The following is a 60,948-nucleotide window of genomic DNA, read 5'->3' on the forward strand; positions in this document are numbered from 1 at the left end:
GACAGGATAGCTCTTTTTTTTTACAGCCAAGGCTCTGGTCAACCCTGGTTTCAGGAATGTGAAGTGCTGATAAGGAAGAAAAGATAAAACCTTGCTACCTTCCAAGGGCCTGGAATTCCCCCATTCCTGAGCCCTGGCTTCCCTATCTTAGAGATTAGGTCACCTACCCTATACCCAATTTCCCCTTGCCAAAAAAAACAAAAACAAAAACAAAAAAGTGTGTCTTGCCAAAAGTACCTGATTTTTGTTTTTTGCGGGTAAGGAGAAGCAAATACATCCAGTTAAGAGAGTATTTCCCCACTCTCTTAAACCTAGGGACAGTCATGAGGTATAAATACAAGTTGCTGGAGGAGGCAGTGTTCTTAAGAGGTTTTTAAAGGAATCTGGTAATGTGCTCTCTACCCCTCCTCCACTAATGTAATTGCTGGAGCTCTTGCAACTATATCGGACCATGAAGCAACCTTGAAAAAGGAAGTCACCAACTAAACATTGACGCTCAACCTTTCATGTTGAGAAAACAAAAGCAGCTCTGATATCTGGGAACAGACTTGACACTTTTTAGTCTTCTTAGAAGTTGGCCTGAAAACAAACAACCTCACAGAACATCAGACAAGATCACGCTGCAATTGCGATAAAGTTAAGTCAAACTTTTATAACTTTGTCTAAGCACAGACAAAAAACCACATGACACTAACCATCCCCTCTCTGGCTAATATGAATGACTGCTGATTCCCTACCCATATAGCTTAGCCTCAGACTGGTTGCCCTTGACATAGAGGAGATTTGCTAAGATACCCCATCATACATTGTCCTATTTCCTGACAGCAACCAAACCAGAGCAAGACCTTGCTTCCTTGGACCCTCCCCAAATTGATCTAACCAAAGCCCAAACCCTATAAATTCCTCCAAACACCATTTTACTGAAATGGCTCATGGTTCCCCATACTCTGTGGTCTCCCTCACCTCAATGAGTAACATGGGCAACCTGTTCCACTACAAGTATGCAGATTTATGAAAATGCAGACCATGGTGGGGCCCATCAGTGCTTCTAACAAGCTCCCAGTGATGCCCATGCTGCTGGCCTCAGGCAGTAAAGGATGGTGGACTAGAATCCACAAGTGCCCAACTTTGACCATGGGGCTATCCTATGAACCTTGGGTGGTTTTCTAAGAAAATACACCTTTATTTCACTTAAACCACTGCTTTTCAGGTTCTCTATTCCTAGGAACCCAATACATTGTTCTTGACCTTTGGCCAGTACCTGGCTCCAGCTGCAGTAGCTATTGATAGGGCCCATGGCGGTCAGGTATTTATGTGCAGACCTAATCAGCCTTGGAGAAGTACCAACCAAAGGTGGTATGTTTGAGGTGAAGTCATGAGGAATCAGAGAAACATCATCCACTTGGGTTTTCCACTAATTAAAAATCCTCAAACAATCCTGTGCTGGCTCCATGCTGGACCAGAGAGCTGAGGCTCCAGACAGTGTTTGCAGCTAGGGCTGTCTGGGTCTCAGTGCCTTCCCCTCACCGCACTCCCAATGGCACCGGGGTGTTCTGAGGTGCCTTGGCCTTTGCTGATCGTTTTGCAGGGACATCTTCCCACCTTTCTTCACTACCTGCCCTCACTCAGCTCTGCTTTCATGGCATCTTAGGCTGGCTGAACACCTCTTCCCTGTGCTCCCCAGGTACACTGTGCCTCCCCTGTCCTAGCTCTTTCCCAGGCTATGGAGCATTTATTTATTTTGTGCTCAGCTGCCAGAGGACAGGAACCGTTTGTTTTACTCATCACATCCTCCAACTTTGTCCCGACACTTGAAATAAATAAGACACTGAACTGAAGGCTCCAAGTCCCCACAGCCCACCCTTCCCCTTCACCTCTAACCACTTAAAGGAAAGGTCTGCAAGGACCTGGAAGAAACTCTTCACTACCATTCAGGTGAGGTGTCCTGGGGTTCCCACGGGCTTAGGCCTGAAGCTATGGCTCATATCCCTTTAGGAAACTTGGCTCCCATGAAACCACAGGTGCATGGATTGGTGTTTTAGTAAGTGACCATGAAACAGAAGGTTTGGACCTCCCAACGTGGGCTTCTCGGGCTCGAATAGGCTTCCAATTCTCTGAGCAGTGAAAGCATTCCTTCACACTGGCTGGGCCAGATGGAGATGCCTGGGTGCTTCTCAGAAAGAGAAACTTTTTGGACTCTCTCCCCCCATCCTCTATTGAATGAGAATCTCTGGGTGGGACCCAGGCCTCAGTACACAAACTAAAGGCAACAAAAGCCAGGTTTCTTTCTGGAAACATCAGAATGGTTAATTGCAGTTAGAACTCCCACCAGGCAGGGTGTTTACATTATTTAAGGAGCTTTACTTAGCTTCTGTCTCACAATTCTATCCCAGATAAGGGAAGTCACTGAAAGTGGAGATTTTGCAAAACCAAAGAGAGAACTGCTAATGACAATCCCCATATGGTGGTGATGATGATGTTACAATAATAACAGCAATATGCATTTTGTGTGCATGGGGACTGTAACTGTACAAATGCTATGGGGAACACTTGTAGGGGAGTATGTTAAAGTGCTCTTAATAGCTGACTTATGAGTAATTCTCCCCTTTTCTCTAATCAAAAATCCATGTTTGTATGACTCATGTAACAGAAAAATACATGTATTCAATTTAAAGATTGGTTCTTATTTTACACTTCAGCGGAAAAAAGAGGCTGTGGGTTGAAATGGTTCAGTAGCATCATGGCCCCCAAAAATGAAAGCTGAAGCCTTTTTGAACAGTGTCAGAGAATAGGCAGGCAAGTGAGGTGACAAATTCAAACTGCTCTTGGCCACAATAAACAGAAAAGAGAGAAGGAGAAAGAAGAAGGAAGAAGGAAGGAAGAAAGGAAGGAAGGGGGAAAGGGAGGATGGGAGAGAGGGAGGGAGGGAGGAAAAGAGAGGAATAAAAGAGGGAGGGAGGAAGAAAGAGGAGAGAGAGAAGTGTCAAAAGACAAAATTACAACAAATTTGGTTAAATGCCTAATTGATGTTTATTTGCAATTTGAGAACTGGGGTAGCGTCTCCTCAGAAAATTTAGAAGATGTGGTCTGATGAACTGAACAGAGGATGTTAACTTTGTAGGCAGAGAGGGCTGAAGGAGCAGAAACAGGAAAGAAAGCAAATTGGTCAGCATCAAATCACTTCAAGTTACTTTCCTTATTAGGTTTAAGCAGAGGGGACTTCCTTATCCTGCCAGCTAAAACTGGCCAGTTTGAGGATTCGGTCATTATCTTATTTGACTGATTTCTCAGAAGGTTACATAAACAACTTAGTTTCAGTTTGGTGACATGGAATTTAGCATGAATGACTCCATTTTGGGTTGGTCTATTGGGGGGCTGGGGCAAGCCACTAAAATTAGTGGCTGCCTATAAATTGTATTTAACAGAAGAAAGTTAGTGAAGAAAGGAAGTGAGGGGAAGGAAAGGATGGAGGGAGAAGGAAAGAAAAAGAATTTGCTTGTAACTGAAAAAACCTGGACCGAGGAGCCCCAAGGTTGGTGTCAGGACTCTTCACTCTCCTTAGCATCAGCTCTGTGCTCAGAAGACTCTGCCCTACACCTCATCTCACTGGCTGCCAAAGGTGACTCTGGCTGACCTGGTCTAGTTATGGCACATCACTCTGGCCCTCTGGACTGATGTACTGCTGTGATGGGCCAGGTCTAGGCCATGTGTCCCTTAGCTATGGGAAGCCTACAAGCAAGGAGACAGAAAAGCTGCTTCCCCAAAGGAAAACTGAAATGCTGCTGTCAGAAGGGAACACTGGGCAGTGGGGGAGGGGGAGGGGGAAGAGATAATATTTGTGCAAACTGATCAAGTTATTGGTGCTTGGCAGAATCACTCCTAGGTCAGTTTTCAGATTTGGACCCAGAGTTAGGACAAGGCCTCGGGTCTTCATATTCCAAGATAAAAGCTGCTGCAGAAGGCATGTGGGGAGGGGATTTCTCAGTGAGGTTAACACTGTGTGCACTGTTCACAGGAAGTGGGAATTTCCACATGGTAAGTTCCTTTCCCCACACAATGATTTACTATCTCGATGAGAAACCCGTGGGCAGCCGGGTGAGAATCAAGAGGTCTTCTCTGAATGGGAAGGAATTTACCACCTTCCTTTCAGTGGTGACAGTTTTTCGGGTGTCCCTGTAAGGTGTGTATTAATTCACATACAAATATATACATTTGTGTAGACAGGTAGCTGGCTTTGACAAGACACATGCCTGGAGATCATTTCTGAGCCCTGGATATACCAGTTTGTCACAACCACTCTCTCCACCACATCCACATGCTGCAGAGGCCTGCTGGGAGATCCCCAGCTGGAGGCCAGATAAGAGGTGTCTGTGTGGTAGGAGTTGGGATGGGTGGATGGGAGTGGGGTGGAGACCAGTGGAGTGGCCAAAGTCCCATCTAATGTCTTTCCATCCCAGGTCTCTCTTCTGTTTCTTTGACCCCGCTGAGTTTCTAGTCTGGGCATCCAAGATCATGAATATCTCATCCCCTTGTCCTGGTGCTCAAACTTGCCACTCCGCTGAGCCCCAAGCCAGGGCATTGTCCTTACTGTTCTATCCTGCCATCAAAAGGACAGAAGAAACACAGGGCCTGCTGTTCTGGATTCTGAGTTGGAGCCAAGGAACTCCATCTGCTACTTCCTTCCCCTGAATTCTCCTTCAAGGACTCTCAGCCCCCGCAGTTCCCGCCAGAGGGCTTTAGCTGCCCAGCTCTCCAGGACCTAGAGGTCCTTTTCCACCCAGAGGAAAACATGGGCTCTTTCCCAGTCCTGCTATTCCCCATTCTACACTCAACTCCAGTGGCTGAGGGGCTGAGGAGGTTCAAAGGGAGAGAGGCACCCCCTGACACCAAGTACTAAGGGCTTCTGCTGGATGTCCACACCCGAGATCTGCTTCTGTGGGGCTCTGCTCTGACCCCAGCAGGTCCTCTGACCTCCCATGGGGCCTAATGAAACTGAGTTCGAGGGAAAATTTTAATTTTTCTAAAAGACATTAGAAAAGCCTGGTGGAAAACTTAATAATCAAAAAACCAAAACCAAAACAAAAATCCCTCCACACTTGCTAAAGAAACTGAAAAAAAACTCTCATGGTATTTTACTCTGTATTGGATCATTTCCATCAACATATAAACATTCTTGTGTTTACATATGTGAATAGCATACAAATCCATTATTACTGTTCCCTTCTTTAAAAGCCCTTCCATATAAATGATTTGGCAGATTAATAAAGGAGAAGAGGAACTCTCCCCTGTGGAATTCCAAGTGGCATATGTAGAAGTTCTGCCCTGCAGGCAGTAAAGTTTACATCCCCTTCTCTTAGAAGGAGACCTTGACTTCGTGACTCACTTCCAGACAGTAGAGTACAGAAAGGCAAAAATGGTAACTTTATAGGGAAGAAATCTGGTAGAAACCATGCCAACCCAGATGATGAAAGCTAATAATACAGGTGAGTAGTTGTGTCACTATTATGTGTCCCTAACAAGATGTGCATTTCCCTTCTGTGCTATTCTTCCCCCAAATCCATACCTGGGTTAAATCCTAAGAAAACATTAGATAAACCCAAACTGAGAGGCATTCTACAAAATACCCAACCAGTACTCTTTATTACTGTCAAGGTCATGAAAAACAGGGAAAGACTGAGAAAAGATCCATCTCTGAGAAGAAAGAGACAAGACGATGAAATGCAAGGTATGTCCTAGAACAGAAAAGGACATCAGTGAGAAAACTGGCAAAGTCCACTAGAGTTTACAGCTGGGCTATTAGTTCTATAACAATGTTAATTTCGTACTTTGGACAAATGTACCACGACCATGTAAAATGGTAACACTCAGGAAAACTGGAGAACTCTCGGTATTGTCTTTTCACCTCCTGTAAGTCTAAAGCTATTTTGAAATAGAGGTTTAGAAAAATAAACTTGTAAGTTTTCCCTAAAATTTCAGTATTGGTAATATCAGTATTGATCACTCTGGGGGACAACTGGAATTCCTCCATGGCTGGGAAGGATGTCGAATTATATAGTCGTTTTGGGGAACAATCTGATAGCTTCTTATAAAATTACATAATCACTTTACATACTTCTAGAAGCTGTATTAGTCAGGGTTCTTCAGAGGAATCTAACCAGTAGAACATAAATAATTATAAAATGGTATTTATTAACTTGGCTTACATGATTGGAGGCTAGGTAGTCCAATGGCAGTTGTCTGCAGGGTGGCAAGACAGATGTTCATTCCAAAAAGCTGGAAGCCTCAGAAAAAGGAGGACCAATGATGCAGCCCCAACCTGAGGCTGAAGGTCTGGAAGCTCCCTGGAGAGTTGCTGGTGTGATTCCATGTTTAAGGTTGAAGAAGTTAGTGTTTGAGGTCCAAGGGCGATGGTAGTAGCATTAGATACACTCACTCAGGAAGAATGGAGCTCACGTACACTGGTGGCTTTCTCTTTTCTACTTTTAGTTCATCTGAGACCGCAGCCTTCTGGATGGTGCTGCTCATATTCGAGGGCGGGTCTCCTTTCCTCAGTTGCTGGGCCACATGGCAGTCATCTTTGGAAGTACCCTCAAAGACACCCAGAAGTGTGCATTACTAATCCTCCAGATGTCTCTCAGTCCAGTCAAGTTGACAATCAAGATTAACCATCACAGTATCTACCCAATAGAAATGACATTTACGTCCACCCAAAGATTATCTACAGATGTTCATAGCATCTTTAATCACACCAACACAAAATGGGAAGCAACTCAAATATCCAGCAAGTAGTGAGCAATCAAACTGTGGTATGTCCATAAATGTAATACGACTCAATAGTATAAAGGAAGGAGCTACTGACACATCCAGCAGCATGGATCTACATCAAAAACATGCTGAGCAAAAGAAGCCAGACACAGGAGTCCTTTCACACGATTCAACGTTTATGACATGTGAAGCTCAGTGACAAAAAAGCAGATCTGTGGTTGCCTGGAGCTGGGGGTTGGGGTGGAGTGTGGAGGGAGGGATTGACATAAAGGGGCACAAGAGAATGTTTTGGGGTGATGCAAGTGATCTATACCTTGATTGTTGTAGTAGTTACATCCATAGCACACTTCAAATGCACTGTATGAAAATCATATGCTTAAATGATGTTAATTCTTTTTTTGGTTTATTTATTCATTTATTCATATGCACATACATTGTTTGGGCCATTTCTCCCCCTGCCCACCCCCCACCCCCACTCTCTCCCCTACCCACCTCGTTTCCAAGCAGAACCTGTTCTGCCCTTTTCTCCAATTTTGTTGAAGAGTAGACATAAGCAATAATAAGAAAGAGCCTGGCTAACCTCACTCAGAATGATGTTCTCCAGTTCCATCCATTTGCCAGCGAATGATAACATTTCATTCTTCTTCATGGCTGAGTAAAATTCCATTGTGTATAAATAGCACATTTTCTTAATCCATTCGTCAGTGGTGGGGCATCTTGGCTGTTTCCATAACTTGGCTATTGTGAATAGTGAGGCAATAAACATGGGTGTGCAGGTGCCTATGGAGTAACCTGAGTTGCATTCCTTTGGGTATGTCCCTAAGAGTGGGATTGCTAGATCATATGGCAGATCTATGTTTAGTTTTTTAATTCTTAAAAAAAACCCAAAAAACACCCTGTCTCTTGACTCTGCTTTCCCTGCCAGCTACTCTTTTGCAAGACTCCTGAAGGAATGGCCTAAACGCATTATCTCCAATTTTACTCCACATATTCTCTCTGAAGCCCATCCCAGCCAGGCTTTTGTTCTTATGCCATGGACACCACTCTCAAGGTAGCAATGACCTAGAGATTGTTAAACCCAATGGTCAGTTCTCATTTCTCAGTCACATTTTATTTAAGCTAACAGGAACATTCTCTCCAGTTCAGTCCTTCCTTGAAGCACTTCTTCCATCAGCTTTCAGAATGTAATATGCTCTTGATTTTTCTTATACTTGTGGTTACTCCACCTTAGCTTTCTTGGCTGGCTCTCCTTCCCCAACCTCTTGGTTCTAGAGTGCCCCTACTACCCTTTCCCCACTCCTCAGGTGATTTTACAAAGTCTCAGGGCTCTAAATTCCATCCATACCCACTCTATTCTTCTTCCCAGTAGAAGTCAATAGAAAATAGAATTTCTATCTGCAGCCCAGATCTCTCTCCCAAATTTTAGACTCAAAATTCAATTGTCTACTTGACATTTCCCTTTGGATGCTGAATAAACATCTCAAATTCAACACATCCAAAGACAAACTCCTGATCTCCCACATTTTAGTCAGCTTTCATCACTGTAATAAAATACCTGAGGTAATCAACTTAGGAGGAAAGATTTATTTGGCTCCTGGTTTCGGTCCACAGTCGCTTGACTCTGTTGCCTTAGGGCGCAAAACAAAGCAGAACATCATGGTGGAAGTTCATGGTGGCTGGGAAGCAAAGAGAGAGAGAATGAGGCTAGGGTTCCACGTATTTCCATAAAGAGCATGCCCCTAAGAACCTAACTTCCTCCTATGAGGCCCAGCCTCCTAAAGGTTCTACCATCTCCCAACAGCGCCACAAACTGACAACTGAGCCTCCAACACATGGTCTTTGGGGAACGTTAAAGATACAAACCAGAACATCCCAAGAACCTGTTCTACCTGCAACTTTTTCTGTCTGTATGGCTTATGTCTTATGATGGCTCAAATAAAAAACCTAGGAGTCATCTTTAAATGCTTTTCCTCACACACTGTTGGCTCTACCTTCCAAGCATATCTACAATCCATCTACTCTTAATCTTCTCTGCTGCTACCCTGGTGCAAGCACCATAACCTTTTACCTTCCCTGTTTCTTCTTGTACACACTCACACACTGTTCTCAATACAGCAAGCAGAGATTCTATTAAAATTTAAGTCAGATTGTGTCAGTCATAATTCTATAGAGTCTTCATTTCTGTCAGAATTAAAGCCACTGCCCTTGCAATGGCCTGCTGGACCCTAAATCATCTGCCCTCCTATCTCTGGGATTTCATCTTCTGGTACCCTCCCTCCAGACACACGTCTTTCTATTGTTTCTAGAATATGTTCAAGCACATTGCTGCCTATTAAGGGTCTTTGTTCCAGCTGTGTTCTCTGTCTGGAAGGTTTTTCTGGTCAACGTCCTTACCTCCTTCAACTCTTGCCTATAGACTTGTTCAAATCTCACCTCAATGAGGCCAGCTCTGACCTTGAAATTTGCTGAAACTCAATTTGCTGTAAACTGCTCCACTCTAGCATTTCTTATTGCCTTTCCTTGGCCTGGTTTTCCCGGGTTGCTATAGCCTATACCACTTTGTAGTACACTATCCAATCTGCTTGTCTATTTTGTTTACTTTTTATTGTCTGTTATTCAAGCAATCTGCTTTGTTCACTGCTGTATCCCAAGTCCTAAAACAGTCTAGCAGTCATCCAATTAACTATTTGTTGAATTAATTAATAAAGAGAGAACAAGCTTTCCGCCTCTGGCCTCTCAACCCAGGTCTGGCCTGATGGATCCAAGAGAAAATTGATAAAAGGCAGATATAGAGGGCTCCTCTGCCATCTCAAGACCAAGAAGATTGGGAGAGTATGGCTTTTGTTGTACCTTATGGTCTCAGATAGCTGGAGCCTCTGGTTTGCTAGGCTGTAGCTGCATTCTCAGAGCCACTGTTCATTTGACAGAGCCTTATGTCACAGCAGTTCCTGTGTATTCCAGTAACACTCACCTAGATGGCACTTTTCTACAGCTGCAGCATAGTTAGCAACTAGCCACAGTGCCTACTGAACACTTGCAATGTGGCCAGTACGAACTGAGATGTATGAAAAGGGGAAATTTCAAAGACTTAGCACAGAAAACAAAATATCTCATTAATAGTTTTTAATATTGGCTATATGTGAAAATGAGACTATTTTGGGTATCTTGGGTTAAATAAAATACACTAGTAAAATTAAGTTCACTTGATTCTTATTGCTGTTTTAATGTGACCTCTCAAAAATCAAGTGACATAAAGTATCTTGCTAATGCACACTCAATCTGGAAATCAAATCCAAGGCCTTGGAAATCCAAATTTCCTAAAAACAACTGATAGCTCCTTTATTTCAAGTAACACTGAGATGCAGTTGGATTCCATTAAGACAAAAGCCCTTCAGGATTTCACAAATTGGATTAATGGGTACTTTTAGTAAAGCTTTGGCTTTATTTTTATTCTTACATCATCTTGTGATGGCTTTGCCTGAGGGGCAGAAACTCTTACAGAAAACATGCACGGTCTCTGCCATTTGGTGTGCAGGCACCGATGGAACTCCAGCACGTACCAGGAACTGAGTTAGGAGGGGGATTCGGAGGTAAACGAGGCTGGCCCTGCTTCCCTTCCTCTTGCTCCCACCTAGCACTGGGCATGGAGAGTCACTTGCCAATGCTCAGCCATGGGACCAAGGGTGGGGAAGAGGAGCGAGTGGGCTCAGACCTGCAAGATGGCTTCTGGTGGCCTACTGGTGACTCCCAAAGGGAAGTCCTGCATGTGAAGGGTGCCAGCATGTGCCACAGTGCCATAAGGATTATTTCGGATTGACATTTGACAATCAACAACCGTAGGAAGACAGTTTTTTTTTTTTAATCTTTCCTTATCTTCCTAGAAGCAAAGCCTCCCCAAAGAATCCAGCTATCATAAATCCTTTCCCCTGGAGTTTCATAGCCAGAGAAGATAGACCCTTATCAACAAAGAGAAGTCAACACATACCAGCATCTAGATAAGAAATCATCTAAACAGACACTGTCACAAAATGAAACCTCATCTAGTCTCCTAAGGGCCCATTTCATTTTCCTAAGTCATTAGTTCTCTCAGAAGTGCTCCTCTGTTCCACAAAATAGAAAGGGAAGGAAAACTGCCAAACACATTTTATGAAGCCAGTATTACACTTATCCCCAAACCAGGCAAAGACACCTCCAAAAAGGAGAACTATAGGCCAATCTCCTTAATGAACATTGATGCAAAAATCCTCAACAAAATAATGGCAAACTGAATTCAGCAACACATCAAAAAGATTATTCACCACGACCAAGTAGGCTTCATCCCAGGGATGCAGGGGTGGTTCAACATACGAAAATCAATAAACGTAATAAACCACATTAACAGTAGCAAAGACAAAAACCACTTGATCATCTCAATAGATGCAGAAAAAGCCTTTGATAAGATCTAACATCATTTCATGATAAAAGCTCTAAGAAAACTTGGAATAGAAGGAAAGTTCCTCAACATTATAAAAGCTATATATGACAAACCTACAGCCAGCATTATACTTAACTGAGAAAAACTGAAACCATTCCCTCTAAAATCAGGAACCAGACAAGGATGCCCACTATCTCCACTCCTATTCAACATAGTACTGGAATTCCTAGCCAGAGCAATTAGGCAAGAAGAAGGAATAAAAGGAATACAAATAGGTAAAGAAACTGTCAAAATATCCCTATTTGCAGACGACATGATCCTATACCTTAAAGACCCAAAAAACTCTACTCAGAAGCTTCTAGACATCATCAATAGCTATAGCAAGGCAGCAGGATATAAAATCAACATAGAAAAATCATTAGCATTTCTATACACTAACAATGAGTAAACGGAAAAAGAATGTATGAAAACAATTCCATTTACAATAGCCTCAAAAAAAATCAAATACTTAGGTGTAAACCTAACAAAAGGAAAACTATACACTTCTGAAGAAAGAGATTGAGGAAGACTATAGAAAGTGGAGAGATCTCCCATGCTCATGGATTGGTAGAATCAATATAGAAAAAAATGTCGATACTCCCAAAAGTAATCTACATGTTTAATGCAATTCCCATCAAAATTCCAATGACATTCATTAAAGAGATTGAAAAATCTACTGTGAAATTTATATGGAAACACAAGAGGCCACGAATAGCCAAGGCAATACTCAGTCAAAAGAACAATGCTGGAGGTATCACGATACCTGACTTCAAACTATATTACAAAGCAATAACAATAAAAACAGCATGGTACTGGCACAAAAACAGACATGAAGACCAGTGGAACAGAATAGAGGACCCAGATATGAAGCCACACAACTATAACCAACTTGTCTTTGACAAAGGAGCTAAAAATATACGATGGAGAAATAGCAGCCTCTTCAACAAAAACTGCTGGGAAAACTGGTTAGCAGTCTGCAAAAAACTGAAACTAGATCCATGTATATCACCCTATACCAAGATTAACTCAAAATGGATCAAGGATCTTAATATCAGACCCCAAACTCTTAAGTTGATACAGGAAAGAGTAGGAAATACTCTGGAGTTAGTAGGTATAGGTAAGAACTTTCTCAACGAAACCCCAGCAGCACAGCAACTAAGAGATAGCATAGATAAATGGGACCTCATAAAGCTAAAAAGCTTCTGTTCATCAAAAGAAATGGTCTCTAAACTGAAGAGAATAAACTGGAGAAAATATTTGCCAACTATACATCAGACAAAGGACCGATAACCAGAATATATAGGGAACTTAAAAAACGAAATTCTCCCAAAACTAATGAGCCAATAAAGAAATGGGCAAGTGAACTAAACAGAACTTTCTCAAAAAAAGAAATTCAAATAGCCAGAAAACACATGAAAAAATGCTCACCATCTCTAGCAATAAAGGAAATACAAATTAAAACCACACTAAGATTCCACCTCACCCCTGTTAGAATAGCCATCATCAGCAACACCACCAACAACAGGTGTTGCCGAGGATGCCGGGGAAAAAGGAACCCTCTTACACTGTTGGTGGGAATGTAAACTAGTACAACCACTTTGGAAAAATATTTGGAGGCTACTTAAAAAGCTAAACATTGATCTACCATTTGATCCAGCAATACCACTCTTGGGGATGTACCCAAAAGACTGTGACACAGGTTACTCCAGAGGCACCTGTACACCCATGTTTATTGCGGCACTATTCACAATAGCCAAGTTATGGAAACAGCCAAGATGCCCCACCACTGACAAATGGATTAAGAAAATGTGGTATCTATACACAATGGAATTTTATGCAGCCATGAAGAAGAACGAAATGTTATCATTCTCTGGTAAATGGATGGAATTGGAGAACATCATACTGAGTGAGGTTAGCCTGGCCCAAAAGACCAAAAATCGTATGTTCTCCCTCATATGTGGACATTAGATCAAGGGCAAACACAACAAGGGGATTGGACTATGAGCACATGATAAAAGCGAGAGCATACAAGGAAGGGGTGAGGATAGGTAAGACACCTAAAAACCAGCTAGCATTTGTTGCCCTTAACGCAGAGAAACTAAAGCAGATACCTTAAAAGCAACTGAGGCCAATAGGAAAAGGGGAACAGTTACTAGAGAAAAGGTGAGATCAAAAAGAATTAACCTAGAAGGTAACACCCACGCACAGGAAATCAATGTGAGTCAATGCCCTGTATAGCTATCCTTATCTCAACCAGCAAAAACCCTTGTCCCTTCCTGTTATTGCTTATACTCTCTCTACAACAAAATTAGAAATAAGGGCAAAATAGTTTCTGCTGGGTATTGAGGGTGGGGGAGAGGGAGGGGGCGGAGTGGGTGGTAAGGGAGGGGGTGGGGGCAGGGGGGAGAAATGACCCAAGCCTTGTATGCACATATGAATAATAAAAGAAAAAGGAAAAAAACAAAGGTATTTGGAACATCTAAGTAGACTGTAAAAAAAAAAAAAAAAAAGTGCTCCTCTGTCCCTACCCTCTGTTAAGATGGTCTATAAGCCCCAGGTTCTGTTTGACTCCTTGTGTCACATTTTTTGGTGAGTTCTTACATACATACATATGTGAATTTAAAAAAAAAAATCTCTCTTCTTTTTGCTATTCTGTCTTTTGTCTGCTTAATTTATAAGTCCCCAATGACTGAACCTAACAGGATAGAGGAAAAAGTTTTCCTCAACAGTGGTCAGGCACTGAAGCCACTCCTGTAGTGCTCAGAGATCAGCACTTTGTGTTCTCGGGACCAAGGGAAGGGCCGTGGACTGTAGGGACCGCCTTGGGAGTGGAAATAAGAAGCTGTAGGGAGTTTCAGGAAAGACCAGCTCCAGAGCCTGGGGAATTCTGCGGAGCTGTGACTTCCCAGAGGAGAAGAGTCCTCACACAAAGCTAGGACTGGCAGGAGAATAAATGACCTGATGAGGGGCCCAGTGACTTGACATATGCTGATGGGACGGGTGGGTTAGGGAGAACTCCCACCGTCCAAAATTCTGTCATCTTATCATGTTGTTTTCATATTATAAGTCTGACATCTCTTCAAAGGTTGCCTCTGTTCCTGGTCCTTCTGGGCAGTTACAGTCCCTTTCTGACTCAGGACTGATGATCTGGGCTGGGCATTGTGCTCTGAGATTCTTGAGAAAAGCGTAATAAGGCTTCTGCCACCTCTCACTGTGGGGAGAAGACACGGGGTGGGGGGAAGGGAGGGAATAAGAAAAGCAAAAAAGGATCCACAAGAGATGGCAGGGTTAGAGAAAGAATAAAGACTGACAGTGTGTGCAACTGTGCTGGGTGCTCCAGGGATGGACTCTGGGCTGGAGCCAATATAGGATGAGAACCAGGAAAAACACGTCCTAGTTAACTTGCCACTGAGTTATGAAGAGGCTCCTCAGGGAGAAGGGAATGTTCCAGATCTTGCAGAACCATGCATACATCCATCTGCTGGGAAAAGCAGGCTAAGCTGCCCTGGTGTTGGATGGGGTGGGGGGTGACAGAGCTCAGCCTTGGCAAGCGGAGGTCTCAGCCTCCACCCCAAAGCCATCAACTATGCCACAGTGCTTTCATCAGCTGCACACTGTATTTATGGCTTTGCGGAATTTTCCGGATGAAGTAACTTTTTTCCCCAGACCATTTTCTTCACAACTGAAATAGGATCCTCACTGTCCTTGGAGACAAACAAAACAGCATGACATCACCCGCCTGGGAGTTGTCATTTCAAACACTATCCAGTCTTTTGTTTAAGAACAAATGGATGTGATTTCCTGGAGGTGGCATCTTGTCCAGGCAGAGGTGGCATCTTGTCCAGGCAGAGGAGGACCTGAGAAACAAGTGAGGTGGGCAGCAGGTGCCAGCCACCTGCAGGGCAGGACTGGCAGGAGGTCCCTTTGCTTCCTTTCTAACACCTGCAGAGCTTCAGAGATGATGTTCTGTGACACAAGCCATGATGGTGACAGTCTTTGCTCCCCACACCCAGTGACATCTGTGTCCCCTCCTCTGTGGCTTAGACGACAATAGCCAGGTGCAGAGAATACTGACCTGGTGGTTAGATGACCTGAATTCAGCTTCTGTCTTGCCTTGCTCAGCTGCCAAGCCTCTGTAAAAACATCCCAATTCCGTTATCCTGTGGAGATGTGCCAGGACCTGGCATGATCAGAACTAAATGGAAGGAGACAGCACAGACTTGCTTTCTTCCTCTTGCCCCCAGCTCTCCCTCAGCGCTCCACAGAGAAGGTGTTCTACCTCTTCAAATGTCCTTAGCTTCCTACGGGAAAGTTTGGGAAGACTGTTCAGTGTTCTCTGGAGATAATAATGACAGCATTATTTAATGGAAATTCCAAGAGCTGAAGCCATCCAGGAGCCCAGTCAGCCAGTGCCTAATGGCATGACCAATTACAGGAGAATAGAAGTTGTCCTTCTACAACTAAATAAGTGCCTCTTCATGTGGCATCAGTGTTCTAGGTAGTGGGGGTCCATGTGGGGAAGTAATCATGCTCACTATTAAGGGTTACTTGCAGCCAAGCCCTCTCTGAATCTCTGGTTAGTGTTGATATTCCCTTTTAACAGATAATGAGCCTGAGGCTAGAGGAGAAGCAGGAGCTACTCTCTCCATAGCTGGAGGCTTAGGGTGCAAACCCAGGTCTGTCTGACTCCTATACCCATGTGCTCCCTGCACAACTGACCCAGACACAAGGTAGAGTGTCTGAAAAGTGTGCCTGTGTACTTTGTATTCACATGAATCTCATAAATGGTGAGGGTGAGAGACTGAGTTGTATGCTTGTGTGTGTGTTCCCTTGGGTTCCTTTGTATCTCTTCTTGTAATGCAAAAGCACTGTGTTGACCTTCCATAACAACTTATTTATCCAAACTCAATGTCCAAGAAAAATCATGTGCCTTTGAAAAGGCTGACATTGAAATAAGCTGTCTTTATTTATTCTGTATCTGGGAATGATATTTGAGCAGTTGTAGACCAATGAACCAAAGGTAGTCACTGGGATTCCATTAAAGACAATAAAGGATTTCAATCAGCAGGAGAAAAGGAGCTCAGCCATATATCCCTGGAATTGGAATGTATTTCTAATAAGCATGCACCTTTTGATTTACTAGAAGCTGTATTCTGAGAAGTGTTGGATGATTTAGTCTGTTAAAGGGCATCATAGTTGTGTGGGGGGTGGGGAGCTCCAGGTCCTTTCTATTTATAGCATTCTTTGAGCCGGGGCAGGGAACAAGGTAACTGCTACATTCCAGGAACTCTCTCTCCCAACTATAGCTCAAGACTAGGACAAGGGAAGGCCTTGGAAAATTGTAGGGTTTGTCAAAGAGGAAATAAGATAAGACTCAGTTCCTTTGAGCTGGGGACTGGGGCTGCCATTTTCTACAATGGGAATTCCAGAATGGTGACCTGACAATAGTTGAAGGTTGGTTGATTGAGGATGTAGTGACCAACACTCACTTTTTGAAGCTCATAACAAGTTTGGTGGGCCTCTGAGCTCAGCTATTAAAACATTCTTATGATTAGGCAAGATGATGTCACCACAGCTCTGATATCTTATAATGTCAACATAATCACAGACCAAAAACAAAAAAATCATGAGAGCTGGGTGTGGTAGTGTTTACCTGTAATTCCAACACTCGGAAGGGTGGATTTGGATCCAGCCTCCTGGAGGCAGGAGGATTAAAAGTTCCAGGCCAGCCTCATCTACATAGAGAGGCTCTGTCTAAAAAATTAACAAATAAACATTATGAGAAAAGAATTTCATGCTTCCTAAACAGAAAAAAGCTCAACCACGTTTTTTTTTTTCCACATTTGAGGAAATGTCAGCTTCCACAATTCTTCCTCACTCGGCTAGCTCCATGTGAAGTTATACTGAAGGATAACCTTGGTAGCAAACCTGACTACCAATACCTGAATCTTTTCTCATGGAACTCAACTGAAATCATCATCTTGAGTCTTACATGGTGTGTGCATGGCACTTCCAACTTCACAATTGGTTAAAAAGGAATATACTTCCTTGCTCAGTGAAAACCTGAGATCCACCAGTTCTGGGTGATGAGCCCGGGCCTTTTCTTTCTCCTGTCACTGGGGTAGTCTCTAGACTCTGCTGATGGCTAAGCCTCCTTTATGAAGAAGGGGATACCAGAGTTAATAAGGTGATGTCTGGAAGGTTCTATGGACTCTTATTAGGCCACTGCTTTAATGAACCACAGAGTTTGCAAATAATATAGCATTTATTAAAACTTCCTCAGTAAGTCAGAAATTTTGTGATAATATGTAATTAGTTGAGCATTAAAAGCCAGAGTTCAGTCAATTAAACACATAATTTATTCTGCCACAGCAGGGAGAATTAACATACGCTGGGTCCCTGTATAGTGCCAGGTACTATCAGGTGTGTTGCCTTACTCCACAGAAAAAGGGTGGATGGCTTCAGGGTTAAGCACAAAATCACTGCTGTTAAACAGACTCTGGTTTGAAAACCAACTCTACTCCATGACTTCAGGAGACATACTTAACTTTTTAAGCCTCATTTTCTTTATAACAGTTTCGACCCTTTGTAGGACCTGGTACACACATAGAACTAAAACAAGGTAGTTATTCTTTTTATTAATTATAGTAAATCTGTGAGGTCAATATTCCTTCTGTTTTACACATAAAAACAGAAGCTCAGGAAACTTACAATATTTGACCAAGATCAGTTCACTATTAAGTGGAGCTGCGGGCTCTTAGCACCAGGTCTACAAGTTGCCTAGCATAACCACAGCCTCCCTTGTCTGATACAAAATTGGAAATCCTAAAATGACAAATGCAAATCATTTAGTAAGGTGAAATACAGAGGTGATATATAGTTAAGTAGGCCTCCCGTCCTTCCAAATCAGACAAGCTACTATAATAAGAGAAAGTCACCCCGGCCTGAGCCGATACAGTCAAAATGCAAAAGAGTTTTCTGGGTGACATTTGGGGATCCCTACATTTTATTTTCTCTTAAATTTGAATCACAATCTAAAAGAACACTCTGTGCTGATGGAATTGTACTTACCAGGACTATCCAAAGTAAGTTACGGTTTTCGCCAGCTTTCTGTGCCAGTGACCTAGAAACTATTTCAAAACTTATTTTGATCTAGTAGGAGCTGAAATTTCAGTGGAAGAGTATACACAACTCTGATGATACAGAGTCTTCAAATTTAGAAACTAATTTCTAAAGAAAGGGGATAATTTTATTAAGTCAGAGAACAACCTTCACATAGCCAATTATAGGAGAAGTAAGTAGCTCTGCAATGCCACACTTCTACATATTTGCAACTGATAGTAGGAAGATACAAGAGAATTAAACCAGCAATTATTCTTGAACCTTCACAAAAGAATTTGGCTTATGGACATACACACACAGCAGAGCTGATGCTGCAAATCATAAAATTTTAAACACATGTAAAGGGACACTGAGAAAAAGAGAAAAACAATGGAAATTTGCTGACATATCTACATGTAAAATAATACCTGCACACATGAATTTGTAATGATACCAGTAAATAACTCATATTTAAAAAAATCTTAGGAGACATACTACTGTGCAGCTCAAGTCAGAATTTCCCTAGGTCAGGGATTATTTTAAAATTGATCCTTGAACTAATTTAGACACAAAAGCAGCACAAAACAAAACCCAGGTTAACAACAACGAAATAAAGGGGAGGAAGGAAGGATGACTGACACCGATTCTTTTTTTTTTTTTTGTGGTGCTGGGGTTTGAATTCCAGGCCTTACGTTTGCTAGGCAGGTGCTCCACCACTTGAGCCACTCCACCAGCACCCATGTGTGATTTCTAGGTAGACACAGGAGTTGTATCCAGGGTGTGGGTTGTTCTTCTACCTCCGCTCATGTCTCATTGTCTTTTCAACGATGCTGGCAAAGATGCAGGAAGGGCGGTCAAAAGCACACAGTGAAGGACTCAACACCTGCAGGACCAGGTGGACCACCCTGGAGCACAAGACAATGAGCAGTATTTTTAAGCACCATCAAACAAAGCATTTTATAACCAAGGGCTTAAGTGTTTATACATGTTCCTGTAACCATTTATCTTGTAGCTTGAATCAGAAGTATGCAGCCCACAAGGAGTTGAAGAAATAGTTGCTCTTTTAATAAGAAAGGTATGTGAGTAGCCAACAGAAGATGTGTTCACATGGTACTTGCTGTGGAAATTCTGGAGCCATCTGCTTAGCATCCTCAAAGCATTTCTGTCCATGGTGGAAGATGCTTTATAGAGAAAATGATATGGATTTTTTTGAGAATTGAAAGTATTTCTTTGGGTTTTGGAGTTTTGAACTTGGGGTCTCCAAGCATTCTACCACTTGAGCCACAACTCCACTTCTTTTTTGCTTTAGTTATTTTTCAAGGTAGGATTTTCCATTTTTACCTAGGGCCACCTTCAGACTTTGATCCCCCTATCTATGGCCTCCCATGTAGCTGGCAGGACAACCACACCTGATTGCTAACTTTTTGCTTGGGCTGGCCTCGAACTGTGATTCTCCCAATCTCTGAATCCCAAGTAGCTGTGATTACAGGCATGAGCCACCCAGCAGAAAAGTATAAATATTTATGAGAAAATGTTTATCAAGAGATGATGATCGGTTTATGGTGATGATTATTGATAAACAAATGGAGACTATGTTACAAAAATCTACATCATTGGCTTACAAGGCTATCAGTGTGGCAAAAAAGTCCTTCAATAGTACACATAACACAATAGCAAGAAAGTCTCTTTTTATGTATATGACACCAGATACTTGTATTTTAAAGTAGTATTTAGAATAGAATATCGGGACAGGGGACAATAAGATGTAGTAAGGGTAGTATGGGACAGATAAGAGCAAGGGACTAAGTCTGGATTCAAGTAATGTTTCTGCTCCGTTCTTAACTGTGGGACCACAGGCATTCAGTCCCCCTCTCAGTCCTGACAGCCCTGCAACACCCCTTCTGTACCCCCCCATGCCTAGGGATAGAGGTCCCTCTCTCTCTAAAATTCTATGATTATAACAAGTTTGTTAATGCCCATTTTCCAAGCTTTACTGAAATGATTCATTAGAATGCTGGATTAGAACAATTTAGGACATTTGGTTTCCATGGTTTAGAATACCTGCTTATTCAGCTGAACTTAAATCCTTTTTTAGAACAAAGACACATAAATAAGAAAAAAGGACACTTGCAAGTATGCCAGAAACCATAATTGCATTCTGAATGGAAGGCAACAAAGTATTGTTTCCAACTGCAAAAAGTCAATACATTTTCTTCTCTCCTTCCCTCCCTCCTTCCGTTTTTCCCTCCCTCTCTCTCCTTTCTAGACAGGATCTTGCCCAGGCTAGCTTTGAACTTGCAATCCTCGTGCCTCAGCCTCCCAAGTCTAGGATTATAGGCATGTGCCCATACCCAGTTAGTCAATGCATGTTTTTCCTGGTTGATTCCAGAAAAAAAAAAAAAGGTAGTTTTATGGTATTCTTATTAATTCATACTAAAAATAATACCTAACTATCCATTTTCCATCATGATGTAAAAATAATTAAAGGGGGTTCCATGAAAACACCATAATGACCTGTATTATAATTGCTTCTGGGAGAACCCAAATTTGGCATTATGCTTTTCAAATCCAGTGTGATAGAGGAATTCTACCTGATTAGTCACACAATTTTCAGAGCACATAAGGTAAAAGCAAAGTGAGTGCAGTTGTTTGTGGTTTTAAGAAGCAAGTTCCTCCTTAGGGGTCTTCATAAATAGTTGTGCCAATAGCATTCTCAGTAACTTTCTTAGCATATACACACAGGCTGGGAGACAATTTTCACTTCTAGATGATGGCAATTAAACAGAGGCAGGATGGAGAGACCTCAGTCCCAGAATGCCTGAGTTCAAATCCCAGTGGTGCGTCTTACTAGCTGGGTGACCTTAGATATGCTATTTGAACTTGCCTCTGGCCCCTTGGTTTTCCTGTGATGTGAGGACAATAACAGCATGTATGAACACTGAGATAAGCGCTATAGATAGGGCTTATTACCACTTATTAATGAAGAGCTCAGTAAAAACAACTGGTGTGAGCACTGCCATAATGCCATCCAGTTCTCTGACTCTAACTGACCTGACTGCGGCCCAACATAGACCTTGGAAAAGTGTGGTCCAAAAGAACTTTTTGCAAAATGGAAATGTTCTATATCTGTGTCATCCAATACAACTGCCACTGTTGACTATTGACCACTAGAAATGTAGCTAGTGTGAATAAAAAAAATTGAACTTCTAATTAAAAAGCCACAGATGAGAAGTGGCACTGGGTAGCACAACTGTAGAAAATTCTGTCACTGTAATTTGATTGATTAATGCTAATCTATGCATCCTCCAGCAACATTTCTAAATATTGTTATCAGCTAAATTTTGGATATTAGGTAACAGGGAACTCTGAATTGAAGACCTTGACAATACTTTGAGTGTGACCAACCTCTGTTCCCAGGTGAAGAGACTTGGACTGTGGAGCAGTTTGTTGGGATGTGGAAAGTCCAAAGATAGTGGGTTGAACTTTGAGGGAAGCTGAGGAGTACCTAGGGCAAGGCCAAGTTCCTCCTAGAAAATTGTTTGGAGTCTGCAGCAGGGCACAAAGGAATGGTTTTCAGACTGAACAATTTTAAAGGGTGGTTTAACCAGATGCTGCCCTCACTACTCTCCCCACCCCCAACCCCTTCTATTAACTTTGGGGCGAAAGCTATCTCCTGATATACTCTCCAAGGTAACTACTCAGTAAAGATACACCAAGATGACGAAATAAAATGTAGCATGGGCCCCAACATAATTTCACATGAATCATGTAATATAAAAACAAGATAAAGGGAAAGTAATTCCTAATAAAATGTGTACTGCAATATGTGAATGCTCAGAAAGAAATGACCAGTCATCAACACCTGTAATAGAATTATGTGGTGACTTAATTATTATCAATAGCACTGCTGTCACAGAACTTTTTGAAACAGGTACAATTCTTGGTCAAGTTTTGACCAAAATAAAGTAGGAATCTTTCCTTAGTTATCTGGTGGTTATATTCTTGGAAAACTTATGATACACTGAAATTATACATAAAATTATCTTGTTTTAAAATGTAACATGGAGTTGGAGTTTAGTTTCAGACAACTGTAATAGGTTTTGTTTTCCTAACACATGAATGTCCAGCAAAACACTCAAAAATCATGTGGAGACAGAATAATTCTTTGTTGTGCCGAGTTGTCCCATGCGCTTTGGGACATAAAACATCTATGACCCCTGCCCACTAACTGCCAACTGTGGCCCCAACCATTTCTAAAATTATTTGTCCAAGCAATCATATGAATTCTACCAGCCTCACCAATGTCCAGTTCACCAATTCCAGCCTAAGTCAACCAGTACTCATCACTGGTTGGTTTGAGAATAGGGTAACTGATGTAATGTCAGCCAAGGCCACAGAGGAAGTTTTGCATGGGTGTCACAACAGTCTCCTAAAAACCACAGGAAAGATGGATTCTTCTTCTCTACATGGTTATAAATGGATATGACACCTGAAAATTCTCAGAAGCAGCTGGAGGATGCAGTCAACAGGAGGCAGAGCCCAGAGCACAGGGTAACTCCAGACCTGTCATCTAAAAGAGACAAAAACAAAAAAGACCTGTCATCCTTGGGGTATACCTTACTGCAGGGCTTTAACTGACATAAACTAATACATTTTCTATGGTTTAAGCTACTTCCAATTTGGACTTTGGTTCTTGAAGCTGAAAATACATAAATAATTTCATAAGACAGCATCCAAGTTAAAAACAAAACAAAAAAACCTACCTCAACCAAAATAACAACAGGTGACTATTGGCTCCTGGATTTCTGTACTGAGTGGTGAACTTGAGGCAGGAGATGCTGGTGGAAAACCAGTGTGTGCCTTAAAGAAGGAGCCTGCATTGTTCACCTGCCAAGTAGCTGGCACACCGTGGGACAAAGGCCAGCAGAGTTCACACATGCACCTTTCTGGGAACAACGTATGAAAGCAAAAATAAAAAAACTTGAAAATTTAATCTGGAAAAAAAAAATAATGACAGGTACATAAGTAATGCTATTGGTATTTGTGTGCATTAATTATGCATCCTGGATGGATAGGGCTAAAAAAATAGGTGAAGACTCTGTTTTCATGAAGCTTTTTATTACAGAGACAAGAAAAAAATACTCGTTCACAGAGAAACAGACCAAGAAATGCAAAATAAGTATAATCACACTGAGAATGTAAGCATTGGGAACTGACAGACAGGAATGGGGGCAGTCCATGGTCAGTTATAGGTTTTCTGAACACACAGGATTTGAGCTTGAATGTTAAATGTTGTACTGCTGGGAAATGTGTAAAAATGGTGCCGTATAGGAGGAAGGCAAGAATACAGGAACAGGAGTGGAAAATTTAGTAACGCCTGCTGAGATGGCAGCAGGAGAGGATCAAGATAAACACAGTACCATTGCCAGTTTCGTGACAAACAGTGGGGCAGGAGGGAAGCGCAAACTAATGGGATAGAGCCTCAATCTGGAACCTTTGCTCCCCGTGGCCTACCTGTGACAAGTTACTTATGCTTCCCAATAACCTTCCCCATGTCAGTTTTTTCATCTCATAAAATGGGGACAGGTTGTGCCCGGGGATGGGGGGTGTGGGGGTGTGGTAAGGATAACATGAGGCAGGTTGAGCAATTTGCCTAACTGGAAATTGCTTGATCATGGTAGTTATCATGGTACTACTTTTAAAACCACAAGCAATCCACCCAAATTCATTTCACAGCATTTATAAGGCAAACATATATGAAAGTCTGTATATCAATTATATCAAGTTTCAAAAAAAGCTTTGAGTTTTAAATAGCCAATTGTAATCCATAACAAAATCCTGAAATTAAGAGAAACACTACAAAAAGAGATTGTGATTAAGGATTTATAAATACATTTATTGGTGGTACTCCTTAATGATGAATGTGAGTAGTAAAATACAAAGAACCAGCACTAAAAGGAAACATTAATCATAAAAAAATGTGATACATTTACATGGATCAAGCAATCTACCATCTGTTTAGATTTACAAACAAGTGTAAAGCTGATTCTAAAGCTTTCATTCTGAATATATTTTGAACTTGAGTCCTGGTGTTCTCCATGCTAAAACTCACTGTTATTTATTTATTGCTGTAGTTATATCAAGCATGATTAATTTTGTATTTAACCTGAAAGCAAGACTCTGGAAGCTGATCCTGAAGCAATCAGTTAGGAATTTCAAAACAGTTCTTTAAGATAGGATAAAGCAGCAGGAAAGAAGAAAACCTCAATACCAGATTATAAATGTAAAGGAGAAAATACTCAAGAAGCAAAAAGAATCATAGAAGTGCCAATTCTAGTCTATAATTTCTAATTCTAGCAACAATTCAATTAGAATAGCTTAGATGCCTTTGTTCTAGAAAATAAAACCACTTGTTACAATTTTCAGACTTCACTCAATGAATAATTATTATCTCCACTTCTTATTTAATAACCTAAGAACATGATTTATATATTAGAGAGTCACTAACAAAAGAGGACTTCAAACACATCACTGAAAGTTGCAGTACAGTTTTGGGGCCAGATTTCAGCTTATATAATGATACCATTCATAAGGAGTTTATGACACCCAGTACAATACTGCTCAGGGCTTTTCACTTAGAAACACTCTATCCATTCCTGCCACTGGAGAATTAGTGATATGGATGGGACTGTTGTGAGAAGTCTAATAGCCTCATCAGGGCTATACATTAAAGGACTATGGTAAAACTGTGAGGACATAGCTAGCTTATAGGACTGAATTATTCAATGTAATAACAACACTTTAGAATCATGGTGACAGTTAAGAATCAGAATTATTAACTACTTAGTACAAAAAAAGTTTTCTGACTATTTTTGATAAATAGGGTACCTCTAAAATAAACTTGAGGGGAAACTGAAAAGTGCACTCTATAAGCTGATTTTTTCCACAGATATTAACAAGCAAAGCAGTTCACAACAAATCAAAATTACCATAAAACAATTAAATATAAGATCAAATCATCAGTTTTGAAGAAAACACGGCTCATTGTCAGAAGTTTTATTTGGCTTGTGCCTAGATTTGAAAATATTAAACCAAATGGAGTCTAGCAATACTAATTTACCATACGGGATTTGAAAAAGTGCTTCAAGTTTTAAGCTGAAAGGTTTTACTCTCTTCTTAGAGAAAGTAAATGAAAAGAGGAAACAAGTTCTTGCAAAAAAAAAAAAACTAAGAAAAATAAAAACAAAACTAAATCAATCATTTAAGAAAACTTTTTGGTTTTTGGATATACCAATTGGTTCAAATTGGGGTAACATCTGTATTGTAAGTTCTAGTCTCTTCTTTTAGCTTCCATTCTATTCACTAGTAGGCTTTGATCAAACAAGGGTATGGTTAGGTTTTTTTCAAAAGTCAGGTTGAGTCAGAGGTAGCATAAGGATACTTGACTACAGTGTGAAGTTCAAATGAACACACTGTTTTTCTAACAGGGTTATAGTAAGTAAAAATGCAAAAAGAAAAATGTACAGCCTTCACTGCCTTACACTGAGAAGAATTCTGAGAAACTGAGAACCAATACTGGGATCCAGGAAATATACATGGGCTTCATCTCAGTGAGCCTCTTAATGCACCAGTTCAGGCTGGTTTTCCACAAAGGGAAGCACCCCACTAACATAGTAGGCAATGCCCAGAGACAGCAAAGCAATGACAAAGATCAGAAGCAAAACCCTCCAGAATCCCAGATCCTCCACAAACTCCTGCCATGTTGTTCGAAAGCTGGAAAGGACTCCTTCACCTTGCTGTAGGTTGGGATTGAGGAGAGAATGACTTTCCATGGCACTGCAGAAGAAGGAAAGAAAAATAAAGGGCATGAAGGGATACACATCACCCATTTAAAAAACAAACAAGAGGAGCTGTATTACTTAGGAAAGGTCAACCTTATAATGCAACACTTACAAAAAGAAAACTAGCTTATATAGATGCTCTCACCCACTTAGATGCGGATTTGTATACCCACACATATCCAAACAATGTATCTTCAATTATAAAGTGATAAGCTATAATGATTATGTTTCTTGGTTTAGTACCAAGCAGAAAAATCCTAACTAAGAAGTACCAAGCAGAAGTGTTAAAATAGGTTAAATGAGTTTCTTCCATCAAATATTAAACCAAAATATACTTTAAATTTAGAACATTTAAAATGAAAATTCATAATTTGAGAATTCACATTAGTGAAAAGCAAAACGAGAAAATTCAAAATACTATTTTATGTGAATATGAAAGCTAAGGGAATCTTTATTAGTTTAATAATCTGACCAGTGAAGGAATTCCTTTAAGGGCAATCCTCAAAAACGAACGCTTACTCCTCAGTCTGATATACGTGGGACTGGTCTAGCCATGAGGAATTCTTTATTTATGTATTTATTTATGGTACTGGGGTTTTAACTCAGGGCCTCCACCTTGAGTCACTCTACCAGTCCATTTTTATAATGGATTTTTTTTTTTTTTAAGACAGGGCTGGCTTGGAACTGTGATCTTCCTGATCTCTGCCTCCTGAGTAGGAAGGATTACAGGCGTCAGCCACTGGTGCCTGGCACCATGAGGAATTCTTAATGGTTTTTCTCAATTGGCTTTAGCCTTACCTTGTATAATAACCAGAGTGAGTGTGTTTCTCTTCTGCATAAAGACTGAGTCTAGTTGAAAATAAGGTAGTAATAAGTACTATGAAAACACTGATTCTGGTTTCCAGAACAATATCAATGAGAACCTTAATCACCATAGAGAGAAAACGGATCACTGACTTTGGTTTTCAGAAGGATGCACTGTGATGGACTGAAAGCTTTAGGGATTGGCACTCATAGTTATGTCACAATATGCAGGCCCCAAAACAGGGTATCATTTAGATTAAAGCCACAAAGACCATAATAATATGTATCAGCTATCCATTTGGTTATAAAAGCCCATTACTACCCTTCCTAAACCCTTCTGTTCCTATTCTTCCAACCACCTAGGTACAGAACAGTGAAAACAGCATAAAACAAGGTTTAAAAAGTCCAGTTTACCATGAGCTACGAGAAAGCATGTGGAAAACTGTTCTTTAATCCTATAACTTAATTTGACATTGTTAACCAAAGGTCTTTCATTTAGCCTTTACCAGTATAAGAGGTCTTCTCTAGTCACAGGGCAACCTATTTCACATCCAAACTCTTTTCATATTAAAAAATGCTTATTCTTTGAATAAGAGCATGCACTTTCAGTGGAAGTCTACAACAACACAGAAGTTTAAGAAAACATAAGCAAGCTCCAGAATTAGATCAGAACTTTGTGAAGGCCTAAACAAGTAAAATTGCAAATGAAGGTCAGAACAGGTTTGGTTTCACCTGTATGAAAGTTACTGATTGTGTCTGAACTGATATGCTCTCATATTCATAGATGTTAATAAAATAAGAATTCAGAGTTCATGAAGCTCTACTTACCAGAATTTTTAATTTTTTTTTGGTGGTATTGGGGTTTGAACTTGGTCTTGCACCTGTTAGACAGGTACTCTACCCCTTGAGCTATGCCCACAGACCTAATCAGAATTTTTGATAGAGATTTTATCCAATGAAATGCTTTCTACTCTTTAGAAAATATCTGATTCAGTACAGTGTTGGGGATGGGTGTTTGTATATGTAATTCTTTTTACACATGTATCTTCACTGTCTTTGTCATCCCATGCCTACATAATACAAAGAACTAAATTAAACAAGATATGGGAGTGGGGAAATACTTCCATCAACTTGATTTATAGGTCCTTACATAGAAGTCATATGTAAGTTATGCTACAACTTGGGGATTCCTAAAGAAAACACTGTAGTTAATACATTTAAAACCTTATCTTCTGCTCTAGAAAAGGCTGTCATGCAGCTAAGCCACGAGGTCATCCAAGTGCTAGCCAATCCCTTTATATTTTTCCTTCTCTTTATTTTTGAGATAGGGTTCATATGCCATAAAATATGTTTAAACTATGAAAGTTAGTGGCTTTTTAGTGTATTCACAAAGTTGTAAACCATCTCCACTAACTAATTCCAAACTCTGAACCCATAGGTCATTCCTCACTGCCCCGTCCCCCAGGCTCCGGTAACCACTACTTTACTTTGTGTCTATGGATTTGCCTATTCTGGGCATTGTGAATAAATAGAATCATATAATATGCAGCCTTTTGTGCCTGGCTTCTTCCATGTAGCATGTTTTCAATATTTATCCAGGTTGTAGCATGTATCAGTATGTCATTCCTTTTAATGGTGGAATAATATTCCACTTGATGAAAAGATGGTGTTTTGTTTATTGTTTCATCAGTTGATAGACATCTGGGTGGCTTCTATATTTGGACTATTATGAACAAGGCTGCTATGAACATTTGTACACGTTTTTATATGGGCATATGGTTTCCGTTTTCTTTGGTACGCACCTAGAAGTGGAATTGCTGGGTCAAATGATAACTCCATGTGTAACTTTTTGAGGAACAGCCAGACTGTTTTCTGAAGTGGCGGCACCATTTTATGCTCCCTCTAGCAATGTACAAGGATCCCAATTTCTGCGTATCATCCATAACACTTGTTGCCTTCTATCTGTTCTCTTATTTTTCCATGCTGAGGATCATAAACCCCAGGCAAGTACCTTACCCCGAGCCACATTATCAGTCCTGCCTTTTTCACTACAACCAAGTGGCATTTCACTTGGTTGTGTTTGCATTTTCTCAATGACATTGTCTTTAAACTTAATTTCAGCCTCAACTATTGCACTTGTACCATGACACTAAGGGGCAGGAGCAAGTAAGAGAACAGCTGCTGTGTGCCCTTGTTGGCTCCATCTACATTCTACTGAAAACTCAACAGGAGACTCACACTTCACATCTCACTGAGTAATTGTGAGGCTGAACCCCACGGCAGTCTGCCAAATTACAGCTTCTGAAAACTAGGTCAGGCCTACTAACTTCACCTGGTGAGCCAGTGAGGCCAGGAGAAAAGATGTTTGCCACCTTTTCAGAGTTCTCTGAACTGTGTTCGCCACTGTTTCTAGATGAAAAGTGATGAGCTGTTTAGAGCTCAAATTTCATTAGTTCTAACTCATGTGAAAGTCACTTTCAATGACTGATTTGTCTATGTGTTAAATCTCATTTTACTTCCTCTCTTCTGTTTATTTCCCAGCATTCCACTTTCCTACTCTTGGAACTTCCTTTTTGATCTTTTATTATTGTCTAAGTTCTCAGTCTTATTTTCCCCCACTTTTTTCAAAATTTTTTTAGTGATCTGTACTTAAGATTCTTAAACTGTTCCTTTCTTCCCTAAGATTCAGCTCTTAACTACCTTTTCCCCCTTGAACAGTCAGTACAACAGGGCTAACTAAACACTGTGTGCATGTGGTCATGTAATACTTTCTTGTCAATAGTTTCTCCACTACAATCCGAAACTATAAGGACCTATTTAGCATTCAAGATAGTATCAAAACTCTGTACTTGAGAGGAAAGGAATATAAAGTTCAAAAATCACCACCAAAGATCCAGGTAATTAGTGATCTGCCCCTTTAAAAATTGCATCTCAAGTACCTTTCACTCTCAGCTGTCTGCATAGTCTCCAGTTTTGAGTGGGCTCCTCTGTTAAATCCTTTTACCTCCTGTTCTTCCAGAGATTCCAGCAATCGGATGACATCTTTATTCACTCCCCTGCGCTTTGCCAGAACCAAAGGAGTAGCACCTTGATGATTGCTAAAAAAAAGAAAGAAAAAAAAAGGCTCATAAAAATAAAGAGGTCATTATGGCAGTTATGTTATACTGGAAGTACTCAATTGTGTAGATCTCAATGAAGGCAGGATAGGACTAATTAGCTCAAAATTATAACCAGGAACAGGGCTGCAGAGTGGCTCAAGTGATAGAGTACCTGCCTAGCAAGTACGAGGTCCTGAGGTCAAACTCCAGTACCACCAAAAAAAAAAAAAAACCAAACAAACCAGGAACAGAGTGAAGGTCAAGCTGGCAGCTGACATGTGAATTACCCTATTTTTTTTTTTTTTTTGGGAAAAGGAAAAAGAGAATGCAGAGGTAAAAGAGTAGACAATTGACAATAAATAAAAGAAAATGAGAAAATCTTCTCAGAGATTAATTGGAACAGTCTAGATCTAGGCTCACTCTTACTTATTTAACACATTTTATGGGAAGTACATATATATATATCTGTGTGTGCATATTATATGGAGAAAGAGAGTGAGTTTAAGAATAAAAAAAAAAAAAAAAGCAGCTTTGGTTCACAGCTGTTTAGCACTAGTATCAAGAGAGAACCCAAATCACATGGAATCTTGCAGTCAGTTCTTGCCCCATTCTGTCCTGTATTAAGGGCATTACAGCAACAATAAACCAGTCTGTAACTATATTTTAAAATTCAAGATCCGTTTTAAAGGTGGCCTCACATCTTTTTCACTTTCTCAAACTGTTTAGTCTAAAAAAGGACTCTGGGATCCAGAGAGATTATGAAGCTAGTATGTCATGTAGCAGAATGCATACAAGCTTTTGAGTCAGTGCAACTAGGTTCAAATTCCAGCTTTGTCCCTTATAAGCTGTGTGACTTCTTTCTCAACCATCTCATGTATAAAATTAAGATAACTACTACAGCAAGAGCTGTTCATTGTGAGGATAAAATGAACTAACATAAGTAAACATGCTCCAGTTAGCAGATTTTCAACAAATGTTAGTTCTTTTCTTCTTTCTTCTGTCACACATTAAACTCTCCATTTCTTTCACAGAAAAAATAACACTGCCTCACCATAGATCTAGTCAGCCTCTTGTTTTGTGTTAACAAGACTTCACTATCTTCCGTGCTTTTCTGAAATTGTCATTACAATTGATCAGTGAGGAAACAAAATTATTGTTTGAAAGACTAATTGGAAGAAATGACTACACTTTAAAAATCACAAAGAACTTACCAAATATCAATTTTGAGCCCATTGGAAACTAAGAATTGGATAGTATCCATATGGCCACAGAGGTGAAGAGCTGTGTTTCCTTGATAATCTGTGGCTAGCAGATCAGCACCAAATTTATGTAACAGCTGACAGATGTCTACATTCCCTCGGGCTGCTGCGAGGTGAAGGCCTGTCCTGCCCCTGCTGTCACGGATATTTGGGTCAAAGCCACTTTCCAAAAGCCGCTTGGAATAGTTAAAGTCTCCATCAATACAGGCTTGTAGCAAGGGCACATTAGTCTGAGAAGAATCATTTACAAAAACATAGGACATTGTTCTGATGTGTTGGATGGAGTATGCCTGAAATAAAATATGAGGTGAGTGAGATTCAATGAAGTCAAACTAAACCAAGACAATGAAGTCAATCAGAAAAGTACTATTTCTTATCCTTCTTGGCCTTTCAACTATAATAAATTACCTTTTTAAGCAGAAACAATAATAACAAAGTTATCGGTTATCAATTACTTTTTTTTTTTTTTTTTTTTGGTATTACTGGGGTTTGAATTCAGGCTCTCAAGCTTGCTAGGCAGGTACTCTACCACTTGAGCAACGTCCCAGCCATCAACTAAATTTTATTTTCCATTAAAATATTTTCTTCACAACTATGGGATCAAAATTCCAATTAAAATACTATAATGGTCTATTTTGCTTCAAATCATATAAGAATATTAAAAGACAATTTTAAAGTTAAACAAGACATAATTGCTTAGATATAAGCTTATTACATTATCAGAAGACTTTAAAGAACTATATATATAAATGCTATTGCTGGTAGACTTTCTTATTTTAATACAAAGTAATTTTCTTCCATATATGCTTCTTCTTGTATTTGAGATAGTCTATACAGCAAACAAAATTATCTGCATGAAAAAAATAATCTAACTAAATTGGCATTCAATAAGGACCCCTAGAATGTAATATTTATTGCATAAATATAGGTTTTCATAAAATGAGAAAAGTTCAGGAAAGTTACAAACTGAATTTAATAACTGATATATGAAACCAATGCAGATTATCCTTCATTTTACAGTCTTAACACTATTCTACTATGTTCTATGATCATCTCAATGCATGATTCTGCAAAACTCCTACTGTCTTAAGACTGAGAAGAGAAAAGGTAGGTCTTCCTAGGAACACAGAGGCAAGACAAAAGCAGCAATCTCAGCTGTGTCTACTGTAATATTTTATCTTTCTGACTTACCCAACTCACCTGATTATATCTAGGTCTTTCACTTACAACTTCCCTACCACTGGTGGTAGGGGATTGTACTTAACCAATGTGCAAACAAGATCTCTCTTGCTCTTCTTGGTTCATAAAAAAAATACAGTAAAATTAAAATTAAAAAGGCCAAAGGAAACCTTACTGGGAAATTGAAAATAGAGAGGCAAAGACCAATGCATTTATAGGGACAGCACTTAGTCTAAGGTTACAAAAACCTAGTCAAAGATAGGCTCAGTATTTCTTTCTGGAACACAAATGGAAATGGGTGTTAAACCAATCTACTCTTGTGCCTAACCTTCAGGGTATTCAGGAAAGCATAACACATGGTGGCAGCATCTGGTAGGATTTGGGGCTCTTCCTCTTTTCAGTATAGTTTCAAAGAAGAGCTGTAGTCCTTCCAGCCTGGGCTGCCTTATACCAGAGCTCTGCTACTGCCATGGGTTCTCTGGGAGGAAGGGAAGGCATTAGTGTACACTGAGGACCTGTTCTGAGGCAGGCAGCAACTAAGGCATTTAATGAATTTTACCTAATCTTCTTAGCAAGTTCAGGGTAAAGTTTATTGTCCTTGAATTTCCATGAGTCACTGTAGGATTTTAAGTCAAGGAAATGGCATGATCTTGTTCAGAAACAGGCCCAGATGGGAATTCCGGAGGGGTTAGGTTGGAGATGGGAAGACCAGAGACAGGGAGATCAGTCGGCAGCAGTGCAGTAACGTAGGCAAGAACTGGTGATGGCAGCCTGACCTAAGGCAGGAGCAGAGAGGAGGTAATATCTTGGAGAGGGCACAGAACACAACACGACGGCTCAGTGGATATAGGGTAAGCAGGAGCTATTAAGTCCAATTCCAAGTAGGGGAAAAATGTGCTCATGGTCAAGAATTACAGAGGCCAAGATAAAATAAACTGCAGGTTATAAGCAAATAATGATTTTTTTAAATTTATTTTTGAGATAGAATGTCACTATGTATCCTAGGCTGGCTCAAACTCATAATCCTCCTGCCTCAGCCTCCTGAGTGCTAGGATCATAGGCATGAGCCACCATGCCTGACTCTAAATAATGATTTTTTCAAAATTAACTCTGTGAGAAGAATTTATTCAATAGAATAGTTAAGAATTCATTTTTGAGTTTAAGGGTAATTTCCTTATTCCCCCTTTCTTGTCTGTTCTTCAGGGGAGAAAAGTATAGTAAAATTTTTCAGTTTCTTTGTCCTCAAGAAACTGCTAAGTTCACCCCACATTTAAAGAGCCCAATGACAGACCACACTTCTCCTCTTGTTCACAGACCTGAATCTGCCCTAGCACAAGGCCATAGCTCGCCAAAGGTCTCACACGCTGTGAAGGAGTTCACAGCAGAAAATACTTACGTAAGTCGTATGATTAGATCTTTCCTTCAGTGGTCACTAAGTAGTTTATCTAATTCTCAACAAGGTTCAGCAAAAATATTCAGTAATGTGCCAGCAGGGATCTACAATAAAAAGAAAACCTGGTTACAACCAAAGTGTGGCATGAAAAAGAACATGTTGTTCTGTTACATACCGATAGGCCAGTGGAGCCTGTGGACTTTCTCCACAACACCTGGGGTGAGGCAGTGACTTAGAGGCTATTCAGGTAACTGATGAGTAATAAAGTAGCAAAAAGAACAGAAGGGCTTCATATGGAGTTGTCTGTTGCTCACAGACAAGAAAGCATGAACAGAAAGAGAAGAAAAAGAATCAAATTATGCACCAACAGTAGGGAACAAACTAGGCTCTGAAATTCACTCTCAAGTCATTATTTGGAATTCCAAATGCATATTTTTCACAATGTAAATAGAGGCTAGCTCCCAAATTGGTCCACAAAAGCATTTTCCTTCCTTCCTTCTTTCCTCCCTTCTTCCCTCCATTCCTTCTTCCCTGCCTTCCTCCCTCCCTTCCCCTCTCTCCCTCCCTCCCTTCCTTCCTTTCTTTATATTTATTTTTTTTCAGTGCTGGGGCTCAAACCCAGTGTTTTACAAATACTAAGCTAGTTTTCTACCACTGACCTATACCGCCAGTCTCCCACAAAAGCATTTTTAGAAATAAAATACCATTCATAATGGGCATAAAAGTAAAAACAGCCAAACAGGATATATTTAATAAAAATACTTCTAATCTGTCTTAAATGCTAGTACTTAAATCTCTTTCTCAGATTGCCCTTCTTTTTAGTGTGAAAGAGAATCTGGCCCAAATTTAGCTGCAGTTTTTTCCATTCTGCCCTGACTTTGTGCTTGAGCCATGTGTCACCTCATCCCATCCTCAGGCTTCTATCGGGACCCACTTGGGTTGCCATTCTGTGCACTGAAAGGCTTTGAGAGCACCTTGCATGCCTACACACTTCTTCTCTTGAGGGACCATGGAAGCAGGGTCATGGGCAGGTGGCATGAGCCACAGAAAAGCACTATTAATTCATCAAGTAAACATTTACTGTGTGGCTGAAACGTGCCATGTAAAGTAGTGAGATATAAAGTTCAAGTCCCTGGTCAGACTGAAACTCATGCTGATCTTTCACTGGTTATTCATGCTCACTGTTAAATAAATTTACATAGGTTTATGAAGCTCATTTACAATATGTACATCAGGTTGTCATATAAGAGCTATGAGTACTACGTTGGACCTGATAGCTGACATACATCAGCATAGATGCTGAAGTTACAAACTGGATGTGAGTCTTACTCCCACAACAGTATCAATAAAGATGAAGACATAATATGCAAAACATCTACCCTGAAACATTGCCTAGTTTTCTGCAATTCCATGATATCAACTTAGACAAACTTCTCATATCACTGAACCACCTAATTCAACTTTCTTAAACAAAGAGTCTGAATTCATCCAAAACTTAGTACTTTCCCCTCTCTCATCCTGACCACTGAAGCAAGTCTTCACAACAGGTGTCTCTCTAACATAGATTTGGCCTCCATTTTCAATATTAAAAATGGTACAAGGGGGTTATTCTGAAGGCAAGAGCATTCACACTATGAAAAGAACAAGTTGTCCTTTTCATTTAGAGGTAGAGCTAAGACCATATAGTTATACTCCAAACTAATTCTAATGTTCCCATAAATCCACAAGAAAAGTAATGCTTCTGTCATTTTCTTTTGATATACCAAAGCCTGATTTTAAAAAAACCCTACATTATTAAATTATAGATTTATTGATTCCATCTTGTACAAATACATCAAACTAAATTATTAGAAAACAACTAAAACAACCTCCACAACCTTGGTCAGATCTTAATCACTAGAAATACATTAATAACTTCCCCAAAAAGTCACAGAGTGAATAACTTCTGTCCAAGAGGTAAAGAGGACTATAGATTCTTAAACTTTTAATTTTGAGATAATTATATACATGTAAGAAATAATACAGAGAAGTCCTGAGTACCCTTTACCTAGTTTCCCCAATGACAACATCTTACATATCTATAGTATAACATCACAACCAGAATATTAACACTGACTATTGATAAAAAGAATGTTAGGCCTGAAGGTGCCTATGTTCACTATGCAAAAAAGGACATAAGGTGATCTTTGGAATCAGTTGTCCTGGTATTCAGTTATTTATGGAAGTCCTTGTAAGACCAAGCATTTGGAAGGGCACAGGTAGATGCCCTTTTATTAATCAAAAGGAGTGTTTAATAAGAGTCATTCCAAAGGTAGAGTTACAGCAACTAATAAGAGTGTGAACAGAGGACTAGTATCTTTCCAATTTCATTGAGGGTTGAGTTGGTTCCCCTGTGGATGGATGTGAAAGCTAAGTATAGGGGCTGGCAGAGTGGCTCAAGTGATAGAGCACTTGCCTAGCAAGTGTGAGGCCCTGAGTTCAAGCCCCAATGCCACTAAAAAAACTGAACAAACTGACATCTATTATAAGTATTTAAAAACATAATGAAAGCTAATTATTATGAAGGCTGCTTTTAGAGGTGGGGAAATAAGAGGGAGAGAAATGTGATATAGTCTGACTATCCTCAGTGGGGCTATGTTTAGGAGTTTATAACAGAGGGAGCTTCTTGCTGTTGGACTCTGTCAAACCTAGCTATTCCCCCCAGAACATGTGTGGAGCTGAAAGACCTGAGTGTAAACCCAGCTCGCTCCGGTCCTTACCAGCTGTGGATTTAAAGCTCTCAATCTGTAAGTTATTATCCTCCCCAGGCTAAGCACAGTACTCTGCTGACTCAAGAAAGCTTGCATACCACATCCATCCCTTGGTAACAGAGTAGCTTCCAGCAATGGAGTGATATCTAGTGGGGAGCAAAGACCTCCTGGAAAGAAAAAAAGAACTGATTCCTGGCAGAGGAAAAGCACCATGGCGACACATAAGCAGCACATGAACATCCATGGCTGAAGTAGCCAAGCCCCAGAAAGCGTACTTGGTTGTTCACCAGGGCCCTGGTTTCTAAGAGGCAGGGTCTATGAGAGACAGTTTTCATGGATTGGTTCAGAGGCAGACACATTGGCATTGTTAAAACAAAACTCTTGAGGGTCAAGTCTCAGAGGGCTGGGGCAGTATGACACTTAAGATTCCTCATTTTGTGCTCTGTGGCACTGCATGGAGGTCACAGGTACACCTGATGTCAACCAGCTCTTGCCTCTACCCAAACAGTAAATCAACAAGGAGGTTTGGCTGGAAGCTTGTGAGTCACTGGCTTGACAGAAAGTTCTATCCAATGTTTTTCTTTTATATTTTAAACTCTGCATCCATAACTTAGGTCAATCTACAAAACTTCTAGGATCGTATTCTTGTGGTTAAGAACTAATGGAAAGAAGATATTATATTTTAATATACACTATACTTATAACTTTAAATTGATCTTCTATATCCAATACCAACAACCACACATAATATATTGATTTATTTTTCATTTTGAAAGGTCACTGGGAAAGGCAACACTAAGTGCTACATTTTTGGTATAAATGGACAGATTATATCATGTCAGCAGAGCAATTTTAATCAGAGACCAAAGCATAAGATACTTTAGCAAAACATGAGGAGAAAATGGTATAGCTGGAGCTCTCTCAAGCATTGTTGGGTCTTACTGCCTCCATTTTCTAACATCAAAGAAAAGTATTAAAACTAAGAAAATAAGTGATATATGGTAAATGGAGCCATATGGGTTCTCTACAGCTCATTTGGTTATTTTCCTTTTAAAAGGATATAGTTGTTTCAAAATATAAAATAACCTCAAAGAACTATAAAACATGAACTTTGAATGAAGTCATTAAATCCTAACTGCCACTACTTTAGAATGACTTCTTAAAACCTAAGTCTACACAAATCCATAGATCTTGGGCAAGAAAAAAAAGCCATGAATAAAATAAATTTATTGGTATTTCTTTAGTCTGCTTATCTTTACCAGCTGAATTTCTCTAATAAAGTGATTTCAGTAATTTCTAAGGCCCAGAGAGGTCAATAAGCCTAAGGCCGTATTGCTGTAAGTGACAGAATAGGGCTTCATCTTTAATTTATAATATTTCTGTCATGCCATGTAGCCTCTACAGTTATTGAGATAATCAAAAAACAGTTCATACAAAACTTTGTTGCATCCAGGCTCATACTTGTAATCCTAGCTATTTGGGAGGCTGAGATTGGGAGGATCATGGTTTGAGCCCAGCCCAGGCAAATAGATTACAAGACCTCATCTCCAAAATAACCAGAGCAAAATGGACTGGAGGTGTGGCTCGAACTGTAGAGCACCTGCTTTGCAAGTGTAAAGCCCTGAGTTCAATCCCCAGTCTGACCAAAAACAAAAAGAACAAAACAACTTTGTTGCTTAAGGGCTGGGGGTATAGCTCAGTGGTATAGTGCTTGCCTTGCATACCTGACACCCTGAGTTCAATCTTTACCACTGTAAAAAAAAACAAAAAGCAAGCAACAACAATAATAAAAACATTATGTGGGCTAACAACTGTCCTAAAACTTGTCTGACCATGCTTCTAGAATGCAAGAAATGGATGTGATTTGTCTGTATATTCTGGAAGACTGCATATTGCCGACCACATTAATGTTCCTCAAAGTTTAGACACAGGAGAACATAATAATCTTCCCTAAAAGTACACTCAATTAAGTTCATTGCCAAAGAATTTTAAAGAAACATTTTCTACATTTCATTGTAAAATATTCTAGAGAATAACAAAGAGAAGAAAATAGGTTACCCATAATTCTACCAACTAGAAATTACTACTACCACCGCTATTTTTGGTGCTATGGACCTCTAGTTATATTTCTTACTTCATATACCAATGTTAAACTTTTTTATTTGCTATATTATGAATCATTCCATGTAGTATCCTACAGTAATTTTTAATGGTTGAAGCATGTTCTATTCCATGTATGTATCAATTGTTTCTTATTGATTCTTAGCACATTAAAAAGGAAGTTGCTGTGTTTTTTCCCTATTACATAGATTCAAATTTGTTGACATTTTAAGCCAATCAAAATGTAGGTAGTCTAAATGACTTCCTAAATAGAGCTCCAATGTCTCAGCAAATAAGAGAAAGGATGAACAAATGAGACTGGATCAAGCAAAAAAGCTTCTGTACAGCAAATAGTCACTAGACTTGAAACTATCTACAGAAAGGGAGAAAATCTTTGCCAGCTAGTCATCTGATAAGGGACTAATAACCAAAATCTATAGGGGAACTCAAAAAACTCAACCCCCAAAGAATCAACAACCCAATGAAGAAATGGGCACAAGAATTGAATAGGGAATTTTTTAAGGAAGAGGTATGAATGGCTAATAAGTACATGGAGAAACTCTCAACTTCCTTGGCCATAAAAGAAATGTAAGTCAAAACTACCCTAAGATTTCATCTAACCCCAGTTAGAATGGCTATCATCAATAACACAAACAACAAATGTTGGCGAGGATATGGTGAAATAGGAGCACTATTGGTGGGAATGTAAATTAGGACAACCATTATGGAAAACGGTATGGAGATTTTTTTTTTTTTTTTTAACGTCAGAAGGGTAATGTGCCCATCGTAACAAGGTTTGAGCTTTGAGGGTGGCACATGTCACGCAGAGGCATGAACACCCAATCATCATGCTTATGAACCAAAAAAGGATCTGGAGATTCTTTAAAAGCCTACAAATAGAACTGTCACATGATCCAGTGATACCACTCCTGGACATACACCCGAAGGATCGGAAGTCAGGATACAATAAACATACTTATACACCAATGTTTATTGCAGCACTGTTCACAACAGCCTAGCTATGGAAATAACCCAGATGCCCTACAATTGATGAATGGATCAATAAAATGTGATATAAATATACACATATAGATAACATTTAACTATATATATATATATATTGAATATATATACATGCACACACACGTATACATACATAGTACAATAGACTTTTATTCAATCACAAGGAAGAACAGAATTATGTGCTTTGAGGGTAAATGGAATTGGAGGACATCATGTTAAGTGAAATAAGCCAGGTTCAGAAAGCCAAAGGATGCTCATTTTCTCTCATATGTGGAAGATAGATCCAAAAGACAAATGTATACACAAAAATCATATACACATTTGTATGTAGAACATGTTTGTAAAGTGGAACTACTCTATGGCACTTAGGGGAGGAAAAGAGAATGATAGAGAATGAACAATATTGAAATGTATTATGTCTCTTCAGGTCAATGACATAATGATATGTACTAAAACCTGTTGAATAATGGGGGGTGGAGGGAAGAGGTAAGGGGGAATAACAGAGGGGGTTGAACTGACCAAAGTTAAGTATATTCGCAGCTGGAATACATTGAGAAAACCTTTGAACATTGACTTTGGAATTAAAAATGAAAGATAAAACTGTAAAATAGGTACAGTGGGAGGGGGAGGGGGAATGAAGAAAATGAAAGTGAGGGAATATGGTTGATGGGCTTCATATACTTACATGAAACCTCTTGGAATTGCATTAAGTGGGCAGGGAGGAGGTTGTGGGGAGATCGTGGGGGTGATCTAACCAATGTACAATGTAAGGCTATTGGGAATTGGCACAATGACTCCCCCATATACAATAAAGATATGCTAATAAAAATGAAAAAAGAAAAAGACTTCTAAGCAAAATCTAAAAAAACCCCAAAACTGTAGGTATCTAAGAGAATTTAAAAATAATATTTTTGATCAAAATCTGACTATCATAAATGGGTCCTTAGGCAATGAATGACAAAGATGTGAACAGCTAAGGCTGACCATTATGTGTGGCCACGGAACCGAGCTCATCTCTTTCTGGGTCAACAAGTTTTACTGTGGCAGCAATCTTAATGCAATGCTTTCTATCTCATTGTAAAACTTTCAAGATTCTGGTTTATAGTTCATTTCAAACTAAGCTTGATTTAAGATCTTTATTTACTAATTTTTTGGAATATTGTATTAGAAGGACCTGTGAAGTAAATTTCAATCAATCGTGTAGCTAAGGCTTCAATTTCTTCTAACCTTTAAGTTACCTGTCCTAAACAAAGACAAATATGCAAATATTTACTATGGGTTCTTAAGAAAAGGGTTGTCTTTTCTGAAAGTATGATAGCAAGTAAATTTAAAAAGGAATTGAGAGTACTTCCTTTCAGAATATCCAGTGCTATAAAGAACATTGCAAGGAAGATTTTAAGTAAAATCTTCTGCATTTTACTTTCAATGCTAAAAATAATAGTTCAAAATGAGCAATCTTTAGATAGACCTCCACAGATACATTTTACTTTATATCTAAATTTGTGAAGAATTCACATTTTGTGGTATTTCCAACATTTCAGTCTAACTTGGCTATGTCCAAAACTCTTAATTTTGTGATTTCTTCCATGTCAACCCATCAATTACTTCATAATTAGAACTTCATTAACAAGTAGAAAGTTAATTAGAAATGTGTAATTACTGAATGATACTTTTTAAAAGGCCAGTTCATTATGTTTAAGTTCATATGCTAATTAAAACTAGGTTAATCAGGTATTACTTAGATGTTCTTAGTGAACTAAGCTTAACAAAAAGAAAAATTTCAGCTATGTCTGCTATTGTTATGCAAACAATTGTTAACAACATTTGATATACATAATATTTGCTATTTAGTAAATCATTGTACACCAGGCACTAAATGCTTTTGCTGAAGTAACAGATGTTATCTTCACAGAAACTCCCTAAGGTAAGTACTATCGCTTACCTTCATTGAATGAGTGAAAAACCAAGTCACCACATTTGTTTCATATGATTCTTTTTTATCTAATTAATTAGTTTAGTTTAGCAAACCTTTCACCAAAAATTACATAAGGGAAAATATTTATCTAGTGTTCACATGCCAAATAAATTCCTTGTGATCATTTAATTTAAAGTAAACTTCGTTTTAAACAACAGAAAACAATAAATATCTGGACATGTTTCTTTATTGGAAACAGTTTAGCACACAAATTTTGAAGTAACTCTTTGTAATCACCTCCTACAAAGTAAGTTTTTGTGGGGAAAACAATAAAATATTTGAAAATTTCTTCTACTTTACAGGAAGTGACTAAATTCCTAGACTCACTATTATCAAGTATTTCTTACTGGCTGGGATAACAAGAAAACCCTTACCTAAATTTTTTTTTCCATTAGGAAATCAAAAAAACCCTAACAAGGATGTCTGATATATTTCTGGCAACATTTTATATTACTTAACTATTATTAGTTTGAGTCACAACATTCAGTTATAATTCAACTATTAGAAAAGATACTGGCTAGCTTAATTGTTCACAAAAGTAACACTGGTTACTTTGGGTATTTTATTTTATTTTAAATACTCTTCAGTATTTTTCAGAATCTTTACTACATTTTTTGCCAGGCTAAGGACTTTTTTGCATAGCAAAGGACTTCCTCCCCAAGAAGTTCCCCATTTATACGCTATAATCATATAATAAAGACATTAAATAAGCACTGTGATGTCAACCTGAATTCTTTCACACACATGTGTTATTTGATTTTTTTTAAAAATCCTTTTTTTCCTGGCAACAACAGCATTATTCATCTGGGCTAACAGTGCCACCGTGTGGCCCACCTAGTTTTCCAGTTCAACTTCAGCATGTGGTCAGGCATAAAGAGAAATGCCTCTATAGTTTTTGTCTCATTTCAGTTACTTATCCTCGTAATTCTTACTAATGGTGAATATGTGAAAATTTAGACTTGGGATGAAGCTTAATTTTCCTTTCAAAAAATGTTACCAAGAAAACTAATGGCGTAAATGTGATTCCAGGCCTGTTCTAATGTCTAATCCTCATTAAACCCCATTTTAGCAGACTTTTAGCTAATCCTTATTCATTTGTTCAATGTTTTGAAACACAGGAACTACAATTTTTGCAAGACTATTCCTTATTTTCTAAATAGTTCAGAAAATGTAAATCAGACTTTACCTCAAATAGCTTGAACCAGTGGTAGAGTATTTGCTTAGCAAGCCTGAGACCCCAGGTTCAAACCCTAGTATGGCCTCCTTCTCTCTCTCTCTCTCTCTCTCTCTCTCTCTCTCTCCATCTTGACCTTTGCACTTAGCAAGTGTAAGGATTTGAAATTTGCTAGAAATGCTTAAGGACCATAAGTCTTCAGTGAGTGAAAGAACTGTAATCTACCACTCATCTCAGACAGGAAATAAATATGGAAATTACAATAGTAAACACAAAAGTAAAAGGCAGCTAAAGTTTGAAATACCTTCATAGATTCCTATTTTATGTTGAGGAAAACATGACTAAGGAGCTCAAGTTTTAAGTCTGGCTCTTCCAGATTTGCTGTTTTCCAGGAAATGTTATTTCAGTAAATAGTTCTTGTTTTTTGGTTTTTTTAAACACTGTCAGTTAAAATTGCTTGCTAGTCTTGGCAAATGCAAATCTCATTTTCCTTCTACTTCTTAATCTCAATTTCTCAAAACTGTTTAATATTGTGTTATCTGTTCTATGATAAATACTGAGGAAACTGGGATTAACATGATAATGTTTTCCTTTAAAAAATATTCTACATGACTTGAAGTTAGAGGAATGACAAAGTAAAAACTTAATTCTTTTTTTTTAAAGTCTGAACAGGCTGGGTGTGGTGGCTCATAACTATAGTCCCAGCTACAGGTAGAGCTCAGGAGGATTGTGATTCATGGCTAGCATAGGCAAAAAAAAATTGGTGAAACCCCATTTCAACCAATAAGCTGGGTATGGTGGTACACATCTGCAGTCTTAGCTATGCAGGAGGTGTGGCCTGGACAAAAAAGCAAGACCCTACCTGAAAAATAGCTGAAGTAAAACAGGGCTAGGGGCACGGCCCAAGTAGTAGAGTGTGCCTTAGTAAGCAGGAGGCCCTGAGTTCAAACCCCAGTACCAAAAAAAAAAAGTTGCAATAATTGCTACTTGGAACTTTTGTTCTGATACTCAAATGAACCACATTGTTAAGAAAACATAATTTTGATAGGAAAATGGTTCCTTAAAGCTCTATCAAAAGATGATGACTTCATAGTCTTCAAACAGTTTACAAAAGAAAAAATTTCTCATTTTTAAATAAGTGGAACAGGACTGGAGGTGTGGCTCAAGTGGTAGAACACCTGCTTTGCAAGCAATGCCCTGAGTTCAACCTCCAGTTCCACCAAAAAAAAATGAAAAATAAAAAAATAAATAAATGGAAAAAATGTCATTCTCTGAATCCACAAATTTTGGATTTGGGAAGATGATCTGTAATATGAAATGTTTAGTACCTTAAACTGTAGAGAAGTAGAAGAACTGACACAAACCCATAAACAAAGACAAACTTTTAAGTTCAAAGTAACTATTAAATTTACCACTGATTTTTTAGCATGTCTCCCTCAGTGATATCAATTCAAATAGATCCAAAATATTATCGTCAAATATGACGTCCTTCCATATCACTTATCTTCTCAGGCCCAAACTTTAGTTTTTAGGTTTTCATTATACTTTACTGGATGGCTTCAGGTATTTAACTTATCACTTAAAAAAGATAAAACCCATCAAGGCTAGCCTGGGCTACACTGTTAGAAACTGTCTCAAAAAAAAAAAAAAGGAAACCTGAGAATTCCTCAGATTTTCTAATGTCAAACATCTTTTCTATTTCCACTTTGGATGCCTTTCCTTGGACTTCGTACATTTGGAACTTAGTTCTACTATGCAGATTTTGCCACAACTGCCTCACCTCAGGATCTTCCAGCTTTTCAATCCCCTCACACTTTATGGATAGTTCTCATTTACATCCTCCAACCTCTCCTTTATCCCCCTCTCACCACCCCAAACAGAAAGAAACCTGTCTGTACAACTAACCCTGTCTTCAGTTAGCTTCTAGGGCTCAAGGTAAATTACTGAAACTATACGTGTGAAGACTTTCAGATTGGCTTCTTTTGTTTAGGAATATACATAAGTTTCTTCTATTTTTTTCGTCTCTTGATTTTTCATTTCTCTTTAGAGCTGAGTGATGTTATACTGCCTGAATGTGCCATTGTTTATTTATACACTCACTTACCGAAAGACATCTTGGTTGCTTCCAAGTTTGGGCAATTTTGAACAAAGATGCTATAAACATTTGTGTGCAGGTTTTTGTGTGGACATGTTTTAAACTCTTTTGGGTTGATTTGAAGGAATGTCATTGCTGGATTGTATAGCAGGGATATGTTTAGCTTTATAACAAACTGCCAAATTGTCTTTCAATGTGGCTCTAATATTTTGCAGTCCCACCAGCAATGAGTAAGAGCCCTATTGATTCATTCCAGCCAGCACTGGATGTCCTGGATTTTAGCCATTCTGACAAGTGCATAATGGTATTTCACCACTGCTTTAATTTGCATTTCCTTGATGGCATATGCTGTGAAACATCTTCCCATACACTTACCATCTATATATCTTCTTTTGCAAGGTGTCTATTGAGGTCTTTGGCCCATTTTAAAATTGGGTTGATTTCTTATTGTCCAGTTTTAAGAATTTTTTGTATATTTTTGGGTAACAGTTCTTTATCAGATATGACTTTTTCAGGTATTTTTCTCCCAATCTGTGGCTTTTCATGTTCTTGACGGTGTCTTTCCCACAGCAGAAAATTTTAATGAAACCCAGCTTATTAATTCTTTTTCAGATTGAACCTTTGGTGACATATCTAAAAACTCACTGCCAAACCCAAAGTCATCTGGATCTTGCAACTTTGCTATAATTGCTTATTAGTTCCAGGAGTTTTGTTTTTGTTGATTCAGATATTCTATATAGATGATCATACAATCTACAAAGATGGTTTTATTTCTTCTGTTCTAAACTGTATACAACCTTTATTTTCTTATTTTGTCTTATATTAGCTAGGACTTCCAATATGATGTTGAAAAACAGTAGTGAGGGGGAACATCTTTACCTTGTTCCTGATCTAAGTATGATGTTAGCTGTAGGTTTTTATCAAGTTGAGTTCCTCTTTATTCCAGGTTTATTGAGAGGTTCTTATTTATCATGGATGAATGCTAGCTTTTGTTAAATGCAGGTACTGCATCTACTAATATGGTTGTGTGATTTCTTCTTCTTTAGTCTATTGATTCTCAAATGCTCACACAGTCTGGAAGACCTGGGATAAATCCCGGTTGCTAGTATGGTGCATAATTGTTTTTACAATTGTTAGATTTGATTTTCTACTATTCTGTTGAGGATTTTTGCATGAGTTATACTGGTTTGTAGTTTTCTTTTCTTGTAACCAGTCTTTGTCTGGTTTTAGTATTAGAGTAACACTGGCCTCAGAGAATGAGCTAAGTATTCTTTTTGCTTCTGTCCTCTCAAAGAGGTTGTAGAGATCTGGTATAACTTTTTAAGTGTTTGGTAAAATTCACCAATGAATCCATCTGGGTTTCGTGATATTTTGAAAGATTAATTTTTGTCTGACAGATACAGACCTGTTCAGATAGCCTATTTCTTCCTGTGTGAATTTTGGTAGACAATGCCTTTCAAGAAAATGGTTCATTTAATCTAGGTTGTAAAATTTGTGTATGCAGTGTTGTTTATTCTTTTAAAGTACTTAGGATCTGTAGTGATGTCTTTTCATTTTTGATATGAGTAATTTGGGACTTCTCTTCTTCAGATGACTAAAGGTTTATTGATTTTATCAAAAAATTTTTTTAAAAAACCAGCTTTTGGTTTCACTGATTGTTTTCCATTTCCTATTTTATTTATTTCTGCTTTAATTCTTATTATTTCTTTTCTACTTACTTTGAATTACTGCTCTTCTTCTAGCTTCCCAAGGTGGGCACTTAGGTGACTGATTTAGATCTTTCCTTTCTAAGATAGAAATTTCCCATTAAGCACTGCTTTTGCTTTATCCCATAGATTTGGATGTTTTCATTTTCATTTAGTCCAAAATACTTATTAATTTCTCTAGATATTTCTTCTTTGTGTTAACCTTCAAGTACTTAAGGACTTTTCCAGCTATCAGTCATTGAGTTCTAATTCTTTGAGGTTTGAGAGCAGATACTGTATGATTTCTATTCTTTCAAATTTATGTCTTTTATGGTCATAAACATGGTGTCTCTTGGTGAATGTGTCACGTAATCTTGAGAAGAATGTGCATTCTTCTGTACTCCCCTTTACCACTGTGTGATGCTTCTATTTATTCCTGCTAACGTTCTTGGCTCTGAAGTCTGCTGTGTCTGAAATTAATTAGCACAATATGTTGCTCTCTAACAATTTAATCTGTATGTGCCATTAGCTTAAAAGTGTGTTTATAATAGACAACATATAGCTGGATCTTTCTTACTTTTAGATTGGCACATGATATTTACATGTATGGCCACATACTTCTATTTGTACCACATTTAATGAGGTACAATGTGGCTTTTTATTACTACATACATTGGGAGACGTGTCTTGCTTTTTGATTCACTCTGATAATCTGTCTTTTGGTGCATTTAGACCACTGACATTTAAAATGATTCTTGATATAAGTGGGTTAATAGGTTAACATAGTCATAACTATTTTCTACTCATTGCTCTTGTTCTTTGTTCCTATTTTTGTCTCCTACTATTTTTCTGTCTTTTGTGAGCTTAAGTGAGAATTTTATAGCTTTCCATTTTCTCTCCTTAGTATATAAGTTTTTTTTAAACTTTTGTGAGCATATTTTTGTGCAAACGTTTCTGGCTGCTGAAAAATTTCTTATAAACTAGGGGTTACATAATGGTATTGTAATTTCCTATCTTCCAATTTCTTCAGTTTCAAGTTCTATCTCTTCTCTGAGACCAGTCTCTCTCTTTCTCTCTCAGTGTGAGTGTGTGTGTGTGTGTCTCCCATTCCCATTACTTCTTTATTCATGCAGAAGCTACAATCTTACTGAAAATAAACTTTAGCTTTTATGTCAAAGAAAATGTTCTACTTTGTCACTTCTTAATTTCATCAGGGTTACCTGAATCAATGTGAATACCTGACAATGTCATATTTTGCTCATGAAATCTCTGAACTTAGAATTATAGATTTGCTTTGATAATTTTCTTAATTCTTTTGAGATTATAGAAATCCAGAAGAACAACTTTTTAAAAACATAACACACACTACCATTCATTCTGCTTGCAATTATAATGGAACATATAATTTTCTCACTCTGTCCCAAGATACAAGTATTTAAAAATTTTAAAAACTATGCAACCTCCCCCCCCAGGATACATTATCAAAAATGCTGAAAACAGACTGCTGAGAACCAGTATTTTAGTTATTAGTGCTAGATGCCTTACATTTAAAATTTAAATAGCCATACGTGGTCATGGCTACTATACTAGACGAAGTAGCTCTAACCCATAACAAATTCCTGCATGTTTCAGCTCCGTATTCTGTTCCAATAGTTTATGGGGTATATGTTTCAATGCTGGTTGTGTGTGTGTGTGTGTGTGTGTGTGTGTGTGTGTGTGTGTGGTGCTGGGGTTTGAACTCAGGGCCTGCACCTTGAACCACACCACCAGCCCTATTTTTGTGATGGGTTTTTTCCAGATGAGGTCTCCTGAACTTTTTGCCCAGGCTGGTTTTGAACTGCCACTCTCCTGAGTAGCCAGGATTATAGGCGTGAGCTCTTAATTACTCCTCTTATAATGGTTCTTGATATCTTGTATGGCAAATCTCTCAACCTTGTTCTTCTCATGTATTGTCATTTCCAAGTCCATCTATATCTTAGGATTGCTTTGTCATATAGTGCATAAACCCAATTGAAAATTTTATTTGCAACACTAAGTCTGAGTATTCTTTGCTAACTTTAAGTACTTTTAAAATTTTTCTTCATAAAGGTCTCAGATATCTTTTATTAACTTATTGCTTTTATTTCTGCTATGATTGGGGTCTTTTAAAATATAATTTTAATTTTGTTATTGCTGATACTAGGAATGAAATGGATGCATGTATGTTGATTTCACATCAATAATTTTGTTACATTCTTATTAATTCTAGTAATAACATCTACAAGTTCTCTTAAATGTTTTAATAAAATTACTGTATCATTATATGAGTACCATGTGGGGATTTTAAAATGTGCCTACAGATGATTTGCTGCACCTCCTCTGAAGAGTAATTTAAACTCCTCTCTCTCGTGGCAGATTTACTAATCGTATCTAATAAACAGAATATGGTGAAAGTGGCTTCGAAGGTTATGTCACAAAAGGCACTGCAGATTCCTCCTTGATCTCTCCTTTACCACCTGATGTGAAAGAGCTTGTCTACCATGTCATGAGGACACTCAAGTAGTACTTCAGGGAAACTCTTGCTGTGAGGAACTGAATCTTCTTGCCATTGGCCAGCAAGGAATTGAAGGTTAATCGTGCATTGATTTTGAAAGTTAATAATTATCACCATTTTTAGCAATAGTGTACTTATTTTATCTATACTAGTTATTGATAAAATAATCCAAGTCAAGTTGCTAAACAGCTGAAGTTAGAAATAAAAATTATTTACTGTGGGAAGGACTACCATGCTTTCAAACAGTGTTTTGCAGTTCTAACGGGGATTGAATTCAGGCCTCACTGCTTGAGCCACATCCCAGTCCTTTTGCTTTTAGTTTGTCTTTTAGATTGGGTCTCACACTAACTCCACCCAGGCTGGCCTTGAACCACAATCCTCCTACCTCTGTTTCCCGAGTAGCTGGGATTACTGACATGTACCACCAGGCCCAGCCCTCAAATAATTTATGTGTGAAAGATTTTACAGCTAACTTTTCCCAAAGACTTGTCTACATTTACATTCTCTAATTTCTCTCCTCCTATGCACTATTAAAACCACACCCATCAGGTTTTTTCCCCTCACTACTCCCTTGAAAGGAATCTTACAAGGTCACCAATGATCTTTGTATTTTAAACCCAATAGTCATCTCCTAGTCTTCATCCTACCTGACTCATCAAACCAGCGAGAGAAGATAGTTGATCACTTGCTCCTTGAAATACTCTCTTAGTTTGGCCTTCAGCATTCCACACTCCCTTTTTCCTCCTACCTTAAAAAGCTTCTCCTCCCCAGTGTCCTTTAATGCTCTTTATCACACCAATCTCTGAATACAGACAGCCCCACAGCTCAGTCCTCATTTCCTCATATTATATCTCCCAGTCTCATGGCTTTAAATACCAAATACCAGGTGGTATTTGGACGTAAGTTGTTCCCCCGGAAGACTCCTACATTGAAGGTTTAATACCCAGATGATGATGCTATTTTGGGAAGTTCTGGAGACTTGAGGAGGTAGAGTCTAGCTAGAGGGAAGTAGGTCACTTGGGGAGCAGGGAGCAGTCCCTGAGGGCTGTATCTTGTCCTAGGCCCCTCCATCTCTCTGCTTTCTGTCTACTATGTGTAAGCTTTGCTGTATGCTCCCACCGACATGATGTTCTGTCTCACCACAGACTCAGAAGCAACAGAGCCAAGGACTATAGTCTGAAACTGAGGCAAAACAAATCTATCACCCTTTAACTTGTTTAGGTAAGGAATTCTGCCACAGAGACAAAAGGCTAACCAATACACCACCTTTCTGCTAATGACTACCAAATTTCTGTTTCTACTTAAATCTTTCCCTTAAACTCCGGATTCCTGTTCCACATACCTCCCTAGAGTCATGCTTCACTTCTTTACTTCCCTCTTTTTTCTTTTCTTGGTGGTATTGGGGTTTGAACTCAAGGTCTCCTGCTTGCTAGGCAAGTGCTCTATCACTTGAGCTATGCCCCCAGTCAATGTTACATTTAGTCCATCAACAAATCCTGTCAGCTGTTCCTAGAATATGACTGTTTCTTATTACAGTAGTCCCTCTATCCATGATTTCGCTTTCCATGGTTTCAGTTACCCGTAGTCAATCATGGTCTGAACTATTAAATGGAAAATTCCAGAATTCCTAAGTTTTAAATGTGACATTCTGAGTAGTATGATGAAATCTCAAGCCATCCTGCTCTTTTCTGGCCTTGATGTGACCACTCCTTTGTCCAGTGTGTCCAGCGTATCCACTTTTAATATGCTACCAGCCTTTAATCCTGGTTATCAAGTTAAGTGTCTCAGTATCAGTGTTGCAGTGTTGGCGTTCACGTAACCTTTACGTAGAAGCCTATGCCACAATGTCTGTTTTTCACCCACTTTTTCTCATCTTGTAGGCATTGTATCATCTCCTATCACCGCAAGAAAGGTGAGTACAGTATAGTATTTTGAGAGAGACAAAGATCATATTCATATAACTTGCATTGTAGTATAATGTTATCATTTTTCTTTTATTATTGCTGTTGTTAGTCTCTTACTGTGACGAATTTATAAAGTAACTACATGGTACACTGTTTATAGGGTTTGGTATTATCCAAGGTTTCTGGCATCCAATGGGGTTTTGGAAGGAACCCCCGTGAATGAGGAGTACCTGTGGTACCTCCATTACTACTGCCTGCCTGAGTCACTACTATCACACAGATTATTGCACCAACCTCCTAACTGGTCTCTCTGCTTCCATATGTGCTCTTAGTCAATTCTGAACACAGCTGTAAGACTGATCTTTCAAAAACATTATGTCAGAGTCCATCATTTCTCTGCCCAAGTCCCTCTGATGACCTCCCTCCTTATTTGGAGTAAAAGTCAACATTCTTACTAGGTCTCATTAGGTCTCTGACCTCATCCCTTTTTTGCCTTTCTCTCTGTTCAAATTCAATGGGCTCCTTGCTGACCTTCCAACAAGACTGGCAGTTTCTGGCTTTTGCACTTGCCTGGTATGCTCCTCCCCTTGGTAACTACATGATTGTCCTGCATTCCTTCAGTTTTACTCACAAGAGAGTCCTCCATGGCACTGATCCTTATTTTAAAACTGCATCTGTTCCTTACCTGGTACTTCCTATCCCCCTCCACTGCTTTATTTTTCTTCTTAGTAATCATTACCATTTAACTGGATATATTTTAATTTTAAAAAATTATTGTGTTCATTGTCCCCACTGTCTTCCAGTGAGATGTTCACTCTATGAGTACAAGGGCTTTGTCTTGGTCACTCATATATCCTGAGTGCTTAGAACAGCACCCAAGTATGCAAGGTAATCTGTATATATTTGCTGTATGATGACTGCAAACTCTTAAATCCTGAAAAGACTAAGAGGCTTGGGGCACTATAATATCCAACCTCTTTTCACAATAAGAAACAATTTCCATTCTAATGATGATAAAAACTGTGGAAATCCTGTATCTTTCGGAGTAACTAACTTAATTTGCTCTAAATAACATGCCCTAAATCTCATTTCTCATCATTTCACAGCTTCTTGCCAATGCCTCTCCTATGTCCTGTAAATGTCAACTTTCGGTTGTAGAGGTCTTGATTTCCCTTCAACACTGCTACCATAATATTGCAAAGGCAAAGTGAACTCACTAAAACTGATATGAAAACACAGCTAATGAAGTGCTAACAACCAAAAAGACCCTTTTCTATTTCAAATCATAATGTAATGGAATAGTGAGGACTCTCCAGTCCAGGTTTAATTTTTCAATCACTATAATCCTTAACGAGCAAACATATTTCTCATTAAACTCCTTTTAAACTAGAAGGGAGTTTGGTATAAGACTCTTTTTTCAGTCCACTTTTTTTTTTTAATCTTTTATTATTGTTGTACTGGGGGTACATTGTGACATTTACAAAAGTTCTTACAATATATCATAGTTCAATTCACCCCCTCCATCATTCTCCTTTACCCCCTCTCCCCCAGTTCCTGGAATAGTTTCAACAGGTCTCATTTTTCCACTTTTATACATGAGTACATATTTCCACCATATTCACCATCCTACAATCTTTCCACTACATCCATTCTCCCCCTCCTCCTCCACTAGGTCCCAACCCCCAGACAGGACCTGTTTTGCTTCCTTTCTCCATTTTTGCCATGGGCATTAAATCAGTTTAGGCTACAAATCAAATTAATAAACACAAATCCTACAGAACACTACCTTAGTTAGACAGATAACAGAAGCGGAGACACTAGAATAAGGGAGATGATGAAGCTCAAACCCAGCTTATTTTTCGCCAACTGTCTGACCTTGGAAAAAATTCACTTAGACTCTCTTGTGCCTGAGTTCTTTATCTGCAAATTGGAGATGGTACTTATTAGGGCTGCTACAAGGATCAAATAAAGGTACTAGTATTTGAAGCACTGGGCACCATGTCAGACACAAAATAAGCACTGAAGATAGCTGTCACTGTAAAATAAAAACCCACAACACTGACAGCACTGCTCTTTAAACTAAGAAGCTCCTATGTATCACCGTTACAAGTGTTACTAGTCAGTGGTATAATTTTACCTCGTTCGTCCTGCAGCCAATTCTGAAAACCATGAAGGGTCTAAAGAATAAATGCCTTGTTCTCAGGGCAGTTGGAAAACCTGGGGAGAAAACGATCTGCTGCTAGGCACTGCATGTTAATAAGAGTGAAGTTTGCGATCACCGGTGGCCTAGGAGGAAGATGGGTAAATCCTGTCTTAGGGTGGGCACCCCGTGGGCAGGGCGGACAGCTCACTCGGGTGTCCGTGGCTCCCTGGGACGCCTTAGGACCCGCCGGGTACTGCTGGGCTATGCTGCGCCCAGGCCTCACCTGGACAAGCCGGGCTGGGGTCTGGGCTTGCGCGCGCGCCCGCCGCCCGGGAGGACACCCTCCGCGGCCAGCCACAGCGTCGGCCAGCGAACGTCAGCCAGAGCCCGCGCAGGCCTCCGCCCGGCCCTCACCAACCGCACCGCCCGCGACAAGACCACCTCGGACCCGCGCCGGCTCTGCGGGCCTTCGGAGCCGGCGGGGCAGGTGTCAGTGGCTCCCGCCCAGGTGCTGCCCACGGGGCCCCGGCCTAAATACCTGCGACCCAAGTAGCGGTGACAGCAGCAGCATCAGCTCCTCCCCAGCGACGGCGGCGATGGTGCAGCGGCGGTGGGCGGAGCCGGGCCGGCCACAGAGGCAGGAGGAGCCCCTCCCCCCTCCCCCCACGCTGGGCCAGAGCGGCCTCGCGTCGCGGAGAGCCGCGCGCCCCCTAAAGGTGGGAGGCCCGCATAGTCGCTCGGCCTGCTCTGAATTAGGACGCGAGATTTTCAAGCGGCAGCTGGGGAAAGAGAAAGACCCTCTAGAAGAGGTTTAGCTCATCTGAGTCAGGGAGCAGTTTACACTTCGCCTCTTTTTCTAAATATACGCCTTCTCCCCCCTGCTAAATGGAAGCTTCGAGGGCAAGGACGGTTTTTTTTAGGTGCTATAGCATTAATCAATAGTTGGAGGCTGCTAGGCCGACCTTGTGTAGAATCCAAACTGATGACGTTAGCAATAGTGACTAATGACTGATCACTCTTATTCTGAACTATGACCCTGGGTTGAATGTTAACAGCCTACTTTATAGGGTATTCTGACTTACTGTGACACGTGTACAGCCACAACGGAAAATGGGGTAGGCAGTTTACTTACTGAAACATTCTTTCATGCAAAACTTTGCTTTTAGGTTACCAACACAGGTGCTGTAGTCAGGGTGACTTCTCCTGCACAGTGGCTGTCTCTCCTCTTCACTCGAGCACAGTCACCCGACCAAGCCACCCTCTAGGATGTGTCAGGCCCACACATTCAAGGACTCAGTCTACTAGTTTGTTCTTGGTAATGTAAGGTAAATGTTTAGGATGGTGGTTGAGTGTGAGGAAATCTTTATCGTATTTCTCTCATATAAGAATATCAGGGCAAGCTGAGGATGTAGCTCACTTGCCTAGAATGAGCAACATGCCAGGTTTGATCCTCAGCACCACAAAACAAAAACTTAGAGCATTTCACATTTTCTTGTGCAGTGTCTAACCATAAATATTACTCTTCAAAGTGATGACACAATCAGTTTGTCATTGATGCCCTCCTTGTAGTCAGGTATTGAGTTTATAATATCTTTATTGATGCCAATAAACTGTGTCAAATCAGAAAGTAATTTAAATCTTTTCCTTATTGTGTTCATCCAATTCCTTCTTCCTTAGTTGGTTTATCAGATAGCTGAGAGTCCATTCATTACTTATATTTAAACTTATCTCTTCTTTTTTGTGAATTACTGCTTTGGTTCAAGCTGAAAAACTTTAGGGACTCTGAAGATAGCTTTTTTTCTCTGATGGGATTAAGGGAGTGAGCTGCAGGTTGCACATTTTTTAAATGAGTCCTTCAAATTATTACACATGGGGACTTTGATATGGTGGGCAGTGGGAGTCTTCACGGAAGCTATTCTTACACTCCAGCAATATCTGCATGGAATCGACCATGAACCAGAAGAATATATCCTACTAGGTGTAAACCAAAGAATCCCTAAAATGCAGAACCTCAAAATGCAGTAGCCACCCAGTGCTGTCACCTCTCTCCAAGTGGAGACTGAAGTCTTAATGGTGGCTAAAATATTTAATTTTTCCAAACTTTACAAAAATAGATGGTCATATGAACACACTTTCAGAGTCCCTCCCAGTGCCTTGGAAGAGCCATGTACAAGAGAGGGCTACACATTAGTTTCCTAGTGTCACTGTAACAAACTACCACACGTTTAATGACTTAAAACAATATTATCTTATAGGTCAGGAAGTCAGGAGGTGAGAAGTCCACAATGGTTTCACTGATCTAAAAATCAAGGTGTGAGCAGTGCCATGTTCCTTCTAGAGGCTCTCAGGAGACTCCTTAACTTCCCAGTTTCCAAAGGCCACCTGTGTCACCTGCTTGTGGCTCCTTCATCTTCAAAGCCAGCAACATGACTCCTTTTCTCCTGTCAGGACTCTGTTTCCAACCTTGCATCTTCTCCGACTTTTGGCTCTCCTGCCTCAAATGGAAAATCTAGAATAATCTCCACATCTCAAGATTTTAATCACACTTGCAAAGCCCCTTTACCATTCCTGGGTTCTGGGAATTAGGACATGGATATTGTTGAGGGACTTTTATCTAGGCTTATCACAAGGACCTTGAAGCTCCAACTTCATTCTCTTCAGGTAAATCTGTTTCTTTGTCTTCATCACCAAAAAGTCTGTTTGGTCCCAAGTTCTGATTGTGAGACTTCCAGTGGGGAGGGATACCTGAAATTGCAACTAGAAAAGTTACAAAGGGAAAGATGAGAGATGCCATGAGAGAAACAATTTGAGACCTAGTTTAGATAGCAGGGCAGTGATGTCTTTGAATAAGTGATATTTAATCTGAGACTCAAAGCATGAGGAGTTACTTATGGCAGTGAACAAAGGGAAGTGTTCTCAACAGATGGGACAGTATGTGTGGCCTGTGACTGCTGATGCCAGAGGGTCTCTACCATTGGTTCCTTAGCCTCATCACAAGGACTGGCACAGAGTATATGCCCAGGAATGTTATCTTAGGTGTTTCTCAATCCTGACAGCCCATGTCAGTCACCACTAGCTTTAAAAATACCAGTGCCTAGTGCAGACCAACTCAGAATTGTTCAGAAGCAGGGTTTCTGTGTTTTTTAAAACTGCTCAGAAAATTCTACCTTGCAGCCAGGGCTCAGTTGATGCAACTGAGTGGGTGCATGAACAGAGGAAAGAAAATGCTTTCTCAGCGCAGGATTTTCACCTGGGCAGTTTTCTTCTTATTAGGGAAAAGATGGGTTTTGACTATACCTTTGAGATCCTGTACAGTTTTAGAAAATGCAGAAGACTGTCAAAGCCATTATAATTGAAGACTTAGCAGAAGAGGCTCAAAGCAATCTAGCATACATCCAGGTATAACTATCAGGAAAGATATGTGGTAGAATGGGAGGTTTCAAAACACATTGTACCTGAAAAGTAAGAGACATTTCTTCTTTTTGAGCTTTTGCTTCCATGTCCCGACGCGCATTTTATTTCCCTGTGGTGGTAGGGAATGACCACCAGAGGGAGACATATTCCTGAAAACCATAGCTCTCCCTCTTCCTTCTTTCCCACCAGGCTAGTGTGAATCAGGTGTTGTCTGGGTTCTCAAGCATAATCATTGAAAGAGTAATTCACTGGTATGAGAAAAGTAGCACATATTTGTCTATGCCAGGGTTAATTCATTTCAGTTCCCAATAGTTTAAAACATCTAAACTGAGAGGAAGAAAATGAAGTAGGTTTGAAACCTAGAAGAAAAATATTTTCCTCCAGCAACTAGAAAATGTTCATGCAAAACTTTCAGAACGGGAGTTCTCTCCCTTTTTTAATTGCAAAGTAAACATTTTAGATCTTAAATTGTTGGAGTTACTAAGATAACAACAGTTGGAACCCTGGGACCAGAAAAAAAACAGCTTGACTGCTTGCTGCAGCACCCCTCTGTACACACCCACACATGCTAGAACCACACAGATTTTCACACACACATGAAATAATGCATTTGTCAGGAACGTGTAGAGTGACTCGCTTCAATTGACCCCCATGCCCCAAAAAGCTAAGTCACTGATCTGTAGTAAGGAGATACCTTTTGCAAAGGTCTCGGCAGACGCTGTGCAAGTCCTTCAAAGGTGGCTGGTGACATGCTGGGTTCGGTCAGCGGGGCAGAACTACCTTGCACACTGTGGGATAAAGGATTTGTTACAGGAATTCCATCTTACACGATTGTGCCAGGAGTCCAGATGTGAAGGTTTGGAAGGGAGTGTTAGAGGAACAGGTAAGTCACAAACTAGTCTGTCTGGGGATTTGGGAAGCCAAGTCCGGCTCAGCCCCCTCTGAAGTGGGAGCTGTTCTTTCTGTAGTTCCTGCCTCTGGGGGTGCTCCACCATGTGTCTGCTGGTGGACCTAGTCAAGAAGAGCTGGGGTGGGGGGTGGGGGTTGAGGACAAGCTGGAAAGTACTCAGCAGCTCTGCATCTTCATGTCACTTGATCTGATTGTGAAAAGACCTTCAGAGGGTAATGCCCCTTCCCTCAGGCTGTCTCCCAACTTTCATGCAAGGTCTTTTTTGGGTCTTTTTAAAAAACTAGAGCCATGCAGGAAAGGGGATTCTGGGAAATGTAGTTCCCAGTGTAGCCAAGCTGACAAAACAGAGCAGAACAAGTAATCCAGGACGTAAATATTCTTACAACTAAAAACTCACATGAATAACTAAAGGCAGAGCAAGTTTAGAATTCAGGTCAGGAGGTTAGTGAGCGCTAAAAGGAACCATCTTGTACTTCGCTGTCATGCCTCTCATCTTTAAGTTCCATCTTTTGTGGAACTTAAACACTGTTTAGGATTTCAAGCAGAAATTATAGAAACATTTTACACATCACTTGTGAGTTATTTTCCTGGGCTAAGAGTAGTCTGTGTGCCTTCATTACATATATACTAGACAACCTTGATTCTGCCGTCTCTGGTGCTGAGTTACAGGGGCTCTTTGGTGAGGAGTTATGTCCATTCCCAGCAGGCCTCATAACTGAACAGTGAGATAGATGCGATTGGTCATCTGAAGTACAATGTCACTTGGATTGTAGGATACATGAGAACTTGGAGCCAAAGCTCCTAAGAAAAGATCTCCCTAAGAACATTGTTGCATAGCATCGAAATGTCAATAAAAACTCTTCTAAGTGCATAAGAAATGATATTTAGTCATTTATTTTATTCTTCACAACATCCTCCAGAAACTCTGAAGTTCTATAGGCTTCTAAATTTTCTGAAAAGTAGGCAAAAGGCGACAGGTGATAATATCAGAAAAGCTCCTGGTCCAGGCCGCTCTTGTCTTTTTCTCCATTTCTTTCTGGCCCCATGTTTCCTTTCTAACCCTCTAATCATCTCCCTCCCGCCTCCTGCTAGTACAGGGCTTATTAAGTCTGGGCACAGGAAAGGCTAAGGGGTCATAGTGGTCCCTAAAAGCCTGAGAATGTCTGCTCAGCCCAGATAATGAGCAGCTTACAAGACGCCAGTCATCTGTGTTGTGAGAGGGTTCACTTCAGCACCAGCACAGAACTCAGCTCACCCCAGGGACTCCAACTGAACTGAAAATTTAGGCTTACAGGAATCATAATGCTCACCTTAATCTCAAAACAAACTCCTGATCATTCAGACAGAAGCAAACTCATCCCTCTCTCAGTTTAGACCTGACCTCAGTCTTCCTTTCCAAACACAGACCCTATGTTTTTATTTCCACCTTTTCAAAAGTGGGATGTGTCAGAGCAGAGCCTGAGGCTATTCTACTGACTTTTGATGGCAGAGTCATAGTCTGACAATTATTCCACAAATACAACCCAACTAATACATCTTTTCAACTTACAGTCCTGACCAGCAAGAAAGGGAACTTCTGGCATTTTTGTAAGGAGAAAAATGGTAGAAAAGTAATAAAAATTGCCTCTTAGTCTAATGCATTTGTCTTAAAGACAACCAGAATGAGAAAAGACTCTTAACAGTGACTACATTTTTTATTTTTACTTATTTTTAAATAACCTGACAAATGTATTTTACACATCTTCCAGCTCACAAGGTACATTTAAAAATGGAGTAATTGTTGCCATAGTCCCCAAAATTCATATATTGAAACTTAATTACCAACATGACAGTATTAAGGGTGGGACTTTCAGGGTGTGATTAAGTGGTGTGGCAGAGCCCTCATGGATGGGATTATCACCTTTAGAACTCAAGGAGGCAAATCAATTCCTTCAGCCTCTTCTGCCACGTGAGGACTCAGTGTTTATCCTCCCTACCCCCAAGATGCTGCAACAAGGTGCAGTCGTCTTGGATTCAGAGAGTTGGTCCTTACCAGACACTGAACCTGTTGCCATCTTGGACTTCAGTTTTCCAACCTCCAGAATGTGAGAAAGAAATGTCTGTTGTTTATAATTGCACAAGCTTGGGTATTTTGATATCACAGTGCAGCAATGCAAACAGACTAAGACAGACAGTTGCCTTTTGTGTTCGTTTTGTCTTGCACAATAGTCATCCAGCAGGCCTTTAAAAAAAAAGTCTCAGGTAAGGGAGCTTACAATAGGGCAGTAAGGTCTTCAGACTTTTCTAGAATGAACTTACTGTCTAGGGTCTCCTCTGTCTGTCTGCATCATGAATCCTTAGAATACAAATCATCTTTTTTTTTTCTTTTTGTCTTTTTCCAGTACTGGGGATTGAACACAGGGCCTTGCATATGCTAAGCAAGTGCTCTACCACTGGGCTACATTTCTAGCCCTTCCCTTTCCATTTTTTATAAACAGTAAGAGATTAAAAAAAAGAGAGAACGAAATCATTTGTGACACAACCTGTAGTTAATTGCAAAAGAGTAATACAGTTGATATAAATGTAGTTACCTATGAGAATCTTGGCTTTAATTACTGTGATACATATTCAGTCAAAACATGATAATAAGCCTCATCTACAATCTTATTATTCTCTTCCAGAAGGAAGGTGCTTTCCCTTTGTGCCAATGCCTACTTGGCATATGTGCCTCCAGAAAGTATGATCGTCATCAGCTATTGTTGGCAGTATCCAAGGATCAACTCAATGGCTGATATTTGAAATGAACTTGACTCCATGTGGCAGACTTTCATAACACACATAAGAAGTTTAATAATTGCCATCTCATGTCTTACTCATTCTTTTTGCTCTATGGAAAACCAAGTTCTGAACTTCCTTTGGTTGGGAGCAAGGTATGGTAGGTTTGCATCATCTCTTTCTCTGCACACTGGACCACATTAAAAAGGGAGCCTCCCAGAAATGCTGTTGGGACCAGTCTCCATCGAGAATAAGAACATGTGTATCCACAGCAAAGCCAGCACACACTTGCCAGGCTCAGCTGCTCCAAGGGCCTCCACCCAGGCAACCACTGCAACCCGCAACCCATCAAATATGTGCTTATGTGGACAGACAGAAAACCCATTAGGGACACAGCCAACTCTACGGGCCCACATTTCTAAAAAAGAAACCATATTCAGAGTACAGGAGCAGTACAAAATCACTGGTGTCACCATCATTATATCAACAGAATGATTAATCTCTTTCAAGGTATCTCACAAGTGAAGCCCATCTGGTTGCTAAAGACCTTGCCTTCCACAAAAGTACCAAAGACCCAAGTCCACCAACACCATCA

The 60,948-nt window shown here is 39.7% G+C and overlaps 1 protein-coding gene and 1 non-coding gene across 8 annotated transcripts; both read right to left on the reverse strand.

The window, feature by feature from the left end:
• Positions 1–17,017: 17,017 nt before the first annotated feature.
• Ankrd46 (ankyrin repeat domain 46) lies at positions 17,018–53,950 on the reverse strand. 7 transcript variants are annotated; one of them, XM_074068938.1, is made up of 9 exons: positions 53,814–53,887; positions 53,270–53,349; positions 33,897–33,997; positions 33,060–33,276; positions 31,274–31,611; positions 29,904–30,062; positions 26,112–26,155; positions 23,083–23,265; positions 17,018–22,889 (listed from the first exon to the last, which is right to left on the reverse strand). In XM_074068938.1, the coding sequence occupies exons 5-8, from the start codon at positions 31,582–31,584 to the stop codon at positions 23,084–23,086; spliced, it is 696 nt and encodes a 231-aa protein (XP_073925039.1). In that variant the 5' UTR covers positions 31,585–31,611; positions 33,060–33,276; positions 33,897–33,997; positions 53,270–53,349; positions 53,814–53,887; the 3' UTR covers positions 17,018–22,889; position 23,083. The 7 variants fall into 7 exon arrangements, with proteins under 7 accessions (XP_073925039.1, XP_073925038.1, XP_073925037.1 ...); XM_074068937.1 differs by lacking the exon at positions 53,270–53,349 and having other exon boundaries at positions 53,814–53,950; XM_074068936.1 differs by lacking the exon at positions 33,060–33,276 and having other exon boundaries at positions 17,022–22,889; positions 53,814–53,884.
• On the reverse strand, positions 39,506–39,614 carry LOC141421831 (small nucleolar RNA U13). Its single transcript, XR_012446521.1, has one exon. It is a non-coding gene; the product is annotated as a small nucleolar RNA U13 (small nucleolar RNA).
• Positions 53,951–60,948: the final 6,998 nt, after the last annotated feature.

Source organism: Castor canadensis, chromosome 3 (genome assembly GCF_047511655.1).
Source record: "Castor canadensis chromosome 3, mCasCan1.hap1v2, whole genome shotgun sequence".
In the NCBI taxonomy this organism is placed as follows: domain Eukaryota; kingdom Metazoa; phylum Chordata; class Mammalia; order Rodentia; family Castoridae; genus Castor; species Castor canadensis.

Excerpts from the sequence above, each read along its gene's own strand:
- Ankrd46 (XM_074068937.1), bottom strand. The coding sequence starts at position 31,584 with ATGTCCTATGTTTTTGTAAATGATTCTTCTCAGACTAATGTGCCCTTG. Across the intron at positions 30,063-31,273 it reads GGGCTCAAAATTGATATTTG|CAATCATCAAGGTGCTACTC; the intron begins GTAAGTTCTTTG and ends TCTTTTTTTTAG. Across the intron at positions 23,266-26,111 it reads CAATCCCAACCTACAGCAAG|AAAGGTGCATGTGTGAACTC; the intron begins GTGAAGGAGTCC and ends CGTTGTTCCCAG.